We start from the raw sequence: 72,089 nt of genomic DNA, 5'->3' as shown, positions 1-72,089 counted from the left end.
GAGGCGATATACATATAAATATATATACTTTGAGTCAAATATCAACACTCCATACTTAGAATCTTGCTCATCCTCGAGCAACGGGACTATCAACTACACCCCAACAACGTACACATCCCAACTAGTTCAATTTTTTTAACTATACACTCTACCCTTGACTATGATCGATACCGGCAATCAAGCACGAACATACAAATTTCACATTCTTCCTATTTTAAACATGCCCAAGTATATCATTTCAATCCAATGAATACAAATAACATATCCGTAACCACCCTACCTCAAGAGCTGACTTGTTACCACTAAGCACCCTCACTCGCGCACTCATCCAACAAGAGAAGTTTATAACATTACTAATCCTTCATGAGATCATATGCCCTCACCAACAAACAAAAAAGTGAATATAGAATAGTCCACACATTCAAGTATGCCTTTGAATATAATTTAAGGACATCACACAATTGAACAAAATTCGCTCACTCTCACAAAGAATTCATGTGCATCTCGTGGTCGTACCATAAGCTTGCCCGTAGTGTACATTTCTACCAATCTAAGCTAGCCAAATCTAGGATCAATTAGGACTTTAAGGTTGTAATGTAGGCTAAGGGACGGGTAGGATATATTTAGGAATAATGACTAACCCTCCTAAGTACTTTAATACACTACACTAAACAATCGAGCATATCTTCTTCTCAACCAATTCACTCGTCATACACCATATATAACATAGCCCTCTTTTCAATTAAGCACCTCTATATTTCCACTAGCACGAATTAGTAAGATTAGGAGATGTGCGTTTTTCTACCTTATTTGAACTATTCTTTTTCTTTCTTGCAATTTGTTTTCTACACACACTCCATACATTAAGGTCATTGGCTAGTGACTTTTTTTCACAACTTTAGTGCGCTTTAAGGGCCCTTCCATGGTTCCACTCGAAAGCTACTCTCCAATATCTCACTTTACGTCTTTTAGCGACTAAGTGCCTTAGGAGGTAAAGGTTCAACAATCTTTAATTAAGAACAAAATAGGGGCACGACTTGTAATGTGGGTGCCAAAGAAAAGGTCTATAAGCTCAAAGGGGTTAGTGACGGAAAATTTTATTTTTATGTGACAAGCATGTCTATTATCAAGCAAGAAACGCCTATGTCATCTCTTAGACAAGCTCAACTTAATGATTTCTCTTCAATTAACACACGGGGAAAGTTCTAGGCTACACAGAATAGAGCAAAAGATCATAAATCCTCACGCATACATTGCACATGACTCAATCAAGACGGTTCTGTTCAACTCTCAAGTCCAGCAAGCACATATAATTGAAAAATTTTAAGCAATATTGTACTATGTGGCACAAAAAGTCAAACAACTGAGAGAAGGCGTCATAGGCTATTTATTTTACTGAGGCATCACAAATCAAATCAAATGTACAGGAAGATAGATCGCATGTCATAGCCTAATGTGCCAGCACCAAACATATCACTAGGCACCTCAGAGAAACTCAGTTTCTTCCTAACCTACTCCTAAAAAAAAAAATAAAGTACCCGGTTCAAGATACACACTTGGAAAAGAACCGGCGCCCAAAAAAAGAACCAAGAGATCCTACCTAACTATCCTAAAAAAAAATTCTTTTTGGTATTTTTTAATCGGACTTTAATCCCTCAAGAAAGCTCTCCACAAAATCCATCGCTGGGAAAAGTCCAAATTTCTAAAAAAATATTTCCTTTTCGTTTTCTTTTTTCAATTTGTTTTTCAAAAATCACTACACTAAGAAAGAATATTACAACCAAGCTAGAGTAGCACGAAAAATTATTCAAACAATTTCTTCATCCCACACTTAAAATAGTGCAATGTCCTCAATACATACAATAAATAATAAAAAGGTAAAAGAGACTCCATGGTAGGCCGAAGTCCGAAGTATTAGCAACTCACGGAATACTTAGACTTCTCCTAGGTATGATCCTTTGTGCGGGTACCTCACACTTAATTTCAACTACCTGCTCGCTTTTGCAGTCGCCTATTAGATTTGACTCCATCCTCCTACTCCTACAAAATACAATAATAACACTACAAAACTAATACAATAATAAATTAAAAAAATAAACAAAATAAAAAGAAACAGTAGAATTGGGTTGCCTTCCAACAAGCACTTTATTTATAGTCGCGCCATGACGCCATCACTTTCACCACTTTTCCTTCCATTTTGAGGATATGAATTGCGCCCCCAATTTTGCATCAATTTTTCTGTCACGTTCCTTGGGTGGTGGTGTGAAAATAAAGGAACCAAGTAATAGATATCACATCTTGTACTTCTTGGCCCTTAAGTGAGGGATGTCATTTTGTCTCCTTGGCATTGTAATTTTCAGAATGTATGCACTTTGTTCCCCATCCATTGACTCTTCCATATTGAAAAGTGGTTAGAATGAGATCCAATACGCTCCAACTCTAAAATCGTTTCACTTTTAACATCCTCACTTTTGCACACTTCGTCAACCTTGGCATCATTAATAATATTATGGTCGAATAGTTGGAACTCCTCTTTTTGCTTCACAAGCTGACCAGTATCCACATCAATTGATTGTAGGGCATCATACGCCTCAACCTTTTTATTCAATTGAGCCTGCAAGTCATGGATATTTGAGCCAAATTGGTCTTTCTCCTGCTCGAGCTCAGTTCTTTCATCTATCAGCTGTTTTGTCATATTTGAAAGATCATTACGTGGAATCCCATGAAATTTTACCCGTTGAGATTGTTCCTCTAACCAAGTTTGGCTCACGATATCTTCTTTTTCAAAGTTATCTTCTCGCGGGAACTCGCTGTCTTAGTCGAGTTGAGGTTCTTCTTGAAAATTGGCCATTAATTCGCCCATTCTAGCCTGCAATCCTTCGATTGCTAAGGTAGTCTTTTTTTGATTTTTATCTTGTTGCTCGGCTACTTGCCTCATCATGTCCATAATACGAGCAACACGTTTCATATCCTCCACTTCATTGCTCCTATCAAACTCATAAACATTATTAGAAACATCATAATAAGAGCTCTGGGAAGGATAATAAGAATTAGGATAACCATCCCAATAGCTACTTTGACCACCATACACATTATAAATATTCCACTCATAAGATTGAGATTCATAATTTTGCCACAAGTGTGGTCCTCCACAATATGGACAAGGGTCACCATAATAAGAATAACCAATATTCGACCAATCCTCATTCCAAGATGCCATATCAATAAAGATAATAAAATATTAAACTAAGATAAAATAAATAAATAAAACTTATATAGACAAAAAGTAAAAATCTAATCTAGTAAAATAGTTAATTTCTAAGTCCTCGGCAACGGCGCCAAAAACTTATTGCTCCCAAACGCATACGCAAGTATACGTGGTCGACAAGTAATATAGGATTGTAAGTCCAGATATCGTACCCACATGGACTTGTGATTAACTATCAACTAAATTAAACCCAAATAATTAATTTATTCAAGCGATTCCTAAAGTATGAATAATTAACTCAAACTAATCTACGGTAACAAACAAAGAGATTAAAGGAATAAGTTGGCGAAATTATGAGAGACGATATTCTAGAGTTATAGGTTAGCTAATAATCCCGTTGAGTTTTCTACCTAAATTGTCGAATTAATTTATTCAGTTTATTGATTGACAGGGTTAATATTACTCGAGCTTTCTCCCGAAGTACTACTCGCCCATTCAAACTAACCTAACGCCTCTATTCCTATAGAATTAGGATTAACAAGAACGCATTAATAATTCCCGTATAATAACCAAGCAAGGCGATTAGGTATTTTCCTATCCTAATCGCAAATCCGTTCCCGATGCTCTAGTTCAAGATCTTGCTCTACTCAATCTTATATGTAATCTAGAATTCCCTCTCCTGAGTTCAATCCTAGATTCGTAGATAGTATTTAATTGGTGATCAAGCAATCAAATAATTAAGCACAAGATTGAATAAATAAACCAATATGATAAAATAATAAGAACAATTCAAGCTTCAAACTACAACGTTCATGTAGCACCCAAAACTCTAGAACTAATAAACTATGAGATTAAAGGAAGAGACGAGAAAAAAACTGAGAATCCTTGCTCCAAGCGTGGTTTATGTTCTCCTCTAAAGTGACATGTTCTCCCTCAAAAATATGTTAGATACCCTCCAAATTAGGTTTAGACTTGGTTTTATTCGAGTTGGGGGGTGGGGGTGGGGGGTGGGGGGGTGAGGGGGGGTCGCTGGCAAATTGAGCATTCTGTAAACGGCGCCACAGGTGGCGTGGGGCTGCTTGTGGCGCTGGAATTCAACATTTTCCATTTTTTCTTCGTTTTGGCTCTAATCTCGCACCTTTCGCCCCCTATTGCATCCGGATGATTTTTACATACTTATAGAAATACCACAAATTAACATAAATCAATACATTTTATATCCGAAATCTAAGAGATACGAGTAAAACATGAGATGATAAACATATAAATATATATATTTTAAGCCAAATATCAATTCTCTTTTTGACCGGCTGGCTTGTTGTAACTTTCACATTTTTCGGTAAAATCACAAGTCCAATGCTATTAAAAATCAAATAAAAGCATATATAAATTCTGTTAAATTAATTATAGAAAAATATTTATAATAAAAATTAATAATAGAAATAAAATACTATGCTGACTTGGCATGTTTCTAGACGTTGGTGGCTGGCGGCTTTTTTTCTTTGGCTGCTTTGACTGCAACCTCTCCAAATTATAAGCTCCTATTCTAATAATTCACACGTTAATTACCCCCGAAGTTTCTTTCAAGTCTTTTTCTCATTTGGTCACATATGACTCCTTATGAACAGTGATTATAGAAGTTTCCTATACAAGTACTGTATACGTCAAATAATTCAAATTAAATTTCGTCAAAATGTTAGGTCAATAATTCCAAAGACCAAAGTACTATGCATGTATACGACAAATCAAAAAAATCAATGCTATAGCCGCCTCTCCCTTTTCTTTGTTGCTATATAAGTCCTTTGCCTTAGACAACTACTCTTAACTTCTCCTTCTATTCTTTTGTTCTTCTAACTAATTACATTACTTTTCCATTTTCAGTTCATTTGATAAAATTTGAAAATATTTTGAAAGTCGAACTACTTAATTAGTGCTCAAGATGGAGCCAGCAGATTTAAGTAATTTGCGAGGCCTAAGTTTACGAGCAAGTATAAGGGGAAGTATGAGAGGAAGTATAAGGGAAAATAGCAATTCAATATGGAGAAATAATGGTGCTGAGGTATTTTCGCGTTCGGCAAGGGATGAAGATGATGAAGAAGCACTTAAATGGGCTGCACTTGAAAAATTACCAACTTATGATAGATTAAGAAAAGGTATATTATTTGGATCACAAGGTGCTGCTGCTGAAGTTGATGTGGATGATCTTGGTGTTTTAGAAAGGAAGAATTTGCTTGAGAGGCTTGTTAAAGTTGCTGATGAAGATAATGAGAAGTTCTTGTTGAAACTCAAGAATAGAATTGACAGGCAAGTGAAATTACTATTACTTTTTAAAACTTCACTTTGAGTTTAATTTCTATACACTAATCGTGCTAAAAAAAATTTAATACTACCAGGTTAGCTAAAAATTAGTTACAAATACGGTCAAATCTTTCCATAACAGCTCCGTTTGTTCCGATATTTTTTGGCTGCTATAGTAAAGTGCTCATATACATGACATATATTATAACATAACATCAAAATTCGATTCCGAGAAAAACTTTGTTTTTGTAGTAAATGACTGTTATATATAAATGTTTGTTATATAGAGGTCTCTAGTATTAGTAAAATATTGCTAGTTATTTATTATAACATGTCATGTTATAATACACTAGTAGGGAAAAAGTTATTTACACTATCATATAAGAAAATTTTTTGCTTCTATAATTGAGTTGGGTTTCCTTGATTATTTAATTTGGTGCTAAGTTCTGACGTTTTTTTCTTTTTGTTTTTTTTTTTGGAAAAACAGAGTTGGGATTGATTTTCCATCAATAGAAGTGAGATTTGAGCATCTAAATATCGACGCAGATGCATATGTAGGAAGCAGAGCTTTGCCTACATTTACCAACTTCATTTCTAACTTCGTTGAGGTAAGAATCTCACAACTATTAGATTTATATTGGTTTTGAATGTATGCATAAAAATGTATATGTATATCTATATGTATGTATCACCTATAGAAGAACTAATGCTTTAGCATTTGCCACAACAACAACAACCCAGTATAATCTCACTAGTGGGGTCTGGGAAGGGTAGTGTGTACGCAGATGTTACCCTGCCCTGGGGTAGAGAGGCTATTTCCGATAGATCTTCGGCTCCCTCCCTCTGACTCGAAGTTATAACCTCTTGGAGGGTGCTTACCACAACATTTGCCACAAATGAAAAAGATATAATACTAGTAATAAGTATGACTTAGAAAAAATTTCTACAAATTACAATGTTCTCAAACTAACTTTTTTCTCTTCTGTTGTTGGTTTTAAAGGGCCTATTGGATTCAATTCACATACTTCCATCGAGAAAACGTCAAGTTACAATTCTGAAGGATGTTAGTGGCATAGTTAAGCCCTGTAGAATGACTCTTCTTTTGGGACCTCCTGGTTCTGGAAAGACTACTTTGTTACTTGCTTTGGCTGGTAAACTTGACTCTGCTCTAAAGGTAAGATCACTACAAATTCCAAAATAATAAAAACAACTTACAAAAAACAGTGTTTTTTTCCCTTCAAAATAAGACCTAACTTTTTTTTTTTTTAAAATGTGATTGGAAATCAGGTTACTGGAAAGGTGACATATAATGGACATGAATTACATGAGTTTGTACCACAAAGAACAGCAGCTTATATTAGCCAACATGATTTGCATATTGGAGAAATGACTGTTAGAGAAACTTTGGAGTTCTCTGCAAGATGCCAAGGCATTGGCTCTCGTTATGGTTAGTTCTATTTAATTATTATTAACTTCGCTTTCAGTATCAGTTTAACTTCCTATACACTGACGGTGTAAAAGAATTTCTATACTGTCCATAATAAATAGAACTAGTTACCTGAAAAATAAAACATGCAGAGTTATATAGCATGTTAAATTATATTAAGAGTGTAAAAACTCTTTGCGCTGTTAGTGTATATAAGTTGAATCCTTTCAATATGTATAGTGAAATTAAATGAATCATGATTTTTGAATTGTTTTCCAGAAATGTTGGCTGAACTATCAAGAAGAGAGAAAGCAGCTAATATCAAACCAGATGCTGATATTGACATGTTCATGAAGGTAAGAAAGAAACTGAATCCTCTTAACTGGTGATATGTTAAATTATAATAATAAAAAAAATTCTTTGAGATATTTCATGTAGCACAATTTTCCTTTTTCTTAAGAAACAGAGTGAATAATTAATATTCTTATTGTTGAATGGAAATGTAGGCTGCATCAACAGAAGGACAAGAAGCCAAAGTGGTGACAGATTATATTCTTAAGGTAATATTCATTTTCCAATCATTGTTATTACATTAGTGTTATCGAAAGGTTAGAGAATTTTGATAAATAATTAGTTAATTCATTTGTTTGTTTGTAAATTCAATTGTGCAGATTCTGGGACTGGATATTTGTGCAGATACTATGGTGGGAGATCAAATGATAAGGGGTATTTCAGGAGGACAGAAGAAGCGTGTGACGACTGGTGAAATGATTGTTGGACCAGCTAAAGCACTTTTCATGGATGAAATATCAACTGGATTGGACAGTTCCACTACTTACTCCATTGTGAATTCCTTAAAGCAATCTGTTCGAATCATGAAGGGAACAGCTCTGATTTCTCTCTTGCAACCTGCCCCCGAGACCTACAACCTGTTCGATGATATTATTCTGTTATCCGATGGGTATATTGTTTATCAGGGTCCGCGAGAGGACGTGCTCAGCTTCTTTGAATCCATGGGATTTAAATGCCCTGAGAGAAAAGGCGCCGCTGACTTCTTACAAGAAGTATGTCATATGATACTGTATATTATCAGTTTCAGCACTTCTCTCCAAATACATTACTACTGATTTATAAAATCTGTTTCGATTAGAAGCATTAATGCATTTTTGGTTCTAATGACGGAAACTTTTGGATTTTTGGCAGGTGACATCTAAGAAGGATCAACAACAATATTGGATAAGGAGGGATGAGCCGTACCGGTTCATCACATCAAAAGAATTTGCTGAAGCTTATCAGTCTTTCCATGTTGGAAGAAAAGTAAGCGATGAGCTCACAACCGCATTTGACAAGAGTAAAAGCCACCCTGCTGCTTTGACTACTCAAAAATTTGGTATAGGGAAGAAACAACTTTTGAAGGTTTGCACTGAAAGAGAACTACTGCTAATGCAAAGAAACTCATTTGTTTACCTCTTCAAGTTCTTTCAGGTGACTACTTAGCTTGGTCTTTTTGATATATTGATTTATGTCATTGTTTTGTCATGTACATGTGCAATTTATTAATCCTCTCTTTGTTTTATGATCAGCTCCTGGTAATTGCACTTATGACAATGACCATATTTTTCCGAACTAAGATGCCTCGGGATACTGCAGAAGATGGAAATATATTTTCTGGTGCTCTCTTTTTTGTGGTTATTATGATTATGTTTAATGGTTTATCTGAGCTCCCTATGACACTTTACAAGCTTCCGGTCTTCTACAAGCAAAGAGACTTTCTCTTCTATCCTTCGTGGGCTTACGCAATTCCCTCATGGATCCTCAAAATCCCTGTAACTTTTGCTGAAGTTGGGATGTGGGTGTTCCTCACGTATTATGTCATCGGATTTGATCCCAATGTTGGAAGGTAAGGAAAGAAAGACTATGGTATATAGTCATTGGTTTAATGTCACAAATATGCTGATTATTGATCGACTATCTTGTATGCAGATTTTTCAAACAATTCTTGCTACTCTTACTAGTAAACCAGATGGCATCAGCGTTGTTCAGATTTATTGCAGCAGTAGGAAGGACCATGGGAGTTGCTAGCACATTTGGAGCATTTGCTCTTCTTTTACAGTTTGCATTGGGCGGTTTTATTCTAGCACGAAGTAAGTTTGTGATTTAGATGTTTGAAATATATAGCTCTTGTCTTGTACAATGACTAATGTCTACTTTCTCTTTTCTCCAAAATGGTGTAGATGATGTGAAGGATTGGTGGATTTGGGGATACTGGACGTCACCATTGATGTATTCTGTGAATGCAATTCTTGTGAATGAATTTGATGGGAAAAAGTGGAAACATGTAACTTTCAATACCTCTACTCCTTGCAAGTAATTAAAATTCTTCAAGTATAAATAAATGCTGAATCCACTCTCTTGTAAAACAGATTGTAGCCGGTGGAACTGAGCCGCTTGGAGCTGCAGTGGTAAGAGCTCGAGGGTTCTTCCCCGATGCATATTGGTACTGGATAGGTGTAGGGGCACTTGCTGGATTCACAGTTATATTTAACATCGCCTACAGTGTTGCTCTCGCTTATCTTAATCGTGAGTATCCTCGAGTTTCTTCTTCAATATATCCTTAAATAAAAAGATGACATGTACTGACATAGAGTGAGTATCTGCAGCATTTGATAAGCCACAAGCTACGATTTCAGACGAGAGTGAGAACAACGAAAATACTGAATCATCACCCCAGATAACTAGCACACAAGAAGGAGATTCTGTCAGTGAGAATAAGAAGGGAATGGTTCTTCCATTTGATCCCCATTCCATCACTTTCGATGAAGTTGTATACTCCGTTGATATGCCTCCGGTAAGTAACGAAAAATTGTTAGTCATCAAAAACTATTGCTTCAATTTTCCTCAAATCAAAATGTGACTAAATATTTTGATGACTTGCAGGAAATGAGAGAGTCAGGTACCAGTGACAATAGATTGGTACTTTTGAAGAGTGTGAGTGGCGCTTTCAGGCCGGGTGTTCTCACAGCTTTAATGGGTGTTAGTGGGGCTGGTAAAACAACATTAATGGATGTCTTGGCTGGAAGGAAAACCGGAGGTTACATTGACGGGAGCATAAAGATTTCTGGATATCCCAAGAAGCAAGAAACATTTGCGCGTATTTCCGGATACTGTGAACAGAATGACATCCATTCACCGTATGTTACAGTTTTTGAGTCATTGGTTTACTCAGCTTGGCTGCGTTTACCTCAAGACGTCGATGAAAAAAAACGGATGGTAAGTTCCCCTTACATTACTTCATTTACTTCTATAATGAGAATTTATCCTATAAATAAAGTGGCAGTTGACAGATTTTTCTATTGGCAGATGTTTGTTGAGCAAGTTATGGATCTTGTGGAGCTTACACCATTAAGATCAGCCTTAGTCGGGTTGCCAGGAGTCAACGGTCTGTCAACTGAGCAACGTAAAAGGTTGACGATTGCAGTTGAACTAGTGGCAAACCCCTCTATCATTTTTATGGACGAACCAACTTCAGGGTTAGATGCAAGAGCTGCTGCCATTGTGATGAGAGCTGTTAGGAACACTGTCGATACAGGAAGAACCGTTGTTTGTACCATTCATCAGCCTAGCATTGACATTTTTGAGGCTTTCGACGAGGTAAATTGAACACCTTTTGCATCTATTTCTAGTTTGTCTTATGCCTTCCCTTTAGATATCAGATAGTAATATGAAAAATACATCTTTACAGTTATTTCTAATGAAACGAGGAGGACAAGAGATATACGTTGGTCCATTAGGCCGCCAATCATGCCATTTGATAAAATATTTTGAGGTAAGTTCTCTTTATAGAAAATAAGTTCCTCTTACTGAGTTTATATGATCAAGCACTGAGTTTAGTTTTTGTTACAATTTCAGTCAATACCTGGAGTAAGTAAAATAGTGGAGGGTTACAATCCAGCAACTTGGATGTTAGAAGTCACAGCCACATCTCAAGAAATGGCATTAGGAGTTGATTTTACTGAATTGTACAAAAAGTCAGACCTCTACAGGAGGAACAAAGCCTTAATTGATGAACTAAGTGTGCCGCGGCCTGGTACAAGTGACCTGCATTTTGATTCTGAATTCTCACAGCCATTTTGGACCCAATGTATGGCTTGCCTCTGGAAACAACACTGGTCATATTGGCGTAATCCGGCTTACACTGCAGTCAGATTTATCTTCACAACCTTTATAGCACTCATATTCGGGACAATGTTCTGGGATATTGGTACCAAAGTGTAAGTACAATAACACACACAAAAAAAAAGGAATAAGAAGACAAACTGGCAACTCTAAAGTCTTAATGCTAACATTTCCTCTTTGTTTTTTTGTTATTACAGGAGTAGGAACCAAGATCTAATTAATGCTATGGGATCTATGTATGCTGCTGTTCTCTTCCTTGGTGTACAAAATTCATCATCAGTTCAGCCCGTTGTATCCGTTGAGCGTACTGTATTTTACAGAGAAAAAGCTGCTGGAATGTACTCTGCCATACCATATGCCTTTGCACAAGTGAGCAGATAGTTGAATTTTATAATAACATTACAAGTTTTAAGGCTTAAATAGTTCACATTGTTTATAAATACTTCTTAATTTTCTTGCAGGTTCTCATTGAAATACCTTATGTATTTGTACAAGCTACTGTCTATGGTCTCATTGTCTATTCTATGATTGGATTTGAATGGACTGTTGCAAAATTCTTTTGGTACTTCTTCTTCATGTTCTTCACCTTCTTGTACTTCACCTTCTTTGGTATGATGACCGTGGCTGTGACCCCGAATCAAAACGTTGCTTCAATTGTCGCTGGATTCTTCTATACAGTATGGAATCTCTTCTCAGGTTTCATCGTTCCACGACCTGTAAGTTCTTAAATCTAGTTTCAACTTTTCTTCTACTAGTACATAAACACAAATTGAGAGTAGTTTCATGTATGATCTATCACATTCAGAGGCGTAACTAGGAATTCTGCCAAGTGTGTTCAAACTTTAAACAAGTCAATAAATTATTTTTGTCGACAAATGGTCCGCCAAGGGTGTTCAAACTTTAAACTAGTCAATAAATATTTTTGTTGACAAATGGTATAAACTATTTGAAAAAGAGTCAAACGGTGATCTCCGTTTAGTTTTGGCAAATAAAATGGGCAGATAACTTTGAACCCGTGAAAAACTGAACCCGTGAAAAACACATCCCTTTGAATACTCTAGACCGCTGAACTACCTCGCTCAACTATATTAAGGATGTTCAAAATATAATATATTAACCATATAAAATAGTAATTGACTTATATATGCAGTATAATTTTCCTTGACATAGTATGTTTGCTTGACCACCCTTGGCATAGTGTGTCTACACCACTGATCACATTTATAACATGGTCATGTAAATACTAGCAACATCAACAATTTACCTTACATAATAACCACATGGCAACGCCAAAAAGCAAAAAAACTGATTTTCCAATCCAGCCTAATACAAGATATCTTTTACTGTTACAAAGCTTGATAAAAATTTGACATTGTCTTTTTCTTTTTGGCTAAAAACAGCGTATTCCGATATGGTGGAGATGGTACTACTGGGCTTGCCCTATTGCATGGACTTTGTATGGTTTGGTTGCATCTCAATTTGGAGACCTCCAAGATCCACTTACTGATCAGAATCAAACTGTGGAACAATTCCTGAGAAGTAACTTTGGATTTAAGCATGATTTTCTTGGAGTTGTTGCAGCTGTGATCGTTGCGTTTGCTGTTGTTTTCGCCTTCACATTTGCTTTGGGTATTAAGGCATTCAACTTCCAGAGAAGATAAAAAGAGTGTCTATTTGTGTTTAATTTGCTGTTGTTATTCTTGAATAAGCTTTATATACATTACTTTCTAGATTACTGAATACAGTATGTTTTATATATGTTTTATTAATCTTTCTGAATTCCCAGTTTTGTATAACATGTGGTAATTGTTATTCATAATTTTTTATGGAGATATATATACAATTTTATTTAATGGTTGTCTTCATTCTCTAATTAATACCCTCCGTTATCCCTGCATTATGTTTGTTTTCATTTCTGATCATTTGACAGAAGGGTGATTGAGAGCATTTCTTTTCTCATGTGTGCTTTTCTTCACTCAAAAATTTCTAATATAATATTTCAAGATATATTGTATTAGAATAATGCTCAATAAAACAAATTAAACTTCTTATAAACAGGCATCTTACACTGCTTTTGGCACTACTTACATTCTTAGATTTCAACAAAACAAATCAACTTTAGGGTGGTCTATTCATTGTTTTCTCTGTCATGTAGTTATCATTTCAGTTTAAAAACTAAGCTACTAATAACTTATTTGCATTCATGCTATTATATATTAACCCATTTAACAATTGATATCCCAATAATTCAACTTGCGAAGAGAAGAATATTTAACCCTCATAAAAGATATTCGTGGAGTATTAATTATTGGAGCTATGGATATACACAAATCTACTTGAACGTAACATCACACAAAACTTGTCTTGTTCACAACTTAGATAACTTCGGTACAAATTATTCGTAAAGTTCTGATGAATTGGCAAAACTTGCAATTTGTTTTCGTTTTTATAAATCAAAAGCCACCTAAGATTGTTGGGAGGTTTAGTTTCATTTCATATTAAGAAGGAACTTGTTACATGGAGGTGGATGTTTTTTCCTTGCCTCTGTGATGCAATAAAGATGAATAATTCATCCTTGGACAAAAAATGGCTTATATCAAGGCTAAAGCTAAGATTACATTTGATAAGTGAGGCATAAACTTGCCTTATTCACAAATTAAGACGGGTGGACATAACTTGTACAATTTGATCATAAGTTCTGCCGGATTGATAAAATTTGTCTGTGTTATTCAATTGTTCACAAGTTTTACTGAATTAGCAAGACGTCATACTATCTTCGTTCTATATAGCTATCTTGTCAAATTATTGATAAATCTTGCTCAATTGACAAAACTTGAATGTGTTGTTCAATTGTTCACAGGAGAAGCAACATTAATAATATCATTGATTCTTTTCTCTTCTTTGAACATCACTTTCTGTTCTGCAACAACAAAATTCAAAATTTCCCATTGCAGAAATTTAGAGAATTAAGGAGGAGCAGAAATTTTGCCGCTGGACCCATAGTTACAAAGTTCTAAAACAAACGGAAACAAAAGTTAAATACCAGCACATTGGCTAATTCTTGAAGACTGAAAAACATTATTGTGAGATTGAAAACCTTTAAACTCGGATTGTTACAGAAAATCAAGTTCTTAAAAATGAAATAAAAATTAATAAAATGATACTGCAATTGTTCATGCGACACTTTTTTCTTATTTGTCTATTTAAAATTATTATATATTAATATTTTTTTATTTATAAATAATTTAACTTTAAACTTATATTTACCGTTAATGACCTGCTTCTATAGCAACAGAACGATGATGGTATATTTAGGACCATAAACTCAAAAAATAAATTCTTTCTCTTTAACTCTGTATCAAAGTACTGCCAAATAAATTGATGAATTTGAGTTTTATTTGACAAACACATGTTTGGCCATAGATTTTGCCTACATTTTGGCAAAATTCTAAATTTCAAAACCATCTCCAAAATATCACAATTACATTTTAAAAAATTGCTCCAAACTTTTGTATTTTATAAAAGAACCCACCATTTATTATTTTGTAACAATGTTGCTTCGTCTTTTCGGTCACCTGATAGTGTATCATGTAGTTCATATAAAAATGATAATTTTGTATCAAATTTATTTATTTTCAGGACTATGGTTTGCGATAATATAATGAATGTTATTGATAATGGTACTGTTAGATATTTGTGATAGTTTTTAAAACTTGTGGGCATAAGTCATGTTTTTTTTTTTTCAAAATAAATTTAGGAAATATATTTTGAAAACTGATGTCCAAACACATTTTCATCTTCAAACCAAACTTCACCCAAATCAGATTTTTCAGAACAAATTTGAAAATCTATAACGAAACGCCGGCTTAATATGAGTTGATAGACAAATATTATCGGTCAGTCTTAAAGGGGTAAAAAACCAAAACAAAAGAAAAAAAGACAGGATTATCCTCACCTTGTGAGGCTGACTATTAATATCCACTTTGGCAGCTCACTTTACTTGACTATAAGTGGGCGTTTGGACATAAGAATTGTAAAATTTGAAAATATGATGAAATTATTTTTCAAGTGAAAATAATATTTGAAATTTAGAGTTGTCTTTGGACATAAATTTCAGTTTGGGTTATTTTTGAAGTTTTGTGAGTGATTTGAGTTAAAATTTTGAAAAACAGTTTTTTATAGTTTTTCAAATTTTCGAAAAAATTCAAAATGCATCTACAAATAAAAATTAAAAACTGATTTCGAAAAAATAAATTTTTTTTGAAAAAATCTTCCATCAAATTTTATGTCCAACCGGGCTCTAAGTCTATCACTTATCAGTCTCAAAATTTCATTTTGGTAACTTATAAGTATATCAATATCACAGTACCTTCTTCTTCTTCTTTAAACACAATAGAGAGAAAAACCAATGACTACAAAGTCATTAAATCCTTTTACAATCTTGCCGGAGGGCTGCATATCAGAGATCATATCATTCACAACTCCGGCGGACGCTGCAAGATCATCGGCTATCTCAAAAGGTTTCAAGTCTGCAGCTGAGTCTGATGTCGTGTGGGATAAATTTCTGCCGTCCGATCATCAAGATATAGTTTCCACATCAGTTTCTGTGGTTGTTACTGATTGCAAAAAAGACCTTTACTTTAGACTCTCTCATTCTCCTATCCTTCTTCGTGAGGGCAGACTGGTAATTTTTAGTTGCATTTTATTTGACCAGCTTGTCACGGGTTCGAACCGTTCATTGGTATGATCTTTTCTTAAACCATGTGCATAGCGAAAGCTTAATATACGAGACTTGTCCTTGCCCACATCCATTTTATGTGATATTTTTAGTCGGTTCCAAAACAAAAACAAAATTTATATTTAAATTTCCCATTTTACTGATTTGGCGAAGGGGGTTCGGTTAAATAAAAACAATATTATTTTATATTTGACTTGTACTTTTTTAGCAGAGTTTTTGGCTTGACAAAACAAGTGGGAAGAAATGTTATCTACTATCTGCAAGGCGACTGGTAATTTCCTTTTCAGACATACAATTATTCTGGGAATGGATATCTGACACTGATTCAAGGTATTTACTCTGCCTCGTTAAAATATAAAATTGGTTACTCCATGTGATTTTCGAATATATTTTAAATGGACTTTACAATTTACACTCTGACATGCTCTGTTGATATTCTAGTAGATGTTAGACTATTTTGTTATCCGAGGAAGGTAACAAGAAATGTTTTACAACCGTAATAAAGCATATCAAAAATGTCTTTTGGGCCAGGACCGTTTGGTCCGGTTTTAGCGGGCCTGGTCCGGTCTTGTGAGCCGGTTCTATGATTTGGCCCGTCAGGTCCGGGACTGGCCCGGTCCTCTTAACGGGCCTAGCGGGCCCAACGGCTAATTTTTTTTAAATTTTTTTTTTTTTTTAAAAAGAAAAGAAAACGTTGGACTATATATACATCTTAAGATAAACTAAGTATACTAGATATATATAGTAGAGATACATGTATATATAGTATATCTTAAGATGTATATATAGTATATAAATCGAATATAGCTTATATATAGTATACAATTATACATATATATATATATATATATATATATATATATATATATATACTATACTATAGTCTATACTAAGTATAATAAGATATACTATATATACTATACTACATATACATCTTAAGATATAGTATATATACATAGTATACTAGATATATATAGTAGATACACTATACTACATATACATCTTAAGATATACTATATATACATCTTAAGATATACTATATATACTATACTACATATACATCTTAAGATATAGTATATATACATAGTATACTAGATATATATAGTAGATACACTATACTACATATACATCTTAAGATATACTATATATACATCTTAAGATATACTATATATACTATACTACATATACATCTTAAGATATACTATATATACTATACTATATATACATCTTAAGATATACTATATATACTATACTATATATACATCTTAAGATATACTATATATACTATACTATATGCACATCTTAAGATATACTATATATACATAGTATACTAGATATATATAGTAGATATACTATACTACATATACATCTTAAGATATACTATATATACTATACTATATATACTATACTATATATACTATACTATATATACTATACTATATATACATAGTATACTAGATATATATAGTAGATATACTATACTACATATACATCTTAAGATATACTATATATACTATACTACATATACATCTTAAGATATACTATATATACTATACTATATATACATCTTAAGATGTATATATAATATATAAATCGAATATAGCTTATATATAGTATACATACATATATATATATATACTATACTATAGTCTATACTAGATATACTAAGTAGATATACTATACTACATATACATCTTAAGATATACTATATATACTATACTACATATACATCTTAAGATATACTATATATACTATACTATATAGTATATCTTAAGATGTATATATAATATATAAATCGAATATAGCTTATATATAGTATACATACATATATATATATATATATATATATATATATATACTATACTATAGTCTATACTAGATATACTAAGATATACTAAGTATACTAAGATATACTATATATATATCTTAAGATATACTATATATACTATACTATATATACATCTTAAGATATACTGTATATACTATACTATATATATACATCTTAAGATATACTATATATACTATACTACATATAAATTATAAGATATACTATATATATATATATAGTATACTAGATATATATAGTAGATATACATGTATATATAGTATATCTTAAGCTATACATATAGTATAATATAGTATAGTATACATATATATATATATAAGCTTATATTTATACTATACTATAGTCTATACTATATATACATCTCATAAGATATATAAACTATATTCGATATACTATATATACTATACTATATATACATCTTATAGTATACATCTTAAGATATACTATATATACATCTTACTATATATATATATATATATATATATATATAGCTTATATATCTTAAGATGTATATATATCTTAAGATCTACTATACTATACTATATATATATAGTATATCTTAAGATGTATATATAGTATATTTTAAGATGTATACTATGTATATATAATATTGTATATATATTTTTTAAGATGTATATATAGTATATAAATCGAATATAGCTTATATATCTTTATTACTATTTTTTTCTCTAACTTCTATACAAAAAAAAAAAAAAAGTTTCTGTTGGGCCCGGAACCGGACCGGGACCGACCCACTAAACCCGAGCCCATTAGTTCGTGGTCCCGGTTCCGAGCCGGTTCCAGCAATAAGCCCGCGAGGCCCAGGACCATTTAGGACCGGACCGTATAGGACCGGCCCACTTAGAACCGGCCCACTTAGGACCGGGCCCGCGAAGCCCACTTAGGACCGGGCCCGGCCCACTTTCCACCCCTATGTCAAATGAGTAGGTTACAAGTTTGGCGACGAATTAAACGGTTGATTCAACACGTGAGTTATGATCCAACTTTTCTAAAGGTTATTCAGGTCAAAATGAGTTGAGTTAAGATAGATTAATTAGTAGTGTAACCTGAGTCTTTTATATCAAATTTGGACGTGTTACACTTTTGTTGAGTACCGAAGACTGGAGCTTCGTAACATGTTGACGAAGGCCCCCGAACTGAGGGTTTGGTCAGTAGAAGGGACGACTTTGTCTCTCTTTTTGTTTGGGGGAATAGAGCAGCCAAAGAATGAACCAAACCATTATGTTTAATGAACTTCTATAAAAAAAATTGACTTTTTCATTTACCGGAAAAAAGGTCGTCAAACTAAGCGTCTGAATAAAAGGACTCAATCCCCGTGAACCTGGTCTCCATCTTCGAACTTCTCGTTCGATGAGTCCCCAGGTCTCGCTGATTCCGTTTTCTACGTGAGGCTCTTATGCGATCTTCCCTTTTGTTCTTCTTTTCGGTATGCGCGCACCCTTTCTCCTATGAGGAAGTGACAATGACACTTTTATGTTCAACTTTGTCAAACATTGCCCATCAATGCAAGAAGAAACTCAGATAACAGAATTGAGAAGAGAGGAAATGAGAGCAACAACTGATTCCAATTGCTTAGAATGAATTATGGAAGAGATTCAACTCTATTTATCTAACCAACCAACTAACTAACTAACCGACTAATACAACTAATATCCAGCTGTACAAATTAAATCTAACTAACTATTAACTAAGATCAGAGGCGGATCCAAGATTTAAATTCTATGGGTTCAACCATTAAGGTTTTTAGTATTACATCATTATATTTTTAAAGTTATGAGTTCAAATTTATTATTTATTGTAATTTTAATAAATTTTTATACATAAATTTATACTTCGCAATAAAAGCATTGGGTTCAGTTGAACCCGTTGCAAGAATGCTGGATCCGCCCCTGACTAAGGTTACCAACTAACCACTGTTAATCATTTGTCAAAATTTGCTTAGATCAAAATGAGTTTCTTATTGTCCTCCTTGGAAGCTATATACTAGCAGGGGCGGACCCGCCTTATAGTAACGGGTTTAGTAGATTCGTTAAAAAAATTAATTATTCTCACCTGTGTTCTTCTTCAGAAAATCATGAAAGCAGTTAATATTATGAAACATGAACCCACTTGACACAAATGGAAACTGAAAAGCAGCGACAAAGAGGGTTCAATGACTTTATTAAAAGTAATTAGTTTTTTTTTTTTTTTTTAAATTCTCAAATTTGATTAAAAAAGAGCGTCAATGACTTTATTTTGAGGTCACATGATGAGCAAAAATGAGTAGTGAGCAAATTCTATTTACCGCTGCCGCTTATACAAGTGGCTACTATGCTTTTTGATTGAACCTACTTGTATAAAATCCTGGATCCGCCACTGAATACTAGTAAGGCTTCATTTGCTGTTATAATTTTAATATCTTAGATACCAATTTTCAGAAATAAAATCATCGTATATAACCTTAGATGGTTACTATAAGATTCACAATATGTTTTACAGCAGCTCTGCTCTTGAAATTTCATACCTTCAAATTAAACTTATAGCATGTTTCGTCAAGCTTTTCCCAAAAAAAGTATTTTTTTTTCAAAGTTGAAGTGTTTGATTAAGCTTTTAGAGGAAAAAAATACTTTTGAGTAGAAGTAGAAAAAAGTAGCTTATCTCCAAAAACACTTTTGAGAAAAAATAGACTTACAAGCATTTTTTAAAAGCTTGGTCAAATAGTAATTGCTGCTCATAAGTGTTTTTCAAATAAGTTTGTCAAACACAAATTGCTTCTTGCCAAAAGTACTTTTGAGAAAAACAACTTCTCAAAATAAGTTGATTTTTACATGCTATTAATTTTTTTGGTACAATATCTTCAAACTAAATAGTACACAAAAACTAGAGATTCTATTTGAGGTAATATTTCTTCAACTACAGATTCCCAGAAGTAGCATTCCTCAACACTGTTGATTTACTAGATATCCGAGGTAAGATTGGAACTCGAGCGTTATCTCTAGGAACAAAATATGCAGCTTATCTAGTGTTCAAAATATCAGAGAGGTACCATGGCCTTGAATCAACAAATGCAATGGTTAGATTTGTTAATCAAGAAAGCGAAGACGAGGCTGAAAAAAGAGCTACTACTGTAATACTTGCAGCAAGAGCGCCGAGGCATCTAAAAGGAAAATTACCAGAAAAACGAACAGATGGATGGTTAGAAGTAGAAATTGGAAACTTTTACAATGGTGAAGGAGATGATAATGGTGATGTAGAAGCTTGGTTGTTGGATTCTAGGCCTTTTCATGCTAAGTGTGGTCTTATCATCGAAGGCCTTGAGTTTTGTCCAATATGATCCATATTAGAATTACAAGATTCCGAATTTGATGTTTATGAGTTCTTATAATGACCTCAATTTTATACTACAATAATAACTGAGTTCACATGCAATTAGACAGTGGATTATATATATATATAATTACTAAACCCGTAATCGACCTTCTAGATCCGCCAGTAAAATAGTCATGGAACATGTTGTTTATTACGGTGCAATTTTCACTTAATTCGTAATACTTCCTCCTCTTTTTTTTTGAGTTCATACTAATGCACATGATATTCACTTACCAACATACGACGACATTATATAAACGTTGTATAATGCAACTTAAATGGCGCAAATTCACTCACCGACATTTAAGTTAGATTTGAAATAAGTGTCACAAAGTTCAATATTGAAATGTCACATTAAAGTTCCGACATTTAAAATAATCTATATAACAAATTTCCTAAAAAAATAATACTCTCTCTGTTTCAATTAATTTCAAGGAGCACAGAGTTTAAGAAAAAAATTAATCTTTTCGAAATTTATGATTATAAACATGTCATAACATTCTCGTGGTTATAAAAGCTTGTCAATAAGGTAAACTGAAAAACATAAGTTAACTTGCTTTCAAATGTAAAAAACTAATACACAAAAGGTCTATACAGAAAATTATAAAGTATATAATAAAGGGAAAAATAAAAATGTGTCTTGTATGTTTTGCTAAACTTATCCACTTTTTTTCTTTATTCCAACTCCATTATTTTTAGTTTTCTTGACTATGTTGACCTGAGAAGAAATATATTAGAGTGGTTAGACAAAATTCAATCTTTTTAAAAGAAATAAGGCATTGCCTAGGAGTTGTATTTCATCAGAAAAGGTGGTTACACGAGGGGGACCAAACCTTACCTCCAAATTACAATCCTACACAATCATCCTATCCGGCCTATTCAACGTTACTAAGCTCACACAAAAGTTAGCCTTGTCGTATTTGGATCTAATCGAAGGAAGTTTCTATTTATCTAACAAAATCAAGCCCTTGGCACAAGCAGGTAGATCCCGATAATTCAAGAAGATTGTTTCTGTCCAGTGGAAGATCCCAACTTGGCTAGAAACTCAGCCACTTGGTTGGCTTTCCCGTGGCAGTGGAGAATGCTGAAATTTGATTGTTTCATTTTAAAAACTACGTTTTCAATGATTCTCTGTAGGTTCAGATTATTGGTACTCTGCTTCTTTACCATGTCAACAATTACTCTTCTTATTCCAATTTATGTGACACTTTTCGTACCCTATGAAAGTATTACTATCAGTTGCAAAAATATAGTAGATGTTGTGTCCCAACACATGCAAATATAGTAGATGTTGTGTCCCAACACATGCACATATAATACCTTATAATCCTCAGCCACAAACAGAATCCTGGGAAATTGGGGTGGTCCAACAATACAACTCTTGAATCAACAGTAATTGATGCTTACTTTAAGGGGTTTAGGGGTTGTTTCCTATTTATATGAAGGGAAATTTTTAAATAAGCTGTATTCTGTGTAAATTCCTCTTATATGAATGCCTCAAGCCGGCTGCCTATATTTTTCTGTATTTTTTTAAAAATATTTCGGTAGTCAATAAACATAAAAAAGGACCTTTACAAGCTATAATGTTATGAATTATGCAATTGAAAACTACGTCAACTTATAAGCAAAATTTGTTGCAACGAGAGAATAATCGAAGAACAATAAAGAAAAAGCTACGGCTACAAGATAGAAAAGCTACGGCAAAAATTGAAATAGGGTTTTGATTGATACCCATTCAGCTGCATACAAGACTATATATAAGCCTTCACTATTCACTACAAGACAAGGATATATAACTAACTCTGACAGGACCTAAAGTGCCTCAACAGTGACAACTTACGGGCTAATATGTAATTATAAAAACCTATAATATAAACGAACGAGGGACTCAACTGTATAACTTTAAAAATTAACTCTCAACCTAAGTTAACCACCTATAACGGCTACATACAACCTCGCAAGCCTCCAGTACCATCGACGCACGCTTTCTTCATTTCATCTCACATTATTTCCCCCTCGTTAAGTACTTCCTTGTCCTCAAGGAAAGAACTTTGGAAAGTGAGTCTTTAAGGCTTGGTAGTCTTCCCAGGTTGCAAGATCAGATGGCAACCTTTCCCATTGGATGAGAACTTGGGCGACTGCTTTGTTCCCCTTTTGAATCATGCGCCTGTCTAAACTTTTGTGGGGCTGAGGGCAGTAGGGACTTGCTAGCTCTAGCACTGGTGGATGAGATATGGCCTTTGGCAGATCATGACATCACTTCAATTAAGACACATGGAAGGTGGGGTGTAGCAATAACTGGGGAGGGAGTGAAAGTTTGTACGCTACCTACCCCACCTTCTGCAACACTTGGTAAGGCCCATAATATTTGGCTGATAGCTTGGTAAAATGCGACCTAGACATAGTAATTTGCCTATAAGGCTGAATTTTCACATATACCCAATCCCCTTCTTGAAACTGTCTATCTGATTTGTGTTTGTTAGCTTGCTCAGTCATTCTTTGCTGAGCCCTTTACAAATGTTACTTCAACAATTGCAACTTGAATTCCCTTGTGACCAGGCTTTTGTCAACCTCCATGGATTCTGAATCACCATCTACATAAGGGAGGTGTAAGGGTGGTGGTTGTCCATAGAGTGCTTCATAAGGAGTGCACTGTATTGATAAGTGGAAAGTGGTATTATACCACCATTTTGCTGCAGCCAGATATTGGTACCAGTCAGTTTGAGAATCAGAACAAAATACCTCAATTAGGTTTCTAGGCATCTGTTCACCACTTCTATTTACCCGTCTGTTTGGGGGTGATAGGTTATTGAAGTGCTCAAACTTACTCCCATCATAGAGAATAATTCTTGCCAAAACGTGCCAGTGAAAACTGGATCCCTGTTACTAACAATGTCTTTAGGTACTCCACGTAGTTTGTAAATGTTATCCATAAACAACTTGGCTATATCAGTTGCAGAATAGGGATGAGATAATCTAATAAAATGAGCATACTTAGTAAGCATGTCTATCACTACCCAAATTACTAATTTCCCTTGGATTTTGGCAAGCCTTCTATGAAATCCATACTGATGCTACACCAAACAACTACATGTATTTTAAGTGGTTGCAGTAATCCAGGGTATGGTGCATTGTCATATTTATGCCTTTGGCATATGTCACTGGTTTTGACCATCTCATGTACCTCTTCTCTCATTCCCTTCCAATATAAAAGTGTAGATACCTTTTTATAAGTATTATTAGCTCCAGAGTATCCACCTACTAGTGTGCTATGCCAGAGTTGCAAAATCTCTTTTATGAGCTGCTTGTTAGGTCCCACTATAAGTTTGCCATTCTTCCTTAGCTGATCATGCACAAAGGCATACCCTTTACTGTCAGTTCCCTTCCTCCTCAAGGGCAGAATTAAATTCTTTAATTCAGTGTCAGTTTCCCAGCTATTCTTGATCATCTCTAACAACTCATTCTTTACAGTTGTGATGGTTATGGTTGTTAACTCTACTGATGGAAGCCTAGATAAGGCATCAACTACCTTATTTTCTTTCACTTTCTTGTATTCTATTTCAAAGTCAAACTGTATCACCTTAGTTATCCATTTGAGTTGATTCCCAGTACGTAGTTTTTGCTCCAATAAGAACTTGAGATCTTTTCGATCAGTCTTTATAACAAAAGGCCTGATTATTAAGTAATGATACCACTTGTTCATAGCCATTACCAAAGCTAATAACTCATTGTCATAAATAGACAAGGACTGATGTTGCCTTGACAGACCCTTGCTCAAGTATGCAATTGATTATCTATCTTGCCTAAGTACTGCCACAATCCCTACATCACAGGCATCAATTTTCACTACAAATGTAGATGAAAAATCTGGCAATGCTAGGACGGGAGCTGTGATCAAGGCTCTTTTCAATTGTTCAAATGAACTTATAGCTTCCTCGGACCATCTGAATCCATCATTTTTCAGTAGATCACTCAAAGGTTTGCTGAGGATACCATATCCCTTGATGAACCTTCTATAGTATCCTGCCAGTCCCAAGAATCCTCTCAAATGTGAAACAAATTTTGGTTCTGGCCAAGACTGCACAACTTCAATTTTCATTGGGTCAGTTGATACACCATTAGGTGCGATGTAGTGCCCCAGGTATTCTACCCTTCTTGCTGCTAATACACACTTACTCCTTTTGGCTAACAATTGATGTTGAACCAATAAATCAAAAGTAATCTTTAAATGCTCTAAATGGTCAGCTAAGTTCTTGATGTAGATCAGAATGTAATCAAAGAAAACACGGATAAATTTTCTAAGGTGCTTCTCGAATATATGGTTCATCAGTCCCTGAAAACTAGAGGGGGAATTAGTTAGTCCAAATGACATTACTAAATATTGATACCAATATTTTCCTATATATATATATATATATATATATATATATATATATATATATATATATATATATATATATATATATATATTCCGTAGGCATCTATTTACCACTTCTGTTTGCCCGTCTATTTGGGGGTGATAGGTTGTTGAAGTGCTCAAACTTACTCCCATCATAGAGAATAATTCTTGCCAAAACGTGCCAGTGAAAACTGGATCCCTGTTACTAACAATGTCTTTAGGTACTCCATGTAGTTTGTAAATGTTATCCATAAACAACTTGGCTATATCAGTTGCAGAATAGGGATGAGATAATCCAATAAAATGAGCATACTTAGTAAGCATGTCTATCACTACCCAAATTACTGATTTCCCTTGGATTTTGGCAAGCCTTCTATGAAATCCATACTGATGCTACACCAAACAACTACATGTATTTTAAGTGGTTGCAGTAGTCCAGGGTATGGTGCATTGTCATATTTATGCCTTTGGCATATGTCACTGGTTTTGACCATCTCATGTACCTCTTCTCTCATTCCCTTCCAATATAAAAGTGTAGATACCTTTTTATAAGTATTATTAGCTCCAGAGTATCCACCTACTAGTGTGCTATGCCAGAGTTGCAAAATCTCTTTTATGAGCTGCTTGTTAGGTCCCACTATAAGTTTGCCATTCTTCCTTAGATGATCATGCACAAAGGCATACCCTTTACTGTCAGTTCCCTTCCTCCTCAAGGGCAGAATTAAATTCTTTAATTCAGTGTCAGTTTCCCAGCTATTCTTGATCATCTCTAACAACTCATTCTTTACAGTTGTGATGGTTATGGTTGTTAACTCTACTGATGGAAGCCTAGATAAGGCATCAACTACCTTATTTTCTTTCACTTTCTTGTATTCTATTTCAAAGTCAAACTGCATCACCTTAGTTATCCATTTGAGTTGATTCCCAGTACGTAGTTTTTGCTCCAATAAGAACTTGAGATCTTTTCGATCAGTCTTTATAACAAAAGGCCTGATTATTAAGTAATGATACCACTTGTTCATAGCCATTACCAAAGCTAATAACTCATTGTCATAAATAGACAAGGACTGATGTTGCCTTGACAGACCCTTGCTCAAGTATGCAATTGATTATCTATCTTGCCTAAGTACTGCCACAATCCCTACAGCACAGGCATCAGTTTCCACTACAAATGTAGATGAAAAATCTGGCAATGCTAGGACGGGAGCTGTGATCAAGGCTCTTTTCAATTGTTCAAATGAACTTATAGCTTCCTCGGACCATCTGAATCCATCATTTTTCAGAAGATCACTCAAAGGTTTGCTGAGGATACCATATCCCTTGATGAACCTTCTATAGTATCTTGCCAGTCCCAAGAATCCTCTCAAATATGAAACAAATTTTAGTTCTGGCCAAGAATGCACAACTTCAATTTTCATAGGGTCAGTTGATACACCATTAGGTGCGATGTAGTGCCCCAGGTATTCTACCCTTCTTGCTGCTAATACACACTTACTCCTTTTGGCTAACAACTGATGTTGAACCAATAAATCAAAAGTAATCTTTAAATGCTCTAAATGGTCAGCTAAGTTCTTGATGTAGATCAGAATGTAATCAAAGAAAACACGGATAAATTTTCTAAGGTGCTTCTCGAATATATGGTTCATCAGTCCCTGAAAACTAGAGGGGGAATTAGTTAGTCCAAATGACATTACTAAATATTGATACCAATATTTTCCTATATATATATATATATATTCTCTAGGCATATATATATATATATTCCGTAGGCATCTATTTACCACTTCTGTTTGCCCGTCTATTTGGGGGTGATAGGTTGTTGAAGTGCTCAAACTTACTCCCATCATAGAGAATAATTCTTGCCAAAACGTGCCAGTGAAAACTGGATCCCTGTTACTAACAATGTCTTTAGGTACTCCATGTAGTTTGTAAATGTTATCCATAAACAACTTGGCTATATCAGTTGCAGAATAGGGATGAGATAATCTAATAAAATGAGCATACTTAGTAAGCATGTCTATCACTACCCAAATTACTGATTTCCCTTGGATTTTGGCAAGCCTTCTATGAAATCCATACTGATGCTACACCAAACAACTACATGTATTTTAAGTGGTTGCAGTAGTCCAGGGTATGGTGCATTGTCATATTTATGCCTTTGGCATATGTCACTGGTTTTGACCATCTCATGTACCTCTTCTCTCATTCCCTTCCAATATAAAAGTGTAGATACCTTTTTATAAGTATTATTAGCTCCAGAGTATCCACCTACTAGTGTGCTGTGCTAGAGTTGCAACATCTCTTTTATGAGCTGCTTGTTAGGTCCCACTATAACTTTGCCATTCTTCCTTAGCTGATCATGCACAAAGGCATACCCTTTACTGTCAGTTTCCCAGCTATTCTTGATCATCTCTAACAACTCATTCTTTACAGTTGTGATGGTTATGGTTGTTAACTCTACTGATGGAAGCCTAGATAAGGCATCAACTACCTTATTTTCTTTCACTTTCTTGTATTCTATTTCAAAGTCAAACTGCATCACCTTAGTTATCCATTTGAGTTGATTCCCAGTACGTAGTTTTTGCTCCAATAAGAACTTGAGATCTTTTCGATCAGTCTTTATAACAAAAGGCCTGATTATTAAGTAATGATACCACTTGTTCATAGCCATTACCAAAGCTAATAACTCATTGTCATAAATAGACAAGGACTGATGTTGCCTTGACAGACCCTTGCTCAAGTATGCAATTGATTATCTATCTTGCCTAAGTACTGCCACAATCCCTACATCACAGGCATCAGTTTCCACTACAAATGTAGATGAAAAATCTGGCAATGCTAGGACGGGAGCTGTGATCAAGGCTCTTTTCAATTGTTCAAATGAACTTATAGCTTCCTCGGACCATCTGAATCCATCATTTTTCAGTAGATCACTCAAAGGTTTGCTGAGGATACCATATCCCTTGATGAACCTTCTATAGTATCCTGCCAGTCCTAAGAATCCTCTCAAATGTGAAACAAATTTTGGTTCTGGCCAAGACTGCACAACTTCAATTTTCATAGGGTCAGTTGATACACCATTAGGTGCGATGTAGTGCCCCAGGTATTCTACCCTTCTTGCTGCTAATACACACTTACTCCTTTTGGCTAACAACTGATGTTGAACCAATAAATCAAAAGTAATCTTTAAATGCTCTAAATGGTCAGCTAAGTTCTTGATGTAGATCAGAATGTCATCAAAGAAAACACGGATAAATTTTCTAAGGTGCTTCTCGAATATATGGTTCATCAGTCCCTGAAAACTAGAGGGGGAATTAGTTAGTCCAAATGACATTACTAAATATTGATACCAATATTTTCCTATATATATATATATATATTCTCTAGGCATCTGTTTACCACTTATGTTTGCCCATCTATTTGGGGGTGATAGGTTGTTGAAGTGCTCTAACTTACTCCCATCATAGAGAATAATTCTTACCAAAACGTGCCAGTGAAAACTGGATCCCTGTTACTAACAATGTCTTTAGGTACTCCATGTAGTTTGTAAATGTTATCCATAAACAACTTGGCTATATCAGTTGCAGAATAGGGATGAGATAATCTAATAAAATGAGTATACTTAGTAAGCATGTCTATCACTACCCAAATTACTGATTTCCCTTGGATTTTGGCAAGCCTTCTATGAAATCCATACTGATGCTACACCAAACAACTACATGTATTTTAAGTGGTTGCAGTAGTCCAGGTTATGGTGCATTGTCATATTTATGCCTTTGGCATATGTCACTGGTTTTGACCATCTTATGTACCTCTTCTCTCATTCCCTTCCAATATAAAAGTGTAGATACCTTTTTATAAGTATTATTAGCTCCAGAGTATCCACCTACTAGTGTGCTGTGCTAGAGTTGCAACATCTCTTTTATGAGCTGCTTGTTAGGTCCCACTATAAGTTTGCCATTCTTCCTTAGCTGATCATGCACAAAGGCATACCCTTTACTGTCAGTTTCCCAGCTATTCTTGATCATCTCTAACAACTCATTCTTTACAGTTGTGATGGTTATGGTTGTTAACTCTACTGATGGAAGCCTAGATAAGGCATCAACTACCTTATTTTCTTTCACTTTCTTGTATTCTATTTCAAAGTCAAACTGCATCACCTTAGTTATCCATTTGAGTTGATTCCCAGTACGTAGTTTTTGCTCCAATAAGAACTTGAGATCTTTTCGATCAGTCTTTATAACAAAAGGCCTGATTATTAAGTAATGATACCACTTGTTCATAGCCATTACCAAAGCTAATAACTCATTGTCATAAATAGACAAGGACTGATGTTGCCTTGACAGACCCTTGCTCAAGTATGCAATTGATTATCTATCTTGCCTAAGTACTGCCACAATCCCTACATCACAGGCATCAGTTTCCACTACAAATGTAGATGAAAAATCTGGCAATGCTAGGACGGGAGCTGTGATCAAGGCTCTTTTCAATTGTTCAAATGAACTTATAGCTTCCTCGGACCATCTGAATCCATCATTTTTCAGTAGATCACTCAAAGGTTTGCTGAGGATACCATATCCCTTGATGAACCTTCTATAGTATCCTGCCAGTCCTAAGAATCCTCTCAAATGTGAAACAAATTTTGGTTCTGGCCAAGACTGCACAACTTCAATTTTCATAGGGTCAGTTGATACACCATTAGGTGCGATGTAGTGCCCCAGGTATTCTACCCTTCTTGCTGCTAATACACACTTACTCCTTTTGGCTAACAACTGATGTTGAACCAATAAATCAAAAGTAATCTTTAAATGCTCTAAATGGTCAGCTAAGTTCTTGATGTAGATCAGAATGTCATCAAAGAAAACACGGATAAATTTTCTAAGGTGCTTCTCGAATATATGGTTCATCAGTCCCTGAAAACTAGAGGGGGAATTAGTTAGTCCAAATGACATTACTAAATATTGATACCAATATTTTCCTATATATATATATATATATATATATATATATATATATATATATATATATATATATATATATATATATATATATATTATTCTCTAGGCATCTGTTTACCACTTATGTTTGCCCGTCTATTTGGGGGTGATAGGTTGTTGAAGTGCTCTAACTTACTCCCATCATAGAGAATAATTCTTGCCAAAACGTGCCAGTGAAAACTGGATCCCTGTTACTAACAATGTCTTTAGGTACTCCAGGTAGTTTGTAAATGTTATCCATAAACAACTTGGCTATATCAGTTGCAGAATAGGGATGAGATAATCTAATAAAATGAGCATACTTAGTAAGCATGTCTATCACTACCCAAATTACTGATTTCCCTTGGATTTTGGCAAGCCTTCTATGAAATCCATACTGATGCTACACCAAACAACTACATGTATTTTAAGTGGTTGCAGTAGTCCAGGGTATGGTGCATTGTCATATTTATGCCTTTGGCATATGTCACTGGTTTTGACCATCTCATGTACCTCTTCTCTCATTCCCTTCCAATATAAAAGTGTAGATACCTTTTTATAAGTATTATTAGCTCCAGAGTATCCACATACTAGTGTGCTATGCCAGAGTTGCAAAATCTCTTTTATGAGCTGCTTGTTAGGTCCCACTATAAGTTTGCCATTCTTCCTTAGCTGATCATGCACAAAGGCATACCCTTTACTGTCAGTTCCCTTCCTCCTCAAGGGCAGAATTAAATTCTTTAATTCAGTGTCAGTTTCTCAGCTATTCTTGATCATCTCTAACAACTCATTCTTTACAGTTGTGATGGTTATGGTTGTTAACTCTACTGATGGAAGCCTAGATAAGGAATCAACTACCTTATTTTCTTTCACTTTCTTGTATTCTATTTCAAAGTCAAACTGCATCACCTTAGTTATCCATTTGAGTTGATTCCCAGTACGTAGTTTTTGCTCCAATAAGAACTTGAGATCTTTTCGATCAGTCTTTATAACAAAAGGCCTGATTATTAAGTAATGATACCACTTGTTCATAGCCATTACCAAAGCTAATAACGCATTGTCATAAATAGACAAGGACTGATGTTGCCTTGACAGACCCTTGCTCAAGTATGCAATTGATTATCTATCTTGCCTAAGTACTGCCACAATCCCTACATCACAGGCATCAGTTTCCACTACAAATGTAGATGAAAAATCTGGCAATGCTAGGACGGGAGCTGTGATCAAGGCTCTTTTCAATTGTTCAAATGAACTTATAGCTTCCTCGGACCATCTGAATCCATCATTTTTCAGTAGATCACTCAAAGGTTTGCTGAGGATACCATATCCCTTGATGAACCTTCTATAGTATCCTGCCAGTCCTAAGAATCCTCTCAAATGTGAAACAAATTTTGGTTCAGGCCAAGACTGCACAACTTCAATTTTCATAGGGTCAGTTGATACACCATTAGGTGCGATGTTGTGCCCCAGGTATTCTACCCTTCTTGCTGCTAATACACACTTACTCCTTTTGGCTAACAACTGATGTTGAACCAATAAATCAAAAGTAATCTTTAAATGCTCTAAATGGTCAGCTAAGTTCTTTATGTAGATCAGAATGTCATCAAAGAAAACACGGATAAATTTTCTAAGGTGCTTCTCGAATATATGGTTCATCAGTCCCTGAAAACTAGAGGGGGAATTAGTTAGTCCAAATGACATTACTAATTATTGATACCAATTTTTTCCTATATATATATATATATATATATATTCTCTAGGCATCTGTTTACCACTTATGTTTGCCCGTCTATTTGGGGGTGATAGGTTTTTGAAGTGCTCTAACTTACTCCCATCATAGAGAATAATTCTTGCCAAAACATGCCAGTGAAAACTGGATCCCTGTTACTAACAATGTCTTTAGGTACTCCATGTAGTTTGTAAATGTTATCCATAAACAACTTGGCTAAATCAGTTGTAGAATAGGGATGAGATAATCTAATAAAATGAGCATACTTAGTAAGCATGTCTATCACTACCCAAATTACTGATTTCCCTTGGATTTTGGCAAGCCTTCTATGAAATCCCCACTATAAGTTTGCCATTCTTCCTTAGCTGATCATGCACAAAGGCATACCCTTTACTGTCAGTTCCCTTCCTCCTCAAGGGCAGAATTAAATTCTTTAATTCAGTGTCAGTTTCCCAGCTATTCTTGATCATCTCTAACAACTCATTCTTTACAGTTGTGATGGTTATGGTTGTTAACTCTACTGATGGAAGCCTAGATAAGGCATCAACTACCTTACTTTGTTTCACTTTCTTGTATTCTATTTCAAAGTCAAACTGCATCAGCTTGGTTATCCATTTGAGTTGATTCCCAACACATAGTTTTTGCTCCAATAAGAACTAGAGATCTTTCTGATCAGTCTTTATAACAAAAGGCTTGATTATTAAGTAATGATACCACTTGTTCATAGCCATTACCAAAGCTAATAACTCCTTGTCATAAATAGACAAGGACTGATGCTACCTTGATAGACCCATGCTCAAGTATGCAATTAGTTGTCTATCTTGCATAAGTACTGCCCCAATTCCTACATCACAGGCATCAGTTTCCACTACAAATGTAGATGAAAAATCTGGCAATGCTAGAACTGGAGCTGTGATCAAGATTTTTTTCAATTGTTCAAATGAACTTATAGCTTCCTCGGACCATCTGAATCCATCCTTCTTCAGTAGATCAGTCAAAGGTTTGCTGAGGATACCATATCCCTTGATGAACTTTCTATAGTATCCTGCCAGTCCCAAGAATCCTCTCAAATGTGAAATAAATTTTGGTTCTTGCCAAGACTGCACAACTTCAATTTTCATGGGGTCAGTTGATACACCATTAGGTGAGATGTAGTTCCCCAGGAATTCCACCCCTCTTGATGCTAACACACACTTACTCCTTTTGGCTAACAACTGATGTTGAACCAACAAATCAAAAGCAATCTTTAAATGCTTTAAATGGTCAGCTAAGTTCTTGATGTAGATCAGAATGTCATAAAAACAAACAAGGATAAATTTTCTAAGGTGCTTCTGGAATATATGGTTCATCAGTCCCTGAAAACTAGAGGGGGCATTACTTAGTCCAAAAGACATTACTAAATGTTGATACCTAATTTTGCCCTCATATTTTCCAATATATATATATATATATATATATATATATATATATATATATATATATATATATATATATATATATATATACATTCAAAATAACATATTTGCATCATTATTTAGTATACAAACCTATACAAGTATTTTCTATAATTTTTCATAATTTTTAAAGCTTTAAATTAATTTTTCTTGTATTGAAATTATATAGAAATATCTAGTAATTATCCTTTTAAATTATTTTGTGATGATTTAGTTACCTAAAATAACTATTTTGCACCTATAATATATGTTTCAAACATTTTATTTCATTCCATATAATTACAGTAGCATTTTAAGCTATTTATTCAATTTTGCAATAATGGCCTATATTCATACATAAAGGCTCTTTATTTTATATTATTTATGTAAAAATAGCATATTTATATTTTTATAATACAAAGCTATTATTTTCAGTATTTTAGTATATAAATAATATTTTATTTTATTTATCAAGCATTTTTATAAATTATTTTTGATAAATTTTGGGGTATTTAAATTATAGCCAAATATTTACCTATTTTCGGACCCAAATTAACCCAAACCTTAGCCCAACTTACCCAAGCCCAAATAATTTTGGGGTATTTAAAATACCTGGTTGGTACCCGCTCCAAATAACCCGCCCCATTGCCCTTACTATCCTGGTCGTTGATCTCGAGTGATCAACGACCCATAATAATCCAAACCCTTTTAATTACCTAAAACTAACCAAAACCCTAACCCATTTTCCCCATGCCTAGACGCATTCACACCCTATCTCATCTCTCTTCTTCTCTATTAAACCCTAGATGTCGTAACCCTAACCTTCTCCGATTCCGACTCAAACATGGAATCAATCCATGATCTACTTACCTATTTTGTGATACTCTATCATTATACGCATGCTTATGGTGTTACTTAGTTCTTGCCCTATTTTTGACAAGAAGTACTTCTCAAGAACGGACCGATTTACTTTGATTATGTGAAGATCTGGACGACCTTTCGTCTATATACATGTTATATTGAAAGATTCTTACATTATTGGTTCGATTCAAGTCGTCAGTTCTAACTAAGGTTTGAGACTTTCCCTTTTTTCTTTACTGATTTTCGATTGATATTCTTCCCTTTCTTGTGTTTAACTGATATTTTTCTTAATTTTTATTTATTCTACTGTACCTCCTTATTTTATGTGTTATTTGCCCTAAAACTGACTCTAATTGATTCTCGCATGCTATATTTTCCTTATTCTCTGTTTAATGTACTGTACTTCCTTATTCTATGTGCTATTTTCCCTAAGGATGATTCTAATTGATACCGGCATGCCATATTTTCCTTATTCTGTGTTTAATTTACCGTCTTTCCCTATTTTATGTGTTAAATCTACTACTATATAAACCCCTCCCCTAAAACCCCTTGAACAGACCTTTTGAATCTCCTAATACCTGCTATGGTTCTCACTACTCTCCTCTCTCACTCTCTCACTAACTATTACACTCGAACACTCTCTAAAATCATTGAATTCGGGGCCGGCTAAAAGCCAAAGCCATTAAACAACCTCCTCCGGTGCAAGCACTGCTCAGAGCCTATTCTCGAGGCTCTTGTGAAATCTATGAATCATCTGGGACTTGGGGTTTTTGCTATTATGCTCTTTACTCTTTTGATTCTGCTACTGGTTAGGGTTTTATACCTTTTCAATGTTCAATTTCTTTCTTTCTATCTGCATATGCATTTGAATTACATGAGAATGATAATGTTCCATGCTCTGATGTCATTCTGTGATAAGTAAATGCATGGGATAGTTTACTGTTATGTTATGCTAATACATATTCTTCACTATGATTTGCATTTTGTGATTTCTTGTCTTCTGAAATGGGTTCTATACCATTTGGCATCTTAGCATGTTTAGTTTTGAACTTCAATGAAAGTCTATTTTGATATGAGCCTGACTACTGTGATTGTATGTTGTTAGTAACAAAATTTCTTCATACTTTTTTTTGGGTGCTACCATAACTCTATGGGAACCATCCCCACTTGAATGAATCCTTTAGTTCTAAGTCCTGTGTATACTGGATTACCCTTTGTGTATTAGTCCCAACTCTATGGAATGCTGCTTTAAAGTCTGCTTTAAACATGTTTCATGCTGTCCTGATTTTTAAGAGATAAATACTTTATTTTCTATTAACTATGACTTTTCTCCTATGTTAATATGTTTTCCAACATGCCTTGGTTCATTTGCTACCCTATCCTTTCTATGATTATCACAATGTGTGTCCCTCCATCATGTCTAAATACTGATTAATATGATATTAGGTTAGACTTAACTTAATTTGGATCTTTAGGTTTCAACTAGTTCAAATTCATGCATCTATACATGATAACCTATGTATGTCTGCAAACTTATTTTCTTCTCCTAAGTCCTACGAGGTTGTCTATGTGGTACTTTGCTATGTAAACCTTGATGAACCTACTGGCCTGCTTGACCAGTTGTACTGTATGTTTAATTTGGTATATTACTTGATTTCTGCCCACTCTCCTTACTTACTACTCTGATATTCTGAATTCCCATTCTTAGCCGGCTGAAAGCCAAGGCTATCTAGGTTCTATTGTTGGTCTCCCTAGTGTGAGCACTGCTCGAGGTCCAATTGAGGCCCTTGTGAACTCTGACACACTAGGGCTTGGTCATAGTCATTCTCTCAACCTCCAAAATTGTCCCTAATACTCTACTTCCCTGTCATGTACTGTATATATATATTGGTTGTTCCAAGTAGTGAAACACTTGGTGTTGTGGCTCATTGAATTGGTATGGGCTCTTCTATGGACCCATGATTGTGTATTGAACATGGCTCTTTGTTGAAGGCCCAGTAAGGCTGGGTATTTAGTTATTTTATTTGGGCCTACTGTGGGTCTATTTACTGTTATGTAATATTGTTACTTTACTCATTATTGGGCATGTAATAATTTTTTGTATAAGCAATTGGGGTTATTAGTAAAAGGGAATGGGGTAGATTTTAATATTAATATGCGATGAGTAGATAACATGCCTATAGGACTGAATGATATGTTTGCTATATATGTCGTTCACTCTCCATACATACTATAGAAATTATGCCATTAGGAGAAGCACAGACTTGCACTACTTGTCTACTAGCAAAGCATGAACTCAAATGCTTCAATTATCCTTGTTGCTATATGTTGTTAGAAAACATGTCCAAAGGAAATAAATACTGTTCAACTTTCCTTTAATTTGCATTGCTGCAGCATATCCACTAGAGATCATGCCTATAGGACTCTAATCATTAAATTTGTTATTGCATCACATTGTTCACCTAGAAAACCAGCCTATAAGGTTAAAGTATAACAATAAAATCAGGTTCCCAAGTGCTAATCGTTAGAATCCTGTCTATAGGATACCACTGTTCGCCTTAATAACTGTTAATGACTCCCCCTCTCAACATTGTTCGTCGCTCACTTAGGCCATTATCAAGGGCATGGGTAATTCTGGGTTTCTCTCGATAGATTTCACTGTCTTTGTTACATAATCACCTAGGCGCAACATCTACATGACTAATAAATGGGAATCTTCCATTTCAATAATCAGTGTGCAACACCCTTTATAATCCTGTCTATGAACAACGCTGGTTCCTGAAACTGCTTGCATGCCTTGCTGCCTTATCACATAGAAATCATGTCTATAGGGATTTAAGTTTCATAATTCTGAACTACCTAACATGAAAAACCTGTTTCGCGTGCATTTGATGTTTAAGTGTGAAGGCTAATTTGAGTCCTTAACGGCCTATATGTGAGGTCTAATATGCTTTTTGACATTTATGAGCAGCTTAAGTGAGGTCTAGAACCACCCAAAATAGAGGTCCAATACCTCCTGGGCCATAGGTATAGGACGGGTAGTGCACGCATGAGGTACGACTTATAATTTAATTAGTGCGCTTTAGGTAACAACTTTAACATAGTAATCGGGTAGCAGGAGATGATAGTCTGTGCTCGCTGAATAATATGAGTAACACCCCATCTTGAGGGAGTTACTAAGTATTATTTATATTGCACGGTATAATCTTTAGGCTAAAAATATTAGGACCCACCCTCCTCTTTATATGTTGTTATTAGATCTAAATAGTTGTATCCCTATATTTGCACTAAGATTTGTATTAATCATGTTGTAATAAAGTTCTTTGACTTATGAATTCCCTTTGTTTACGTGATCACCTAACTTAATCGTAATCCACATAATCTTAAGTTCGGTCGGAACCCACAGTTGTGTACCTCGAGGAGTGCCTAACACCTTCTATTTGAGGTAACTTGAGCCCTTACCCGATCTTTGGTGGCGTTGACTAGTCAAACAAAGTTATCTGCATAATAGGTGCCCTAACGCACCTTAAAAATTATTAGGTGGCGACTTTTCTCCTTTAGCACTCTATTTATCATTCTAAAAGGAGTTGTCACGTGTCGAAGCCCGCTTTTCGCGAGAAAAATGGGGCCACGACACTAAATATTCATAGTGCCTAGAATGAGTTTTAAATGCAGTCTTGGCTATATCTGTAGGAGCCATTCTTATTTGATGGTAACCTGATTTTAAATCTATCTTAGAATAGATATGTGATCCTCCCAACTCATCCAATAACTCTTCAATAATGGGGATATGGAACTTGTCTTTCACAATCAGCTTGTTCAAAGCTCTGTAGTCCACACACGATCTCCAGGATCCATCTTTTGTAGGAGTCAGCAGATCTGCCAGCTCAAAGGGTTTATCATTAGGGGAGTAAAGCTCACTTCCATCATAGGTTGGATCCTAATCTCGCTCAGGTCTTTTCCCTCCTTTCATGACTTCATTCAACACCTCTCTTAGCTTATTCAAGGCCTCATATTGTGTTCTGCAGCTCTGCTCATGGCTTGCCTCCAACTGCTCTTGTCTAGCTTCATAGCCCGACATGTCAAGAGATATCTTCTGCAATATACTTATCACCTCATTCATTTCTGATGCCACAACGTCCACAGAGCCAAGGACTGCTCTAATACCATTGTTGTAACGAGCAAATAATCGAAGAAGAATAAAGAAAAAGCTCCGGCTACAAGATAGAAAAGCTAGGGCAAAAATTGAAATAGGGTTTTGATTGATACCCATTCAGCTGCATACAAGACTGTATATAAGCCTCCAATACTTACTACAAGACAAGGATATATAACTAACTCTGATAGGACCTAAAGTGACCCAATAATGAGAACATATAACGGGCTAATGTGTAATTATAAAAACCTATAATATAAACTAACGAGAGATTCAATTGTACAACTTTAAACTTAACTCTCAACCTAACTTAACCACCTATAACTGCTACGTACAACCTCGCAAGCCTCCAGTACCATAGACATATTTCTTCATTTCATATCGCATCAAAATATTAATTTTAAAACATGAAATTCTACATATGCTTCTTTTCAAACAAATGCATGAAACTAATTGTTTCTTCTTAAGCACTATATTGTTTGGTAACTTTGTGATTCTGAGAAAACGCAGGACAAACTTTGTTTGGGCAAGCCGTTATTATAATCTCCAGTTCTTGTGTTCAAGACTTACGTATACACATCAAATGCATACCCTAATTTCAGGACTCCCTATTTTAGGTCGAATTAGGTTAACTTATTTTCTTTTCCACCAAGAAATAAATCATAAGTCTTTATTTTATTTGGACATAATAAGGACCGTAGAATTAATAAATGAGTAATCCTTTTATGGAAATAATTATTTTTTTCCATGAATTATACCACTAATTATTTGTAATTGAACTACTTATTTAGTGTTTGTGGCGATATAGTCACCACAAAAAGAGACAATTTGTGGCGACCAACACTGTCGTCCCAAAAAGCATTTAGTAACGGTTGTACTTGCAGCAACCCTAAGGTCGCCGCTAAAGGTCTTTAGTGGAGACATTCAGGTCTTTTGTAGCGACTTTCGGCACCACAAAAAGTTCAATTTCTTGTAGTGAACGTAGCCATATAGGGTTTGAGAATCTTGTTTAGGGAGAGAACTTTATGGGACAAGTGTAGTGTGTCACTTGTGTTTGCCTCTTCGTGAGGTTGTTCTCTCGATATTTTGTACTCTTTTTTATATTGTGGATTACTCATCTCCGCCGTGGACGTAGGTCAATTGGTCGAATTACGTTAAGCATTTGTATCTCTTTTGGTATATTTCTCTTTTATTTTCTGATTTATCGTCGTTCAAGGTTTGCTTTACTAGCTTTCGCATGACACCTGATTTTTTCGGTCCAAGCAAGTGTCGTTCAAGTGTTGCTTTACTAGATCCCGCATGACACCTGACTTTTTCTGTCCTAACAAGTAGTATTAGAGCGAGGTTCAAGACAGGCTCATCTTGGCTGGTTTAGTTCTAGCCGCAACCTATTTGACGGTAATCATGATTTTTGTTTGAGAATTTTGACCGGAGTGCTAGCACATTGAGACAAACTTTGCGGTGGAGATTTGCACGTGCGACCTATTGAAGAGTATGTGAAGAAGGTGAATCAAGTTTATTTTGTCAGAAAATTCAGGCCAAGGGGGAGAATTGTTAGGTGTTGTCCTAATTTTCTTACCATATTTGAGTTTCCTATCTATTGAAGGAAAGGGCAACATATTTTCATAATTGGGTTTTCCTTCTAGTAGAAGGAAATTTTAATCTCCCATATTGGCTAGTCCTTTTTCTTGTAGGAAAAAGTTTGGACTTCTATAAATTGAGGATTCTTCCTTCTCATTCAGTAGCATCCACAATGTATCCATGTGGGGTTTGAGAGTCATGTTTAGGGGGAGAACTTTACGGGACAAGTGTTAGTGTGTCACTTGTATTTGCCTCTTCGTGAGGTTGTTCTCTCAATAGTTTGTACTCTCTTTTTATATAGTGGATTGCTCATCTCCGTCCGTGGACGTAGGTCAATTGACCGAACCACATTAAATATTTGTGTCTTTTTTGGTATATTTCTCTTTTGTTGTCTGATTTATCGTTGTTCAAGTGTTGCTTTAGTAGTTCCCGCATGATACCTGACGTTTTCGGTCCTAATAGTAACAACAACAATAACAACATACCTAGTATAATCCTACAAGTGAGATCAAGGGAGAGTAGTATGTACGCAAACCTTACCTCTATTTTGTGAATGTAGAGTTGCTATTTCCGATGGACCCTCACCTCAAGGAATATACCAAATTGAATCAGAATCAGTGAAAACATTTGCTTTCTGCTGTCTAAATGATCACATGGCACATATTTTGGTGACTCTGCTTACCCAATATGGATTTACTACTGTGGTATTTTGGGTGGTTAGAAGTAGTGTTTTAAAAGGCGTTTTTGGGGCGAGCCCCGGGGTGATGGTGTGGGGCGAAAGTCTCAAGAGGCGTAAGCCCAACAATTCGGGGAGTACGCCAGGGCGTTTGAGGCGCTTTTTTTAAGTAAGGAGTAAGCCCTAGAGACTTTTTCAAATTAAAATAAAATTTGTTGATTAAGTCCTTCATATAATACCCAAATTCTCAAAAGTCAGTTTGGTAATTACTCAAAAAGTTTAAAAAGGAACTCAAAAGTATTAAATTTAAAAGTCAAGACCCTTTTTATTGATTGAAGCCCTAATTCATGATCTTTTCCAATTCTGTATCTTGTCCGCTAATCTGCTAATATCTCTCAAAAGCAACGAATATTTTTTTTTTACAAATACAAAGAGAACTCTATTCTCCTTCATAGCAGCAAGTTCAAAGTTCAAATTGCAGGTTAATCATCCTTTTTGTTCCTCCATGTAGAAAACTTTATTCTTTTAGAATCAAGTTACTTGTGCTTGTAAGTAGCGTATAATAGATTGTTTTGACTAGTTTTTTTAAGGGGATGGAGCACATATGCACACACACACACACATACACACACACACACACACACACACACATATATATATATATATATATATATATATATATATATATATATATATATATATATATATATAATTTTTTTTATGCAATTTTACCTATTTATAAATATTTACTATCATTATATTATTTTATAAAATATTAAAAATTAAATACTTATGGGGTTTACGCCCCGTGTCTTGGGGCTTACGTCTCGCTGAGGCATATGTAAAACGTCTCGCCTTACACCTACGCCTTTTAAAACAGTGATCCGAAATTTGCTTAGACCATAGTGGGTTGGATTAATTAATTGGTTGAACAATGCGTCATAATGTAATTTGCCTAACTCCACTTTTGGAAGTGGTTAATTTAATTCTATAATACTAGTAAGGCTTCGTTTTACTCATACTTTCAAAAATAATTTATATTTAACTTATATTATACTTTGCTAGCAAAAATACCACTAACATAAGCAAAATAGTTTAAAATATCCCTAGTTCTAATAGAGGTCCATTGTGGCAAAGACCCTACTAAAATCGTATGTGGCCTGACATTTTGGATGAAATGGATGACACGTGCCACCTCAACACCAGATCCGTTATATAAAAATTCATAAAATCTTAATTTTTCTCTATTTTTCTATTGCTTTTTGTTATTCAAAGTTTTTCCTTTTCATTACTAGAGTAATATTTCTACACATTAATCCCTGATGAACTTAAAAATCCCTCAATAACCACAAACTTTAATCAACACTAGAATCCACCTTTAATCCCTAATGAAACAACCCACATTTTCTTCACCTCTCTTCTAAAACCAAGAAACCATCAAAGAAGACAACAAAAACATAAAATCTTAATGTAATACTGCAAAAAATTTCATAAACTTAGAGAAGACAACATTGAGATTTGTTTTTTAACTCCATTATGATGTTCGCATTCTCAAAAATCCACACATCTCTACTAGTTTAATTTTTTCACTTAAAACATTTTATACAGCAAGGCAACTATATACCAAACAGGGGATAACACTAATTAAATCTGCAATTTTCAAACTGATGAACACAGTTTAGTTACTCTTCAAAAATCTAAGCCTGTAGAATTCAACTTTTAAGCTAGTCAATGGTCATAAAATAAAAGGTCCTTATTTACAAAGATACCAACCAGCAACCACGTACAACAATTCTTTAAAATTATAAGAGACAGGTAAAACGTTAATTATAAAAAAAGTAACTACAACTAGATAAATTAAGCTACTTCAACCAAACAATCAAAGGATTTTCACCAAACCTGACTAGAAGTGGTAAGAATTAAAAAGAAACAAGCCTACCAAAAATTATCCTACAACTCTCATATGTGGAATAATAACCAGAAAAGAATTGAGTTTCACAAAACTTTAACATATACAGAAAGATAATGGAAACTAAAAAAACAAAGGTGGGGAACATGAAATTTTGAATATCATTAAGTACGGACTTCTTAATCCCACGGAATCTTCAAGGAAACTAAACTTTCCACATGCAAATATGATAAATAGAAAGTATTTGGTATAACTTTTTCTAGCTTAAATTTGGTGACTTCTTTTTTCCGCACATCGTACTCTATAAAATGACCATTTTCTACACTATTTCTCCATAGTATATTTCCATTCTCCATAACACATGAAGTCACTCAAGTCCCAAGGAAGTACTGAACCTAAAGTAGGAATATTCATGATATAATTCCATGTCAATAAGCCAGTTTTCCCATCTTTCTCTAGTGCCCAAATCGAAATATTCCCCTTAATAATCCATGAAATACAAAGACGATTGGCAAAAGTTCGCAATCTCAAACAACTCCCATGGTTTCTTGGCACTGGAGTTACAATAATTTTTTCATCCGCTAAATATAAAGATATTACAAAGTATTTATTAGATTGATCTCCAACTGAAGTGGCAATAAGGTTAACGGTACCGTTAAATGAATGTGGATGTTGATAGATGGAACGGAATCCAAAGGGAACATTAATATCGTCAATCTTTCTCCAAGATTGATTAATATTCACACTATGCTTTTCATCAGTCATCCTTACATGTACTACCTTGTAATCCTCAGCCATAGAATCATAGGCAAAACCAAATAATGAGTATGTCGAAATGCGTAGCAACGACATATAAAACATGGGGATCCATTTGTATTTTCGAATTGCAGGATTTCATAAGATCATTCTGAAATTAATATTATTCATAAAGACCAAGCCATTGCATGAACACGCATTTAAAACAGGAGAAACTTTATTGAGGAATTCTGGGATGGGCGGGTCGAGCAACGTTACTTCAGAATCAACACTATGTGACGCTTTTGTTGATCGGATTCTAGCCGGAGTTAAGTATAGTTTATCAAAAGTAACAAAGAGCAATATTTGACGATTAATATCGGCTGAAGATTTATGTAGATGCAACTTGATAAACTCGGGTTCATTGATGGAACAGTACCATGATTTGCAGGTACTTTTGAACTGAAAAAGAGATCTCACAGGCAATTCTAAGAGGATGGAGATAATGATATCTTGATGCAAGCTGGGGATTCTTGTACGGCTACCCATTGAGTTTGGTAATATGTTACTTAAGGTTTAGGATTTTTTTTGCACGCCTAAGAAGCCCCGAGTGTAGAAAATATGGGCTAAACAATCTGAATATTTAAATCTACTTGGAATTTAATAAAAGGAATCTTTACACTTGGCTGGTATGTATTGATTATACACTACGGATATACACATATTATACATACACTGATTATTTTTAGTTGGGATCTTTACGCAAATAGCCGGCCAGATTCACTGTTTACTTTTCATAATCGGTAACTTAGATTATACACATGGACGAATGTAGCACTCCGGTACCGGGTTCAATTGAACCCATAACTTTTGACGCATAGTATAAATTAATGTGTAAAAATCTATTAAAATTAAAATAAATAGTAGATTGAACCATAAGTTTTAAAATATAACGGGTTCAATGCTAAAATCTTAAACGTTGAACCCATAGAATTTAAATCCTAGACCTGTCTCAGATTATACACATATTATACATGATTCTACACATATTATATATCTACCGGCTATTTTTAGTTTGACGGTTTAGGTGAATGGTAATTTGGGTTAATTCTTTTTTTTTTTTTAGTTTAAGCAGCGAACGGCTATTTAGTGTGGGCCCAATAAAAATAAGGATAATCCTATGTTAGTGAGTTCAATTGTTATCGTATCACAAGTATTCTTTCGCGCAATGAATAAAACCAAGGCGAAATACAAAATGCTCTCTTTGAGATTCGAATCCAAGACCCCCACTTATTAAGCGGGTGGTCTACCCAACGATGACATAGAAGGGAACTTAAGGCTGCGGATGCCGTGCAACTATACCTCAAGTATCCACAGGTAGCAGGATCCGGGCAATCTCACTCAACGCTATTGGGACCCACTCCAGTATCTGCACAAGAAGTGCAGAGTATAGTATAAGTATAACCGACTTCATGTACTCTGTAAGTGCCGAGCCTAGCATCAACGAAATAGTGACGAGGCAAAGGCGGGCCACTTACAATAACATGTACGCAATAACAATAATAACAGGAAATGGGAGTAAAGCAGTTAGCTCATGTAAAAGAACTTGAAATTCATCTACCAGCCAACCCAGAATAACAAGTCTCATATCACAATACCGAGGCAATTCCAACAATCACAAACAAATACCACATATATAATCTGTTGCGACGCACAACCCGATCCTGCCATATCATCATCGTCAATATCATACTCCGTCCTTATTCCACCTTTTCAATTCATTACCCTTCAATTTCCGAGCATGCAATCCGCTTCCCAAACAATTTCAATCAACATAAACAATCCAACAACTAAATTTACAAGGATTTCTACATTAAGAGGGTAAATATATAAGTCAATAAAGAACCACATAATAATCAAAGAATCTCTAACAATCAAAATCTCAACTTTACCAATTCATTGGTATCCATCAACTAAACAACTCATGCAAGTGAAACTACATTATATAATGCAACAAATATTACAAAACAATAAGACAATTAAAGCATATGACAATCTAGCTATACATGTAAAGCAAGTAGCAAATAAGCATGGAGTCATGGAAGGGGCATACAATTTAATACAAGAATAATTAAATGACAAGTAACAATTATGGCATAAAAGTCAAATAAGGCATACAACAATTAAGGCATGAAACAAGATATATCATGAAATATACAAAAACATGCAAACAAATATCACGACGGTGTATATACACTCGTCATATCGCATATTATCACGACCCAATTTTCCCCTCTGTGTGATGTCGTGACGGCACCTAGTCTATACAACTAGGTAAGCCTAACATTTTGCGGAAGATTGAAATAAAAATAAAAATTTAACCAATTATTCAAAAACACACAACAAATCCCAAAACCCGGAACATCGTGAATCACAAACTACAGAAGAAAACATCTAGTGTCTCTATACATCAAAATCTAACAAGGAAAAATACAGAAGATAATGGACATGAGAAAGAGTAGAAGGGGACTCCGAGGTCTGCGTACGCGGCAGATATATCTTGAAGTCTCCAAAGCTGTCCTGGCTCACTTATAGTACGGCTGATAAGGTGTACCTGGATCTGCATACGAAAAATATGTGCAAGCATGAGTACACCACAGTCGGTACCCAGTAAGTGCCAAGCCTAACCTAGGTCGAGTAGTGACGAGGTCAGGTCAAGGCCCTACTGATAAATATATAATAAAATAATATAGAGTGTAATACTGTAATAAAATAAATACTGAAATTTAACAATAATGAAATCATAGAAGGTAACAACTTAGTACACAGAAACACAATAGGGGATCTCCCGAGATACCGTCTCATAGTCCCAAATATAAATGTGCTGGGGGATCTCCCGGAATACCGTTCCGTAGTCTCAAAGTAAATGTGCAGGGGGATCCGGGAGATACCGTTCCGTAGTCCCAAAGTAAATATGCAGGGGGATCTCTCGGAATACCGTTCAGTAGTCCCAAAGTAAATATGCAAGATGAGGGGATCTCCCGGAATACCGATCTGTAGTCCCAAAGTAAATATGCAGTACAAGGGGATGTCCCGGAAGACCGTTCCGTAGTCCCAAAGTAAATATGCGCGGATGATAGAAATATAACTACATCACGAAGTTCTTACAATTTAGACTAAGTACCAGTCACGGAAGAAGCAGGAAATTTACTAAGCATGCTGCACATAATTCACACAAACAATTAAGACACGTAGACATGTTATATTAGACTAAACATGATAGCTACACATAATAGAATAACTCAATCAAGAATGAGAATAGATTAGTACTCATTAAAATGGTATAACTCAAAATAACAGGAAAACATGTTGCTGCTCGGTAAGAAAATCAGGTTTTACCACAACTAACCCGTGTACGGACTCGTCACCTCTAGTACACGACGCTCACATAACACAATGGTTCCAAATCTTAAGGGGATTTTCCCCCCACAAAGTTAGGCAAGCCACTTACCTCGAACCAAGCTTAATCAATCGGTCACAATGCCTTTTCCACGAATATCCGGCTCCGAATGGCCCAAATCTAGCCAAAAGCAGTTACACATCATAAATACAACAATAATAGACTCATCTAATTAATGAAATCAACACTTTAAACAAAAATCTCGAAATTAACTCAAATTTTTCCAGTGGGGCCCACATCTCGAAATCGGGTAAAAGTTATAAAATAGGAACGCCCATTCCACCACGAGTCTAACCATATCAAAATTACTAAATTCCGATACCAAATGGTCCTCCAAATCCACAAATCAAACTTCCAAATCCCTAGCTTCCAACTTCCAATTTCCACCTTAAATACACACTAACTAGGTGGGAAAATACATGGAAAGGCAAGATTATTGATAAACAATAAGTACAAGGGACTTACCTCAAGAAATGCCTCGAAAATGCTCTCAAATATTGCCCTAAACCGAGTTTGCAAAGTCAAAAATGACAAAAATCACGAAGCCCTTCGGTTTTAACCACTGCCCAGGTATTTCCGCACCTGCGGAACCTGGGCTCGCACTTGCGGGTGCGCTTGTGCGGAAATTGTGCGCATCTGCGCAATTCACTTGCCCCCATCTACCTTCGCACCTGCGATGAAAGGGTCGCATTTGCGCATGCGCGCCTGCGGAATTCCCTTCCGCTTCTGCGGACCTTGCGCACCTGCGAAGGCCTCTAACGCATCTGCGGGAATCGCATGCGGAAAACACCTCGCACCTGCGACCCCTTGCACTCCTCCATTTTTCCGCTTTTGTGCCAATTTTCTCGCACCTGCGGGCTCATACCTGCGGGTAGACTTGCGCAAGTGCGATTACAGCAGAACCAACAAAAATACCAGATTTTCCCAAGTCCAATTTCATTCCATTATGCATCTGAAACACACCCGAGGCCCCAGGAACCTCAACCAAATCTACCAACTAATCCTATAATACCATACGAACTTAGTCGAGCCTTCAAACCATATCGAACAATACCAAAAATCATGAATTAAGCACGGATTCAAGCCTAAGAACTTAGAATTTTCCAAATTCTACAAACGACGCCAAACCACGTCAAATCTAGTCTGAATTACCTTAAATTTTACACACAGGTCACAAATGACACTACGAACCTACAACCACTTTCGGAAATCGATTCCGAGCTCGATATTAAAATTTCCACTATCGGCCGAAATCGCTGAAAAATCTAACTTTCGCCAATTCAAGCCTAAATCTACTACAGACCTCCAAAACATATTTCGGACGCGCTCCTAAGCTCAAAATCACTCAACGGAGCTAACAGAGTCGACATAATTTCATTCCGGATCCGTCTTCACACAGTTTCGACTACGGTCCAAATTCTAAGACTGAAGCTCTCATTTAGGGACTAAGTGTCCCAAAACACTCTGAAACTTAAAACCAATCATCCCGACAAGTCACAATAGCAGAAATAATATGGGAAAAACAATTTATAGGGATTCGGGGCTCTAACTCTCAAAACGACCGGCCGGGTCGTTACACATATACGTCATTTTCTCACATAATCCACATAACACATAGTTCAAGGATCCCTAATTCCCTCAAGTTAAGGTTAGACCGAACACTTACCTCATTCCGCGAATCAAATCAATCAAGCAACCATGGGGGTTTCACTAGTGGATTTGAACTCTAGGAGTTTTTTTTTTCAAAGAGAGAACTGAATAGCGGCTAGTGGGCTCCATTTATACGTTTTTTTTTTCAAACTCACGAAAACCCAAAAAATGGTGTTCTTCAATTTTTTCCACCAACCCAATTCAAATGACTAAGAACAGACAATATAAGCTTAATGAAATATTATCCACTTAATTCCAACAACAAATAAATAACGAGTCTTTAATTTTCTAAAACACATATCTCTTTTTTATTTTTGTTCCAATTTTAGTGTTGTGTTCATAATTTATTGAAAGAAGGAGAAGGAGAAGGAGAAGGAGAAGGAGAAGTAAGAAGATGGAGACATAAAAGTCCCACAATGTTCATTCATGTACAAAGGTTAACAAAACAAATGTAACGATCCGGAATTTCCTCCATCGGAACAGTGATGACGCCTAACATTTCACTTGCTAGGAAAGCCAACGTTAGCTATTTTTATTTACTAATTTTAATAATTCAAATCAAATGATAATAATAACATCCGAATAATATGAAATAAAGTAATAAATTATTGAATGACGTGATCTAAATACAATCCTAGAAATTGGAGTCACTAATACATGAGCGTCTAGAGTACTACAGATAATAGTCTGAATAAAACCTAGCTCAAAGATCTCTAATTCTCTCAAGTTAGGTTAGACCCAATACTTACCTCACTCTACGAATCAAAGCAATCAAGCAACCACGGCTTTGCCTTTTGAACAAGCCTCCAAACCAATCAAACCTAGAAAATTATTATTCAAATGATTCAAAATAAACTTTAGAAACTACCAATTAATGAAAGAGGTTCAATTTTGATCATTTTTTTAAAAAGTCAACAAAAGTCAACCCCGAGCTCGCTTGGTCAAAATCAGAGATTCGGACTAAAACCCGATTACCCATTCACCAAAACCCGATGGCGCCTTAAATTTTACTTGCTAAGCAAGCCAACACTAGCTATATTTATTAACAAGTTTTAACAATTCAAATAAAATGATAATAATAACATCTGAATAGTCTGAAATAAAGTGATATACTACTGAAAGGAGTGATCCCAATACAATCCCAGAAACTGGAGTCACGAATACATGAGCGTCTAGAGTACTACAGATAATAGTCTAAATAAAACACAATTGTTTGAATAAAAATAAATAGCAACAATGACATAGAAGGGGACTTTAGGGCTGCGACGCCGTGCAGCTATACCTCAAGTCTCCACAGGTAGCATGATCCGGGCAATCTCACTCAGCATTGTTGGGACCCACTGCAGTATTTGCACAAGAAGTGCAGAGTGTAGTATGAGTACAATCTATCCCATGTCTGTAAGTACCTAACCTAACCTTGTTGATGTAGTGACAAGGCTAAGGCGGGCCACTTACAATAACATGTAAGCAATAATAATAATAACAGAATACCGAGGCAAATCCATCAATCACAAACAAATACCACATATACAATCTGTTGCGACACGCAATCCGATCTGATCATATCATCATCTGTCAATATCATAATCTGTCCTTATTCTACCTTTTCAATTCATTACCTTTCAAATTTCCGTTGCGGTGTGCAACCCGCTCCCCAAACAATTTCAATCAACATAAACAATCCAACAACCAAATTTACAAGGATTTCTATATCAAGGGGGTAAATGTACAAGGCAATAAAGAACCACATAATAATCAAAGAATCTCTAACAACTCGAAATCTCGACTTTACCAATTCATCGGTATCCATCAACTAAACTACGTATGCAAGTGAAACTACATTATAGAGTGCAATAATTATTACAAAACAATAAGACAAATAAAGCATATGACAATCAATGTATGCAACTAAAGAAAATAAAGGCAAGTAGCAAATACGTATGGAGTCATGGAAGGACGGACAACTTAATACAAGAATAATTAAATGACAAGTAACAATTATGGAATAGAAGTCAAATAAGGCATGCAACAATTAAGGCATGAAGCAATATATATCATGAAATATACGACAATATGGAAACAAATATCATGATGGCATATACACACTTGTCACTTGCATATACATCATTTTCCACATATCTACATAAAACATAGTTCAAGGATTCCTAATTCTCTCAAGTCAAGGTTAGACCCAACACTTAGCTCACTCCGCGAATGAAAGCAATCAAGCAACCACTGCCTTGCCTTTCGAATAAGCCTCCAAACCAACCAAATCTAGCAAATTATAGATCAAATGATTCAAAATAAGCTTTAGAAACTACCCATTAATGAAAGAGGTTCAATTTTGATCATTATGAAAACACCAACAAAAGTCAACCCTAGTCTTGCTTGGTCAAAGCCCGAGGAACAAAACACGATTAACAATTCACCCCCGATCCCGATTATGTGATTTGTTTCGAAATTCGACCTCAATTTATGGTCTAAATTTTAATTTTATAGAAATTCCCAATTCTACGCAAATCCCTAATTTCTGCCATGGAATTCTTAAGTTTGATGTTGAAATCTCATGAAAGGTAATGGGTAATTGAAAGAAAAGGGATTAGAGCCACTTACTAATGAATCTGGGAAGAAAAGTCTCTTGGGAAATCGCCTCTAAAGTGTTTAGGGTTGAGAAATAGTATAAAATGAGCTAAGTCCCAAAATTTCCCTCTCTTACACAACTACAGATGTCGCAATTGTGATGACTTCTTCGCAATTGCGAGCATTACAAATGTGAGACAAGGGTCGCAAATGTGAACCTTGTCTCAGAAGAACATAAGGTGCAAATGTGACATTTAGATCGCAAATGCGAAACTCCATCATCGCAAATGCGACCAAAAACTTCGCAAATGCGAAGCAGACTCGAGTGGCCTATGATTGCAAATGCGACCACTTCATTTGCAAAAACGAACGGCCACAGTTCGCAAAAGCAAACAAAATCCTAGCCCATGCTCGCAAATACGAACAATTCTTTGCAAAAGTGAGGCTCGCAAATGCGAGATCTGCATCAGACACCAGAAGTGTTCAATGCACCAACAGTTCAAGTCGTTCAAAACTCTTCTGAAACGCATCTGAAACTCATCCGATCCCCTCGGGCTCCAAACCAAACATGCAAACAACTGTAATAATATCATATGAACTCGCTCGCGCAATTAAATCACCAAAATAATATCTAATTCTACGAATCAAACACTAAAATGAATGCAATTTCAAACTAAACTCAAGAACAACTAGAATCACATTTAAGCGTCTGAATCTTGTCAAATCAATTCCGAATTGCACTAAATTTTGCTGACAAGTTTCAAATAGCAATACGGACCTATTCTAAGTTTCAACATACAAATCCAAACCCATTAGTTGTCATGACCGAAAACCCACTGTAGGTCTTGATGGCGCCCAACATTGTCGTTAGGCAAGCCAACGGTGAACTATCACGTTAATTATTCAGTCTAATACTTTTGAAATTATAAATTTTATTAAGTAAAGAAGTTTACGCATAGAATATTATAAGTACATACATAATTAGTAAGATATAAAAATAAAAGATGGCAATATTATGCAAATCCATAAACATAAACTTGAATATCCCAGAACCAGGTGTCACAAGTGCATGAGCATTTACTCAGGAGTACGATAATAATGCAATATCTATCTGAAGTGTAAATTAGACAATAATAAGTAAATAAATATGATGGAGACTCTGTAGGATGCGACACGTAGTATGGAATGCAGCTCACCAGAAAGTCCCCTCAACAACTGCGGCACGCGCCAGGATGACCACCAAATGAGCCTGTCAGATCCTGCACATTTAGGGCAGAAGTGCAACATGAGTACATCAATAAACGCGTATCCGGTAAGTATCTAGCCTAACCCCGGAGAAGTAGTGACGAGGGATAAACATAGACACTTACTAGTGGTAATAAATCAATATGATAAATCATAAACGGATATGAAGCACAATAGTAATAAATAGGTAAAAACTTTAACTAAATAATCCTCCAACATTTCTTTTGACGATATAAATCTCTCAAATCACATATTCTTTCTCAACAGATCAGAAATATAAAGTGCAATATCAAATGAATAAGGGATACCCGATAAATGCCTGATCTCAATAAAAGGGGAATTTCATGAATATCTGGACTACTAGCAGTATTACACATGAATATGCCGAGGTTGTACGACCCTATCCAGAGTGATGTATACACTGCAGAGGGTCGATCGACGTGAACCAGAGATGCATCTCAATATACTATCGAGGCGTTTGGCTCGGGATCTGCATCAGACACCAGAAGTATTCAATGCACCAACAGTTCTAGTCGTTAAAAACTCTTCTGAAACGCGTTCGAAACTCATCCGAGTCCCTCGGGTTCGAAACCAAACATGCAAACAAGTGTAATAACATCATATGAACTCGCTTGCATAATCAAATCACCAAAATAGTATCTAATTCTATGAATCGAACATCAAAATGAATGGAATTTCAAACTAAACTCAAGAACAACTAGAATCACATTTAAGCGTCCGAATCTTGTCAAATGAATTCTGAATTGCACTAAATTTTGTTGACAAGTTTTAAATAGCAATACAGACCTATTCTAAGTTCAACATAAAAATCTGAACCTGTTAGCTGTCATGACCGAAAACCCACGGTAGGTCTTGATGGCACCCAACATCGCCGTTAGGCAAGCCAACAGTGAACTATCACGTTAATTATTCATTCTATTACTTTTGAAATTATAAAATTTATTAAGTAAAGAATTTTACGCATGGAATATCATAGATACATACATAATTAGTAAGATATAAAAATAAAAGATGGCAATATTATGCAAATCCATAAACATCAACTTGAATATCCCAGAACCCGGTGTCACAAGCGCATAAGCATTCACTCAGGAGTACAATAATAATGCAATATCTATCTGAAATGTAAATTAGACAGGAATAAGTAAATAAATATGATGGAGACTCTGTAGGCTGCGACACGTAGTATGGAATACAACACACTAGAAAGGCCCCTCAACAACTGCGGCACGCGCCAGAATGACCACCATATGACCCTGTCAGATACTGCACATTTAGGGCAGAAGTGCAGCATGAGTACGTCAATCAACGTGTACCCGGTAAGTATCTAGCCTAACCCCGGAGAAGTAGTGATGAGGGATAAACATAGACACTTAGTAGTGGTAATAAATCAATATGATATATCATAAACGGATATGAAGCACAACAGTAATAAAAAGGTAAAAACTTTAACTAACATAATCCTCCAACATTTCTTTTGACGATATAGATCTCTCAAATCATATATGCTATCTCAACAGACTAGAAATATAAAGTGCAATCTCAAACGAATAAGCCCGAAAAATGCCCGGTCTCAATAAAAAGGGAATTTCATGAATATCTTGACTACTAGCAGTATTACGCACGAATATGCCGAGATTATACGGCCCTATCCAGAGTAATGTGTACACTGTTGAGGGTCGACCGACGCGAACCAGAGATGCATCTCAATATACTACCAAAATGTTTGGCTCGATCCATAGGAAATGAAGAAACTTATCGAATTACGGGCCATGTATTTGCAACACAAGTACACGAGCATAAAGTAAACATTATCTTTACCTGTCACGACCCAAAATCTGACCTGTCGTGATGGAACCTAACCCAAACCGTTAGGTAATCCAATTAACTACAATCCAATTTAATTAGGCTTATCGTGTAAAATATATGATAGAATAACTGAACCTTCTACTTTTCCCAAAGACTGGTAGTACAACTCATGAGCTTTTAAGATTTAAAATTTGTAAAGCTGATATGGAATAAAATACATCATCTATTTCAAATATACATGAACAGATTAATGATTCTAAAGCTACCAAGAACAAGAGGTAACTATGATTGTATTGCGGAGACATCTTCAATGCCAACTCCCGCCATACACCGCAACACCAACATTCAAAATTTGCACACAAGGTGTAGAAGTGTAGTATGAGTACAACAGACCCCATGTACTTAGTAAGTATTTTGTCTAACCTCGTCAAAGTAGTAACAAGTATTTTTAGTAAAACGATACTCACTGTTATAACATGTGCAATATACTAACAATATAAATAATTATAGAACATAACAGATAAGGGTACCACGAAACGACTATGCGAGGCAGAAAAAGATTAGTAGGAGAAATCACAATAGCAAATACATAACTTTCTTGGTGTGAGAAATATATTCAAGATATCACATCAAATGGCACGGTAACACCTTCGTGCATTTATTTTATTCAATTCATAACTTTCCTGGTGTGAGGAATATATTCAACATATCACATCGAATAGCAAGGTAATACCTTCATTTACTTGTCTTATATATATATATATATATATATATATATATATATATATATATATATATATATATATATATATATATATATATATATATATATATATATGTAGATCAAATCAATTAGCACGACAACACCCTTCATGCATTTATCTCTTTCTCACCGAGCATACATATAACAGTACCAACTAGGTGGCAGAAATGTCAATAACAATAAAATAAATAAAGTGGGAGGCACACAGGAAGCAACAAAGACTACAAGTCACATAGAAACATAGGTGCACAATAACATCTCAAGATAAAGGCTTGAATGTATACACAATGAAAAGATATCATAATATAATATACGTCTCTTGTCCTCGCATGCACGGAAATACCATTCGTGCCATGAACATATGATAGTATAAAAATAATGGCACGATATCACCCTTCGTGCTTTTACTCTCATCCTCACATGATAATGTAAATGAAATGGCACGGTATTGTCCTTCGTGCATAATAATGTATATGAATGGCACGTCATCACCCTTCGTGCTTTACACTCTCTCTCACATGATAATGTATATGAAATGGCACGACATCACCCTTCGTGCTTTACACTCCCCCTCACATTATAATGTATTTGAAATGGCATGGCATCACTGTAATGACCCGGCCGGTCGTTTCGAGTATACAACCTTGTCTCCCCAATTACTGCTCAAATTTGTGATTTACGATTGTTATTTGACTTGCCGGGGTAATTGGTTTGGGACCGGTGAGGTTTTGGAATGATTTGGAACACATAGTTCCAAGGTTTAAAACTTAAGTTGAAAAGGTTGACCTGATGTTGACTTATATATAACGACCCCGGAAAACGTTTTGCTAAGGAAATTAACGTTTCGTGGTGCCGAACTAGGCTTATGTGTTTGAGAGTTTTAGAAATTCTTCGCTCGAACTTTTTGGGTTGAACAATGCGTTAGTGAATAAAAAAAATAAAAAAATAAATACATTTTTGCGGCCCATTATGCGACCGCAGAATCACTTTGCGGACCGCATAATAGCCGCGGAGTGAAACAGGTTAGGACAAGTTTAGAGATCAGGTTTGTGGTGCATTATGCGACCGTAGAACAGGTATGCAGGCTGCATAATGACCGCATACTGAAGAAGTGTTGCCTAGTTCCGAAGGGCCTTTTTGCGACCCATTATGTAAGCCGCAGAGTGTGTTTTGGAGCTTCATTTTTCTGGTTTTATAACCCCGATCCCATTCTTATAAAATACTATTAGGGGTCATTTTGAAGGGTTCCATATGATATTTTAGAGAGAGGTGAGAGCATCTTAGAGAGAGAAAGTGAAGACCTAGTCAATTGTCCATCAATTATTGTTCAAGGTTTGAAAATTTCACAAGAATCTTGCTAGGGCTTCATAGAATTAAGAATTTCTAACCCTAGTCTTCAATTTCGAGTTTGGGTAACGATGGGTGATTGAGAGTATGATTCTTGAGTGTAAGAGTACTATTTATACATACACGTACCGATAAGGTTTGTGAAATTATTGTTGAGTTCAAATGGGTAAAGATTGAGTTGAAAATGATAGAAATCTTCAAAGACTTTAATTGAAGGTTTGAGGGTCGAGTTGATGTCGGAAATTGATGAAATTTATTTGGTTGGACTCATCGTTGGATGGGCGTTCATAGTTTGTAATTTTTGTCTTGTTCCGGGCCCCACATGCGATTTTGAGTGCAAATTTCGGATTTTGTTGGAAAATTAATATTTTTATATGGAATTAATTCCTATAATTTAAATTGATTGAATCGAATTAATTGTGACTAGATTCGAGGCGTTCGGAGGCCGATTCGCAAGACAAAGTCTTATTGGAATAAAGAATTACTTGGATTGAGTTAAGTTACAATTCTAAATTTGGTCCTGAGGGTATGAAACCCTGGATTATGTGTTATGTGATCGGTTTTGAGGTGACGCAAATGCTAGGTGACAGGCGTGTGGGCGTGCACCGTAGGAATTGTGACTTGGTCAAATTTCATGGACCTGTGTAGTTAAATAATTTGTTGTTATCTGTACATCCTCCATGTAGTAGAGAAATTGAACTACAAATCATGTTTAGATTATGTGTTGCCACTGTAAGGACCCACAAAGGTCGTGTACATGTTGAACTATCTGCTAAATTATTGTTTTGTACTCAATCATAGTTAACTTGTTTATTTTATCCCAGTTTCTATTGTTCATTATTGATGCATCATATAATTGTTGTTTGGGCTGATTTTCATGATTTTTGACACCTTGAGAGACTAGAGAGATTTATGACTGAGTGAGGCCGAGGGCCTGATTGTGAGATATTAAACTATAGCTCGTGAGTTGTCCGTGCATCACGTGAGTTGTCCGTGTGGATCCATATATTATACTATAGCACGTGAGTTTTCTGTGCAGCACGTAAGTTGTCCATGCGGATCCATATATTATACTATAGCACGCGAGTTGTCCGTGCAGCACGTGAGTTATCCGTGCAGCACGTGAGTTGTCCATGTGAATCCAGATATTGGTACTATAGCACGTGAGTTGTTCGTGTAGCACGTGAGTTGTCCGTGCAGATCATAACGCTTGGGTTGAAAGATCCCCTCCGGAGTCTGTACACACCCCAATGAGCGTAGGTACCTACTGAGTGTGAGTGCTGAGAGAATCGAATGACTGAGTGACTGTGGTCTTGAGAGGATGCATTTGATTTCATTATTGTTGCACTTTAGCTGTCATATTTTGTTGTCTTGGAAATTTCTGAGAGATATTATCTTATGTTTTAGTAGAACTTGACATGAAATTACTGTTTTGGCCTTAATTGTTGAACTTTAAAGCATGCCTACTTTATTATGTTGGAAATTACTGTAATTGGACTTAGTTGTGAAGTTCGTCACTACTTTCAGTTATTTATTTAGTATTGTTACTTGCTGAGTTGGTTGTACTCATACTACACCCTGTACCTCATGTGCAGATCCAGGTACTTCTGGACCCGGCAATTGCTAGTTCTCGGAGTTTTATCTGTTTGAGATTATCGAGGTAGCTGCTTGGCATCCGCAGACCTTGACTCTCTTTCCTTTCAGTTTTTGTATTATTCTATATTTTTAGACAATATTTTTAGCGGTCATACTTTGTTACCTTTTATGTGCTCATATACTCAGTGACACCGGGTTTTGGGAATTTATCTTATGTCAGTAATTTGGGAGATTTTTCCATGGGAATTCAAATATTATGATTTCAAACTTAAGAGAAAATGTGATTTATTGAGGTTGTCGGCTTGCCTAGTATTGAGATAGGCACCATCACAACAGGTTAGGATTTTGGGTTGTGACAATCACCCTTCGTGCTTTACACTCTTCCTTACCAAGCACATGTATATCATAAACAAGCAAAGTAGGAAGCATAAATAACATCAAGGAGAGTGTTTAAACGAATGTTCCAAATTGAACATCAATCACGACTTTCAAGCCAATAACAGTTCAATAAACTTCAAGTACTTTATTACTCCAGTATTTCAACAAGTCTCAAAAATGATCTTCAACTCATGTATAGAATTCAAAATCTCAAGAATAACGGTTGTAGAGTCATATTTATGATTAAGTATAATAACGACCGGATTTAGCACATCAGTAATTTTCACAAAAAGTCAGTCAGATTTTTAATTAAATTATAATAAGCCAAATCATGGTTTCTAGCATTTAATGTCATATTTATAGAAATCTAGATGTCAAAGCTGACATGAAACAAAAGTGTCACATAATTCTACAAAGCACAATAAATCGTTTAATTTACCTCCGAGTATGATTAACCCTGGCACATGCATATATGCTCGTCACCTCATATATATATATATGTACAAAATCATGATACGGACCTACCGAGATCGTCAAAATACCGATTCGGGGTCGATTTTACAAAATATTGACCGTGGTCAACCCGAGTTGTTTTTAAAGTTAAAAATCATATTTTCTTCAAATGTTTACATAAAAGCTTTTCAAAAAGCGACATAGCCCATACTCGCAAACCAAAAAAATATCAAATGGAACTAACGGAGGTTTCAAAATATGGAAATAAGGGCTAATACTCAAAATGACCTATCGGGTAGTCACAACAAAGAAATACATTGAGGGAAAATCACATAAACAGTTAAGCTCTCAAAAAAGAATTCAAACAAATGTAGAATAAGTTACAACACTTAATTCATACTCATATAGTTATAATAAATCCATACATGTAAGTTTAAGGGTATAGAATTACCCTTTGGAAGAAATTTTGTAAAATCCTCCTTTGAATTCTTTAAGGAATTTCTTGAAAATCTAAGGATTTCATGTGTATATTTCATTAATACTAGTGTAGAAATGATAGAATTTTACACCAAAATAATGAGAATTATTTACCTTGAAGATGGTAGGCGTTAGGGGTCTTGATAGAGTGGAGAAAAGCTCCAAAATCCGGCCAAGAGAAGTAGAAAAAAGGGGGGAATGAACTCGAAGTGAGTACTTAAAGGCTTCAGGCTAGCATGCCAGGTCTCGCGTCTATTGTCCATACTTCACTGGATTTCAAAGTTGCTGAAAGGGATGTCATGCCACAATCTGCGCGATGCATGACCGTAGGCACGCTCCCAGTTTTTCCCCTTTTCCATTCCTTCTTTCCCCACTTACCCTCATTCGGTACCTTGCTATGATATAGACCTGAATTCACTTCCAAACCTTCATATAAGATGAAACCATATTTATACAATGACGCACCTCAAGATCTCCACTTTTTATTTTTCATGCCAAGGATGCAATCATATACTTAGTCAATGCCGTTCTTCTCCTGTCTTATCCTAAAATTAGCGATTCCTACTTGTCCATTCTAAAAGTACAACCTGAGGAAGGTTCTACACATTATGATGTAAATTCGATTATGAAAGCACAATTCTTGTTTATCTAGTAAATTATCTGTCACACTATTTCCTTCTCTAAAATAATGCGCAATTTTCCCATGAACCTTTTCAAGATAAAATGTTTCCTCTTGATCCGAAGTTATAATTTTCATGAAGAATTATGATCACAACTAATCATATTGATAAAGAATTTGGAAGCCACTTCAAGGATAACATTATCCATTTCATTCGAGAAAATGAAATTTAGTCCTACATGGCAACCTGAATCATATTATTACTATAGTAAATCTAGGATTCAGAGAATGTCAGGGCTCCATCAACCTTCCTTAGGATCCCACAAATTCAAGTTTTCTTTTCCTTATATAAGAAGTATTATGATCACACTATTAATCATATCCACAATGAGATTGGAATCAATTTTACGAAGAATATTATCATCCCATTTGAGAAAATTAAATTTAGTCCTACAAGGTAGCCTGAATCATATTATTGCTTCAATAAATCTGATCAAAATGTTAGGATCATTGATCCATATGCCTTTCTTATAATTTCCCTAATTCCAACTTTCTACTCTTTCTACGCGAATCATTATGACCACCATTAATCATATCCACTATGAAAATAAAATCTAACCCTACAAGGCAACCTGAATCATATTACTGCCACAATAAATATAAGGTCCGGAGGATGCCACGACCAATTATCCATCTACCTTCACAATCCTCTCAAATCCAGCTTTCTACTCCTTCCACATGAATAATTATAATCACCATTAGTCATAGCCATAAAGAGTTTGGAATCCTATTTAAGAAGAACATTGTCCATCCCACTAGAGGAAATAAAATATAGTCCTACAAGGCAACCTGAATCATATTATCGATATAGTAAATTTATGATTCAAAGAATGATATGACTATCAATCCATCTACCTTCCGTATAATCCCCCAACTCCAACTTTCTTCTCCTTCCACGTGATGTATTATGATCACTATTAATTATATCCAAAATGAATTTGGAATCCTATCCCAGTAGAACATAGTTATCAATCACATTTCAGGATATGAAATCTAGTCCTATAAGGCAACTTGAATCATATTATATCTAATGTAAATATAGGATTCAGAGAATGCCAAAATTATTAGTCCATATGTATTTCTTATTATCCCTCCAATTCTAGTTTTCTTCGCCTGCCACGTGAAGCAATATAATCACCAATAATCATATGCACAATGAGTTTTGAATTTATTTCAAGGAAAACATTATCTATCCCCTTTGAGGAAATAAAACCTAGTCCTACAAGATAGCTTGAATCATATTATTGCTACAGTAAATTGAGGATTTAGAAAATGAATGCCAAGACCATTAGAGTCGTGTATATACATCCAATCTATGGAAGAATATAAGGTTCCATCGGAATAATTATTTATTTCAGTTCAGAGTTCCTCATCTTTTCTTTTTTTGAAAATAAATAAAAGGGGGGGGTGGGGGGGGGGGGGGGTGAAGAGAAATGACAAAAAGATATTGGAACATAAATTTGGAAGAGTTGATGGATGCAGGAGTTCATTTTGATCATGGTACTAGGAAATGAAATCCTAAAATGGCACTTATATATCTGCAAAGCGTAAGGGTATTCATATTACAAATCTTACTAGAACTGTTCGTTTTTTATCAGAAGCTTGTGATTTAGTTTTTGACGCAACAAGTGCGGACAAACAATTCTTAATTGTTGGTACCAAAAATAAAGCAGTCGATTCAGTCAAATCTTTGTTCTTTTATTCTTATATATGGGTGCTAACCAGATTATTCATGTTATATGCGAGGTCAATAAAATTCTCTAGAGGGTGAGTTTCTGATCATAATGACTACCTAAAGTTGGATTTTCAGTTGTAGGTTTTAGTTTGGGGTGCCAATAGTAGCATAGTTGCTTAGTCGTCCTTCCTCTTACGTATTACAATTTAGGTTCTTTTCATGCTGATTTTAGCGGAAAAAGGACTTAATGGACAAATAAGGGATAGACAAGAATCTGTTCTTGAACTGATCTAGAGAACAAGTGGAAAGAGGTTCATCAGAGCAATAGGGAAATCTTATAGAGGGGTGGTATTACTACAACAAGTGAAGCCAGGGTTCCCTTTTTTTGGTATCTGGGGAAGACAAAGGAATCTATTCGGAAAGCGCTTATCAACCCCTTTACCGATACCAAGGGGAAGCAAGAATTAGACCAATATGGCACTACTCTCCGCCTTTCGTAACAACAACAAAAGTCCATATCGGAATTTCATTACCTTATTCCTTAAACCATAAAACAGAGACATTGGTACAAGAGGAGGCTCGATATACCTCGAGCATAATATACGCTATCACTGGAGAGACTTTAGCCACATCTTAACCCATGGTTGCAGAATGAGGCCTTATGTATATTTCCCCCTACTACAACTTTCTTCTCCTTCCACATGAAGCATTATGATCACTATTAGTCATATCCACAATGAGTTTAGAATATATTTCAAGATCTTTAACCATCTCATATGAGAAAGCAAAATCTAGTCTTATAAGGCACCCTGAATCATATTATTGCTTCAGTAAATCTAGGATTCAAAGATTTTCAGGACCATTGATCTATCTGCCTAATCCCCCAATTCAAATTTTCTTCTTCTTCTTTTTCTACATGAATAATTATGATCACCAATATTAATACCCACAATGATTAGGGAATCCATTTAAAGGAGACATTACTCACCCTATGTGAAGAAATAAGATCAGTTCAATAAGGTATATTGAATCATATTTTTGCTACAGTAAATCTATGATTCATAAAAATGTCACGACCATTGATCTATTTGCCTTATGTATAACTCAATTCCAACTTTGTTTGCCTTCCATATGAAGCATTGTGATCACCATTATTTTTATATAATAAATTTTGAATTCGTTTCAAAGAGAACATTTTCCATCCCATTCAAAGAAAAATATTTAATCCAACAAGGCATCCCAAATCATATCATTGCTATAGTAAATCTAAGTTTAGAGAATATCAGGACCATTGATCCATCAGCCTTCCTTATAATCCCCAACTCTAGCTTTCTTGTCCTTTTATGTGAAGCATTATGATCATCATTTATCATATCCATAATTAGTTTGGTGTCCTACTAAAGGAGAACATTATCAATTCCATTTCAAAAAAAAAAAATCTAGCCCTACATGGTAGCCTAAATTATATTATTGCTACAGTAGATCTACGATTCAGTGAATGTCAGGGCCAATTGATCATTTGTCTTCATTATAATCCCCAAATTCAAGTTTTTTTCTCCCTCCACATGAAGCATTATGATCACTAATAGTCATATCCAAAAAGAGTTTGGAATGCATTTCAAGGAGAATATTGTCCACTCCATTTGAGAAAATACAATTCAGTCTAACAAGGCACATTGAATCATATTATTGCTACTATAAATCTATGATTCCGAAAATACTAGGACAATTGATGCATCTACTTTCTGTATAATCCTCTCATTGAAGTTTTCTTCTTCTTCTTGCACATGAAGCCTTATGATCACCAATAATTATAATGATAATGAGCTTGGAATGTATTGAAGGAGAATATTATCCATCTCATTTGAGAAAATAAAGTCTATTCCTACAAGATAGCTTGAATTATTTTTCAAATATAGTAAATTTAGGATTCAAAGAATGCCAGGACCACTGATCCATCTACCTTTCTTGTAATCCCTCCAATTCTAGTCTACTTTACCTTCCACATGAAGTATTATGATCACCAATAATCATATCCCTAATGAGTTTGGAATCTATTTCAAGAACATTATCCGTCCTATTTTAGGAAATAAAATATAGTCTAACAAGACAACTTGAATTATATCACTCCTGCAGTAAATCTTGGATATAGAGAATACCAAGACCATTGATCCACCAGTCTTCCTTATAAGGACTCTGTCATGACCCAATTCTATTATAGACCTGCAAGCCAACACTGATCAATCTAGTGGTTTCCCATTTTAATAAGTTTCTAGGTGAATAACATTCCTCATTGTTAAAAGATTTAGGAATTTACAGATGTAAAATAATTAAACGAAAGCGACTGAGTGCAAATCGTAATCATAAAAATAAATCCAAAATCATAAGTCTACTAGCGTGTGCCAAGATCTGGTATCAAAAGTGTGTGATTACTAGTATAATATACAAAAGATCTCTACTCCACTGTCTAAAATAGAGTAGACAGAAAATAAATCCAATGAGAGACTTCGACTGCTGCTGAACGGCTCGGAAGGGCAGCTCACCGTGTGGTCTCGGACCAGAAGTCAATTGTATGCGCCAGACTGATAACCAGATGCACCTGCCTCAGATCATGCACATCAAGTGTAAAAGTGTAGCTTGAGTACATAAACAACATGTACCCAGTAAGTATCCAGTCTAACCTCGAAGAAGTAATGACAAGGGGTCGACTTTGACACTTACTATGGGCTAAAAATACTATGCCAAAATTTACAAATAAGAATGGATTTCGTGAATAATACTGAAAACTCAATAACAGGAAATAATAAATAATTCTTTCACAAGTACTAAGTCCCGAATTTATTTTTATCATTTAACAATTTATATCTCAAGCCAATGAAGCAATGTCAATCATCAATGATTCCAAAGATGTATCATGCGCAAATTATACCGAGATCGTACGGCCCGATCCAACGTAAATATTTAAATTGTGCATTGTCGAGGGTCGAACGGCTCGAACCATAGATACATCTAACTGCTACCGAGGCGTTCGGCCTGCGCCACAAAGAAAATACTTTAAAGAAACACAAATTCTCAATAACAATTTAACCTTTTAAAAATTCCTTTATATGTTTCCAATCTAACTTACGCATTTAAATTAACATTTAAGGGTGCAAACATCTCAACTATAGTATGATATGGGTCCTAGACTACCCGGACATTAGCATAATTAGTAGCTACGTACGGACTCTCGTCACCTCGTGCGTACGTATCCCCCACAAATAGAAACACATGTTAATCAATTTACCTATGGGGATAATTCCCTCTTACAAGGTTAGAAAAGAGACTTACCTCGTCTCAAAGTCTACTTTCCGGTCCAAGATATTGCTCAAACCCTCAATTTTGCGCCAAATGACTCGCTACTAATCAAATGTAATTTAAAATAATTAATACACGCTTAAAAGTTCATATCCCAACTATCAAAGTGATTTTCCAAGGCTATTTGCAAAATTCCTAAAATTCACCCCCCCCGGGCCCACTTGCCCGGATTCCGAAAATATTTAAAGAAAGTTCTTACCCATAAACTCATGAACTCAAATATATGATTTTTACTAGATTCCATAACGAATTTCATGATTAAATCTCATTTTTATCAAAACCCTAGGTTTTCACCTAAACCTATAATTTTCACTAATTTAAATATTATAATCTACCCATAAACTATGTATTTAACACACATTGTATAGAAATTACTTACCTCAAAGTGCTAGGTGAAATCCCCTCTCTAAGATCTCCAAAAATCGCCCAACAATGAAAATAAATGAGCCTAAATGACTAAGTCCCGTTTTAAAAGAGACCTCACTGCCTCCAGCGATCTCGCACCTGCGGTGGCAGGGCCGCACCTGCGTTGTTGCTTCTGCGGACAAAAATCCGCTTCTTCAGAATTGCCTAGGCAGGCTGGCTCCGCTTCTGCGAATGGGGTCCCGCTTCTGCGGAGGTTGGGGTGCACATGCAGATCCTCGGCTGCCCTTCCTTGGCCGCTTCTGCGAGCTCGCACCTACTGACCAAGCGCATGTGCGATTATGACAGCAGCTGGGAGCTTCAGCTGTTGCTCCCAATTTCCAACTTGGTACGAGCCTCGTCGATTGGCACTCGGGACCCCTGGGCCCCGCCCGAACATACCAACAAGTTTGAAATTATAAAACGGACTCGCTCGAACTCTCGGAATGCCCGAAACAACATGAAAACTAAGAATCACACCCCAAAATCAATTGAATTAAACTTATGAACTTTAAGTTCTTCAATTTACTCCCAATGCGTCGAAACGTACTTATACTACTCGGAATGACACCAAATTTTTCGTACAAGTCTTAAATGACATTACAGAACTATTCCCGGTCTCAAAATTGCATTTGGACATCGATATCACCAAAATCCGCTCCAAACCAAAGTTAAAGAACTTCTAAAACCTTCAAAGAACCAACTTTCATTATTAGGCGCCAAGACACTCCCGGGTCATCCAAAACCTGATCCGAATATACGACAAGTACGAAATCTTCATACAAACCTATTGGAACCGTCAAATCCCGATTCTGAGGTCGTTTACTAACAATGTTGACTGAAGTCAAACTTAGCATTTTAAGGCCAACCTAAGGAACCAAATGCTCCAATTTCAACCCGAACCCTTCCAAATCCCGAATCAACCATCCCCCGCAAGTCATAAAACAATAAAAGCATGTACGAGAAGTCTTACTTAGGGTAACGGAGTTCTAGAAAGCAAAATGACCGGTCGGGTCGTTACATTCTCCTCTTCTTAAACAAACTTTCGTCCTCGAACGGGTTTAGAATCATACCTGAAGTACTAAACAAGTGAGGATATCTGCTCTGCATGTCCTCCTCAGACTCCCAAGTCGCCTCCTTGACTGGTTGGCCCCTCCACTGGACCTTTACCACTTAAATCTTCTTGGACCTCAACTGGCAAGCCTGCCTATCCACAATGGCAACTGGCTCCTCCTCATAACCCAGACTCTCATCTAACTGAATCGTACTGAAGTTTAACACATATGACAAGTAGGTATGATACCTCCGGATGATAGACACATGGAAAAATGGATGAACTCCCGATAGACTGGGAGGCAAAGCAAGATCATAAACAACCTCCCCAGCTCATCTCAACACCTCAAATGGGCCTATAAACCTTAGGCTCTACCTGCCCTTCTTCTCGAATCTCATAATACCCTTCATCGGCAAGACTTTCAAGAGAACATTCTCGCCCACGATAAATGATAAATCACGCACCTTCTGATCCGCGTAACTCTTCTGTCTGGACTGTGCTGTGCGAAGTCGCTCCCGAATCAACTTTACCTTTTCTAAGACGTCCTTCACTAAATCAATACCATATAACTTAGCCTCGCCGGGCTCAAACCACCTGATGGGAGAACGACATCGCCGACCATATAAAGCCTCAAATGGAGCCATCTCGATGCTGGACTGCAAACTGTTGTTGTAAGCAAACTCGGCCAAAGGCAAGAATTGATCCCATTATCCCCCAAAGTCAATCACACATGCCCTGATCATGTTCTCAAAGATCTGAAATGTCCCCTCTGACTACCCATCGGTCTGTTATGCGGTGTTGGGCTCTACACGGGTCCCTAACTCACTCTATAATGCTCTCTAGAAATGCGAAGTAAACTGAGGACCTCTATCTGATATGATGGAAATAGGCACACCATGCAGCCGAACTATCTCCTGGACATAAATTTGAGCCAATCTCTCTGAAGTATACATAGTCACCACATGAATGAAATGTGCCGACTTGGTCAATCGGTCTACAATGACCCTAACTGCATCAAACTTCCACAAGGTCTGCGGCAACCCAACTACGAAGTCCATAGTAATGCGCTCCCACTTCCACTCAAGTATAGTCATCTGCTGGAGTAGGCCTCCTGGCATCTAGTGCTCATACTTAACCTGCTGGCAATTTAGGAATCTGGCTATATACTCAACTATGTCTCTCTTCATCTACCACCATCACTAATGTTTCCTCAGGTCGCGGTACATCTTTGTAGCACCTGGATGAATGGACTATCGAGAACTACGCGCCTCTTCTAGAATCCTCTCCCTCAAGCGATCAACATTTGGAACACATAGACGGCCCTGGAGTCGCAGAACACCATCCTCGCCGATAGAAACCTCCTTGTCACTACCCTGCAGTACCGTCTCTTTGGGAATTGTTAGGTGTGGATCATCAAACTGTCGAGCCTTGATCTGCTCCAATAGTGAAGACTGGGCAACGACACATGCAAGAACTCGGTCGGGCTCTGAAATATCCAACCTCACAAGTCTGTTAGCCAAAGACTGGATGTCCAAGGCTAGTGGTTTCTCCTCCAATGAAATGAATGCCAAGCTACCCATACTCTCTGCCTTCCTGCTCAAGGCATCCGCGACCACATTCGCCTTGCCCGAATGATAAAGAATGGTGATGTCATAGTCCTTCAGTAACTCAAGCCACCTATGGTGCCTCAAATTGAGATCCCTTTACTTGAACAAATGCTGCAAGCTGCGATGATCAGTGTAAACCTCACAGGACACCCTATAAAGATAATGCCTCTAGATCTTAAGAGCATGATTAATCGCGGCCAACTCTAAATCGTGCACAAGATAATTCTTTTCATGGGGCTTCAGCTGACGTGAAGCATATGCAATAACTCGCCCCTCCTACATCAATACACAACCCAAGCCAACGCGTGAAGCGTCGCAATACATAGTATACCTCCCCGAATCGGAAGGTAACACTAGAACTGGTGTTGTAGTCAAAGATGTCTTGAGCTTTTGGAATCTCATCTCACAATCATTGGACCAACGAAACTGAGCACCCTTCTGGGTCAATCTAGTCAAAGGAGCTGCAATAGATGAGAATCCCTCTACGAACCGGCGATAATAACCTGCTAATCCCAAGAAGCTCCTAATCTCAGTCGCTGAAATAGGATGAGGCCAACTCTGAACTGCCTCAATCTTCTTGGGATCCACCTTAATACCCTCGTCAGATACAACGTTCCCCATGAATGCCACAGAATCTAACCAAAACTCACACTTGGAGAACTTAGCATATAGTTTCTGTTCTCGCAAGGTCTGAAGCACCACTCTCAAATGCTGCTCATGCTCCTCCATGCTATGCGATTAAATCAAAATGTCATCACTGAAGACAATGACAAACGAATCAATGTAAGGCATGAATACCTTGTTCATCAAATCCATAAACGTCGTTGGGGCGAATGACATTACTAGGAACTCATAATGGCCATATCTAGTACAGAAAACAGTCTTCGGAACATCCATGTCCCGAATCATCAACTGATGGTACTCCGATCTCAAGTTTATCTTAGAGAACACCCTAGCACCCTGCAACTGGTCAAACAAATCATCAATACGCGGCAACGGGTACTTGTTCTTAATGGTGACTTTGTTTAACTGGCGGTAGTCAATGCACATACGCATAGTCCCATCTTTCTTCTTCACAAATAGCACTGGGGCACCCCAAGGTAATACACTTGGCCTAACGAACCCCTTTGCTAGCAACTCCTCAAGCTGCTCCTTCAACTCATTCAACTCTTTCGGAGCCATATGGTATGGTGGGATAGATATAGGCTGGGTACCTTGAGCCAAGTCAATACAGAAGTCGATATCACAATCTGGTGGCATGCCTAGAAGATCAGAAGGAAACACATCGAAGAACTCCCGGACTACTGGTACTGAATCAATCGCCGAAGACTCTGTAGTAGCATCCCGAACATAGGCTAGATAAGCCAAACAACCCTTCTTAACCATGTGTTGAGCCTTCATAAAAGAGATAACCTGACTAGATGTACCGATGGACGAACCCTTCCACTCCAATCTAGGCAACTCTGGCATCGCTAAGGTAACAGTCTTGGCATGGCAATCAAGGATGGCGTGATATGGGGATAGCCAGTCCATGCCCAGGATGACCTCAAAGTCGGTCATATCAAGCAACAGAAGATCCGCTCTAGTCTCATAACCACAGAATGTGACCACACAGGACCGATATATCCGATCCACAACAATAGAATCTCCCATAGGAGTGGACACATAAATAGGAGTACCCAAGGACTCACAAGGAATATCCAGGAAATGGGCAAACAGAGATGACATATATGAATAGGTAGATCCTGGATCAAACAATACTGAAGCATCCCTACCGCAGTCAGAAATAGTACATGTGATCACAACATCTGAGGCCACTACATCTGATCTGGACGGAAAAGCATAGAACCTAGCTGGAGCACCGATTGGTTGGCCTCTACCTGCCTGGCCTCCACCTCTAGAACGACCCCTACCTGCCTGGCCTCCACCTCTAGAACGACCCCTACCTGCCTGCCCTTCGCTCCTGGGCGGCCGGACGGCTGGTGCTGAAATCATGGACTGATGACCCTGCTGTACTGTCTTGCCCCAAAGCATGGGGGCAGAACCTCCACACACGACCGGGATCCCCGCACTCGAAACAACTTCTTGGTGTGGTGATCTGTTGTCCTGAAGTCTGACCCCGATGGTCTGAATACCCACTGGAAGAACCCTGAATGGCTGGTGGGCGGTAAGAAATCTCTTGCATGACACTGAAATAGGCGCTGGAAGAATCCTGAATAGTTGGTGGGCGGTAAGAGCTCTCCAGTATGGCACTTAATTAGGGTCACACTGGAGCACCCCGAGGAGGCGGCAATGCTGGATATGTGGGCCTGTTGGGCTGACCCCTCAAGAACTGACCTCTTCCCCCAGTCGGGGCACCTCTAAACTCTTCGGAATAACAGACCCTCTTGTCCCGCTGCATCAGCTCTCTACCCCTCTGACGATAACCCTCAATCCTCCGAGCAATCTCCATAACTAGCTAATAGGAAGTCCTTATCTCAACCTCCCGGACCATAGTAGCCTGAATACCTAACTACAACCCCGCAACAAACCTCCGCACTCACTCTGCCTCAGTAGGAAGTATCATAAGTGCATGGCGAGAGAACTTCGAGAATCTCGCCTCATAATCGGTCACTAACATCTGACCCTACTGGAGCTGCTCAAATGGGAACCACATCTCTTCCCTCTGAGAGGATGGGATATACCTGTCCAAGAATAGGAGTGTAAACTGGTCCCAATTCATGGGAATAGAACCTATTGGTCTGCCAAGAAGATAAGACTGCCACCACCTACGGGCCCTTCCCTCCAGCTGGAAAGTAGTGAAATCCACCCCATGGGACTCTAATATCCTCATGTTGTGCAGTGTGTCCCTGCACCGATCAATTAAGTACTGGGATCCTCATATCGCTCACCTCCAAAGACAGGAGGGTGAAGCCTGGTCCATCTATCCAGTAGGTTCTACGTTTCGCCAACCGCAGTTGGTCTGGGCTCAGGTACAACTGCTGTAACTGGCTGGGCTCCGCCCACGGGTAGTGTGCCCGGGGTCTGATATACTGCAGCTGCATGCCTAGGAACCTGAACAGTAGGGGTATGTGCTCCCCCTCCCGCCTGAGAAGTGGTTGGGTCTGCTGGAAATAAACTAACCTAGGTCATAGAATCCATGAACCACAGCATACGGCCCATGACCTACGGAAAGCTCGATGCTGACATGAAATCAACTGGGGTTGGCTTTGCTGCGGGCACCTCGCCTTGCTCTTCATCAATGAGATCCTCCACTGGATCTGCTGGTGGTGCAACTGGGGAAACTCTGGGATGTCCTCGTCCCCTACCTCGGGCCGATGCCCTTCCCTGGCCTCTGCCTCGGCCTCTAGCAACAGGGGGAGCAGCTCCTCTCGGGTCCGGAACATCTGCCACACGCGTTCTCACCATCTGTGAGAGAGTAAGAGAAGAAACTTAGTACACTATCAACTGCACGATATGATATGAATTAAGAGTAGTTTCTTAAAACCCTATAGCCTCTCGAAGATAAGTACGAACATCTCCTCACCGATCCGCAAGACTCTATTATGTCTGCCCATAACTTGTGAGACCAACGTGAACATAGTGTTCTGATACCATGATGTCACGACCCAATTCTATTATAGGCCATGATGGCGCCCGACACCGTTATTAGGCAAGCCAACACTAATCAATCTAGTGGTTTCCCATTTTAATAAGTTGCTAGGTGTATAACATTCCTCATTGTTAAAAAATTTAGGAATTTACAGATGTAAAATAATTAAACGAAAGCAACTGAGTGCAGATCGTAATCATAAAAATAAATCCAAAATCATAAGTCTACTAGCGTGTGCCAAGATTTGGTATCACAAGTGTACGGGCTACTAGTAGAATATACAAAAGATCTCTACTCCACTGTCTGAAATAGAATAGACAGAAAATAAATCCAAAGAGAGACTCCAGCTACTGCTGAACAGCTCGGAAGGGAAGCTCACTGTGTGGTCTCGGACCAGAAGTCAAGCATGCGCGCCGGACTGATAACCA

The 72,089-nt window shown here is 36.4% G+C and overlaps 4 protein-coding genes and 1 long non-coding RNA gene across 5 annotated transcripts; 3 read left to right on the top strand and 2 right to left on the bottom strand.

Moving 5' to 3' along the window:
• Positions 1–5,032: 5,032 nt before the first annotated feature.
• LOC104111583 (pleiotropic drug resistance protein 1) lies at positions 5,033–12,961 on the top strand. The gene is made up of 20 exons (XM_009621316.4): positions 5,033–5,512; positions 5,994–6,114; positions 6,507–6,680; positions 6,794–6,953; positions 7,212–7,288; positions 7,439–7,492; positions 7,604–7,996; positions 8,136–8,417; positions 8,516–8,832; positions 8,916–9,076; positions 9,167–9,270; positions 9,356–9,512; positions 9,593–9,780; positions 9,870–10,202; positions 10,293–10,583; positions 10,675–10,758; positions 10,842–11,203; positions 11,306–11,477; positions 11,570–11,824; positions 12,509–12,961. The coding sequence occupies exons 1-20, from the start codon at positions 5,148–5,150 to the stop codon at positions 12,767–12,769; spliced, it is 4,311 nt and encodes a 1,436-aa protein (XP_009619611.1). The 5' UTR covers positions 5,033–5,147; the 3' UTR covers positions 12,770–12,961.
• Positions 12,962–15,442: 2,481 nt separating this feature from the next.
• LOC104111584 (putative F-box protein PP2-B12) lies at positions 15,443–21,177 on the top strand. The gene is made up of 3 exons (XM_009621317.4): positions 15,443–15,792; positions 16,058–16,176; positions 20,612–21,177. The coding sequence occupies exons 1-3, from the start codon at positions 15,517–15,519 to the stop codon at positions 21,024–21,026; spliced, it is 810 nt and encodes a 269-aa protein (XP_009619612.1). The 5' UTR covers positions 15,443–15,516; the 3' UTR covers positions 21,027–21,177.
• LOC138899494 (uncharacterized) lies at positions 18,296–19,897 on the top strand. Its single transcript, XR_011411177.1, has 2 exons — positions 18,296–18,803; positions 19,171–19,897. It is a non-coding gene; the product is annotated as an uncharacterized lncRNA (long non-coding RNA).
• Positions 21,178–28,212: 7,035 nt separating the features above from the next.
• LOC138898520 (uncharacterized mitochondrial protein AtMg00860-like) lies at positions 28,213–28,794 on the bottom strand. Its single transcript, XM_070184592.1, has one exon. It carries the CDS (start codon positions 28,792–28,794, stop codon positions 28,213–28,215), a length of 582 nt encoding a protein of 193 aa, XP_070040693.1.
• A 4,147-nt stretch (positions 28,795–32,941) lies between these two features.
• On the bottom strand, positions 32,942–33,559 carry LOC138898519 (uncharacterized mitochondrial protein AtMg00860-like). Its single transcript, XM_070184591.1, has one exon. The coding sequence runs from the start codon at positions 33,557–33,559 to the stop codon at positions 32,942–32,944; it is 618 nt and encodes a 205-aa protein (XP_070040692.1).
• Positions 33,560–72,089: the final 38,530 nt, after the last annotated feature.

Source organism: Nicotiana tomentosiformis, chromosome 9 (genome assembly GCF_000390325.3).
Source record: "Nicotiana tomentosiformis chromosome 9, ASM39032v3, whole genome shotgun sequence".
NCBI classification, from domain to species: Eukaryota; Viridiplantae; Streptophyta; class Magnoliopsida; order Solanales; family Solanaceae; genus Nicotiana; species Nicotiana tomentosiformis.
Note: the sequence above shows the minus strand (reverse complement) of the source record. Positions and strands in the feature narration are given on the sequence as shown.

Bases quoted from the DNA above. Each gene is read 5' to 3' on its own strand.
- LOC104111583 (XM_009621316.4), top strand. From the start codon at position 5,148: ATGGAGCCAGCAGATTTAAGTAATTTGCGAGGCCTAAGTTTACGAGCA. The intron at 6,681-6,793 runs GTAAGATCACTA...ATTGGAAATCAG, and splicing joins AACTTGACTCTGCTCTAAAG to GTTACTGGAAAGGTGACATA. The intron at 7,493-7,603 runs GTAATATTCATT...TCAATTGTGCAG, and splicing joins TGACAGATTATATTCTTAAG to ATTCTGGGACTGGATATTTG.
- LOC104111584 (XM_009621317.4), top strand. From the start codon at position 15,517: ATGACTACAAAGTCATTAAATCCTTTTACAATCTTGCCGGAGGGCTGC. The intron at 15,793-16,057 runs GTAATTTTTAGT...CTTTTTTAGCAG, and splicing joins TTCTTCGTGAGGGCAGACTG to AGTTTTTGGCTTGACAAAAC. The intron at 16,177-20,611 runs GTATTTACTCTG...CTTCAACTACAG, and splicing joins ATATCTGACACTGATTCAAG to ATTCCCAGAAGTAGCATTCC.
- LOC138898520 (XM_070184592.1), bottom strand. From the start codon at position 28,794: ATGTCATTTGGACTAACTAATTCCCCCTCTAGTTTTCAGGGACTGATG.
- LOC138898519 (XM_070184591.1), bottom strand. From the start codon at position 33,559: ATGTCTTTTGGACTAAGTAATGCCCCCTCTAGTTTTCAGGGACTGATG.